We start from the raw sequence: 72,089 nt of genomic DNA on the forward strand, positions 1-72,089 counted from the left end.
GTTCACCACTGCCACCCTCTGGTTCATCACTGCCAACCTCTGGTTCATCACTGCCACCCGCTGGTTCATCACTGCCACCCTCTGGTTCATCACTGCCACCCTCTGGTCCTCTGGTTCTCCACTGCCACCCACTGGTCCTCTGGTTCACCACTGCCACCCTCTGGTTTATCACTGTCACCGTCTGGTTCACCACTGCCACCCTCTGGCTCACCACTGTCGCCCTCTGGTTCACCACTGCCACCATCTGGTTTACCACTGCCACCCTCTGGTTCACCACTGCCACCCTCTGATTCACCACTTCCACCATCTGATTCATCACTGTAACCTCTGATTCACTTCTGCCACACTCTGGTTCATCACTGCCACCCTGTGGTTCACCACTGTCGCCCTCTGGTTCACTACTGTCATGCTCTGGTTCATCATAGCACCGTCTGGTACTCTCTGGTTCACTACTGACACCCTCTGGTTCACTACTGTCACGCTCTGGTTCATCACAGCACTGTCTGGTTCACCACTGACACCCTCTGGTTTATCACTGCCACCCTCTGGTTCATCTCTGCCACCCTCTGGATCATCTCTGCCAACCTCTGGTTCACCACAGCACCCTCTGGTTCGCCACTTCCACCCTCTGGTTCACCACTGTCACCCACTGGTTCACCCCTGCCACCCTCTTGTTCATCACTGCCACCCTCTGGTTCACCACTGCCACCCTCTGGTTCATCACTGCTACCCTCTAGTTCACCACTGCCACCCTCTGTTTCACCACTGCCACCCTCTGGTTCACCACTGTCACCCACTGGTTCACCACTGCCACCCTCTTGTTCATCACTGCCACCCTCTGGTTCACCACTGCCACCCTCTGGTTCATCACTGCTACCCTCTAGTTCACCACTGCCACCCTCTGGTTCACCACTGCCACCCTCTGGTTCATCACTGCCACCCTCTGGTTCTCCACTGCCACCCTCTGGTTCATCACTAGCACCCTCTGGTTAACCACTGTCACCCTCCGGTTCACCACTGCCACCCTCTGGTTCATCACTGCCAACCTCTGGTTCATCACTGCCACCCGCTGGTTCATCACTGCCACCCTCTGGTTCATCACTGCCACCCTCTGGTCCTCTGGTTCTCCACTGCCACCCACTGGTCCTCTGGTTCACCACTGCCACCCTCTGGTTTATCACTGTCACCATCTGGTTCACCACTGCCACCTTCTGGTTCACCACTGCCACCCTCTGGTTCACCACTGCCACCCTCTTGTTCACCACTGCCACCCTCTGGTTCATCACTGCCACCCTCTGGTTCACCACTGCCACCCTCTGGTTCACCCCTGCCACTCTCTGGTTCACCACTGTCACCCTCTGGTTCATCACTGCCACCCCCTGGTTCATCACTGCCAACCCCTGGTTCATCACTGCCACCCCCTGGTTCATCACTGCCACCCTTTGGTTCATCACAGCACCCTCTGGTTCATCACAGCACCCTCTGGTTCATCACAGCACCCTCTGGTTCCCCACTGCCACCCTCTGGTTCACCACTGTCACCCACTGGTTCACCACTGCCACCCTTTGGTTCACCACTGCTACCCTCTGGTTCACCACTGTCGCCCTCTGGTTCACAACTGCCACCCTCTGGTTTACCACTTCCACCCTCTGGTTCACCACTGGCACCCTCTGATTCATCACTGCAACCTCTGATTCACTTCTGCCACACTCTGGTTCATCACTGCCATCCTGTGGTTCACCACTGCCACCCTCTGGTTCACTACTGTCACGCTCTGGTTCATCACAGCACCGTCTGGTTCACCACTGACACCCTCTGGTTCATCACTGCCATCCTCTGGTTCATCTCTGCCACCCTCTGGATCATCTCTGCCACCCTCTGGTTCATCACAGCACCCTCTGGTTCACCACTGCCACCCTCTGGATCACCACTGTCACCTACTGGTTCACCACTGCCACCCTCTTGTTCATCACTGCCACCCTCTGGTTCACTACTGCCACCCTCTGGTTCATCACTGCTACCCTCTAGTTCACCACTGCCACCCTCTGGTTCACCACTGCCACCCTCTGGTTCATCACTGCCACCCTCTGGGTCATCACTGCCTCCCTTTGGTTCTTCACAGCACCCTCCGGTTAATCACAGCACCCTCTGGTTCACCACTGCCACCCTCTAGATCATCACTAGCACCCTCTAGTTAACCACTGTCACCCTCTGGTTCACCACGGCCACCCTCTGGTTCATCACTGCCAACCTCTGGTTCATCACTGCCACCCTCTGGTTCATCACAGCCACCCTCTGGTCCTCTGGTTCTCCACTGCCACCCACTGGTCCTCTGGTTCACCACTGCCACCCTCTGGTTTATCACTGTCACTGTCTGGTTCACCACTGCCACCTTCTGGTTCACCACTGCCACCTCTGGTTCACCACTGCCACCCTCTGGTTCATCACTGCCACCCTCTGGTTCCCCACTGCCACCCTCTGGTTCACCACTGCCACCCTCTGGTTCACCAATGTCACCCTCTGGTTCATCACTGCCACCCCCTGGTTCATCACTGCCAACCCCTGGTTCCACTGCAACCCCCTGGTTCATCACTGCAACCCTCTGGTTCATCACAGCACCCTCTGATTCATCACAGCACCCTCTGGTTCATCACAGCACCCTCTGGTTCACCACTGCCACCCTCTGGTTCACCACTGTCACCCACTGGTTCACCACTGCCACCCTTTGGTTCACCACTGCTACCCTCTGGTTCACCACTGTCGCCCTCTGGTTCACCAATGCCACCCTCTGGTTTACCACTGCCACCCTCTGGTTCACCACTGCCACCCTCTGGTTCACCACTGCCACGCTCTGGTTCATCAATGCAACCTCTGATTCACTTCTGCCACACTCTGGTTCATCACTGCCACCCTGTGGTTCATCACTGCCGCCCTCTGGTTCACCACTGCACCTTCTGGTTCATCAAAGCAACCTCTGGTTCATCACTGCCACCCTCTAGTTCATCACTAGCACACTCTGGTTCACCACTGCCATTCTCTGGTTCATCACTGCCACCCTCTGGTTCATCACTACCACCCTCTGGTTCACCACTGCCACCCTCTGGTTCACCACTTCCACCCTCTGGTTAATCACAGCCACCCTCTTGTTCACAACTGCCACCCTCTGGTTCACCACTGTCACCCTCTGGTTCAATACAGCACCATCTGGTTCACCACAGCACCCTCTTGTTCACCACTGCCACCCTCTGGTTCACCACTGCCACCCTCTGGTTCACCACTGCCACCCTGTCGTTCACCACTGCCTCCCTCTGATTCACCACTGCCACCTTCTGGTTCCCCACTGCCATCCTCTGATTCATCACTGCAATCTCTGATTCACTTCTGCCACCCTCTGGTTCATCACTGCCACCCTCTGGTTCAGCACTGCACCTACTGGTTCAGCACTGCCACCCTCTGGTTCATCACAAGCACCTTCTGGTTCACCACTGCCACCCTCCGGCTCACCACAGCACCCTCTGGTTCATCACAGCATCTCTAGTTCCCCACTGCCACCCTCTGGTTCACCACTGCCACCCTCTGGTTCATCACTGCCACCCTCTGGTTCACCACTGCCACCCTCTGCTTCACCACTGTCACCCTCTGGTTCACCACTGTCACCCTCTGGTTCAGCACTGCCACCCTCTGGTTCAGCACTGCCAGCCTCTGGTTCAGCACTGCCACCCTCTGGTTCACCACTGTCACTCTCTGGTTCACCACTGCACCTTCTGGTTTATTACTGCCACCATCTGGTTCATCACAAGCACCTTCTGATTCACCACTGCCACCCTCTGGTTTATCACTGCCACCCTCTGGTTCACCACTGCCACCATCTGTTTCACCACTGTCACCCACTGGTTCACCACTGCCACCCTTTGGTTCACCACTGCTACCCTCTGGTTCACCACTGTCACCCTCTGGTTCACCACTGCCACCCTCTGGTTTACCACTGCCACCCTCTGGTTCACCACTGCCACCCTCTGGTTCACCACTGCCACCCTCTGATTCATCACTGCAACCTTTGATTCACTTCTGCCACACTCTGGTTCATCACTGCCACCCTGTGGTTCATCACTGCCACCCTCTGGTTCACCACTAGCACCCTCTGGTTCACCACTGCCACCCTCTGGTTCATCACTGCCACCCTCTGGTTCATCACTGCCACCCTCTGGTTCACCACTGCCACCCTCTGGTTCATCACCGCCACCCTCTGGTTCACCACTGCCACCCTCTGGTTCATCACAGCCACCCTCGTGTTCACCACTGCCACCCTCTGGTTCACCACTGTCACCCTCTGGTTCACCACAGCCCCATCTGGTTCACCACAGCACCCTCTTGTTCACCACTGCCACCCTCTGGTTCTCCACTGCCACCCTCTGGTTCACCACTGCCACCCTCTGGTTGACCACTACCACCCTCTGATTCATCACTGCAATCTCTGATTCACTTCTGCCACCCTCTGGTTCATCACTGCCACCCTCTGGTTCATCACTGCCACCCTCTGGTTCATCACTGCCACCCTCTGGTTCACCACTGCACCTTCTGGTTCATTACTGCCACCCTCTGGTTCATCACAAGCACCTTCTGGTTCACCACTGCCACCCTCTGGTTCATCACTGCCACCCTCTGGTTCATCACTACCACCCTCTAATTCACCACTGCCATCCTCTGGTTCATCACTGCCACCCTCTGGTTCACCACTGCCACCCTCTGGTTCATCACAGCCACCCTCTGTTTCATCACTGCAATCTCTGATTCACCTCTGCCACCCTCTGGTTCATCACTGCCACCCTCTGGTTCATCACTGCCACCCTCTGGTTCACCACTGCACCTTCTGGTTCATTACTGCCACCCTCTGGTTCATCGCAAGCACCTTCTGGTTCACCACTGCCACCCTCTGGTTCATCACTGCCACCCTCTGGTTCATCACTACCACCCTCTGGTTCACCACTGCCACCCTCTGGTTCACCACTGTCACCCACTGGTTCACCACTGCCACCCTTTGGTTCACCACTGCTACCCTCTGGGTCACCACTGCCACCCTCTGGTTTACCACTGCCACCCTCTGGTTCACCACTGCCACCCTCTGGTTCACCACTGCCACCCTCTGATTCATCACTGCAACCTCTGCTTCACTTCTGCCACACTCTGGTTCATCACTGCCACCCTCTGGTTCACCATTGCACCTTCTGGTTCATCAAAGCAACCTCTGGGTCATCACTGCCACCCTCTGGTTCATCACTAGCACCCTCTGGTTCACCACTTCCACCCTCTGGTTCATCACTGCCACCCTCTGGTTCATCACTACCACCCTCTAGTTCACCACTGCCACCCTCTGGTTCATCACTGCCACCCTCTGGTTCACCACTGCCACCCTCTGGTTCATCACAGCCACCCTCTTGTTCACCACTGCCACCCTCTGGTTCACCACTGTCACCCTCTGGTTTACCACAGCACCATCTGGTTAATCACAGCACCCTCTTGTTCACCACTGCCACCCTCTGGTTCACCACTGCCACCCTCTGGTTCACCACTGCCACCCTCGGGTTGACCACTGCCACCCTGTGGTTCACCACTGCCTCCCTCTGATTCACCACTGCCACCCTCTGGTTCACCACTGCCACCCTCTGATTCATCACTGCAATCTCTGATTCCCTTCTGCCACCCTCTGGTTCATCACTGCCACCCTCTGGTTCATCACTGCCACCCTCTGGTTCATCACTGCCACCCTCTGGTTCACCACTGCACCTTCTGGTTCATTACTGCCACCCTATGGTTCATCACAAGCAACTTCTGGTTCACCACTGCCACCCTCTGGTTCATCACTGCCACCCTCTGGTTCATCACTACCACCCTCTAGTTCACCACTGCCACCCTCTGGTTCATCACTGCCACCCTCTGGTTCACCACTGCCACCCTTTGGTTCATCACAGCCACCCTCTGGTTCATCACTGCAATCTCTGATTCACCTCTGCCACCCTCTGGTTCATCACTGCCACCCTCTGGTTCATCACTGCCACCCTCTGGTTCACCACTGCACCTTCTGGTTCATTACTGCCACCCTCTGGTTCATCACAAGCACCTTCTGGTTCACCACTGCCACCCTCTGGTTCATCACTGCCACCCTCTGGTTTATCACTACCTCACTCTGGTTCACCACTGCCACCTCTGGTTCATCACTGCCACCCTCTGGTTCACCACTGCCACCCTCTGGCTCATCACAGCCACCCTCTGGTTCACCACTGTCACCCTCTTTTTCACCACAGCACCATCTGGTTCACCACAGCACCCTCTGGTTCATCACAACCCCCTCTGGGTCACAACTGACACCCTCTGGTTCACCACTGCCACCCTCTGGGTCACCACTGCCACCCTCTGGGTCACCACTGTCACCCTCTGGTTCACTACTGCCACACTCTGGTTCACCACTGCCACCCTCTGGTTCACCACTGTCACCCTTCTGGTTCACCACTGCCACCCTCTGGTACATAACACCACCCTCTGGTTCTGCACTGCCACCCTCTGGTTCACCACTGCACCTTCTGGTTCATCAAAGCAACCTCTGGTTCATCACTGCCACCCTCTGGTTCATCACTAGCACCCTTTGGTTCATCACTGCCACCCTCTGGTTCATCACTACCACCCTCTGGTTCACCACTGCCAGCCTCCGGTTCATCACTGCCACCCTCTGGTTCACCACTGCCACCCTCTGGTTCATCACTGCCACCCTCTGGTTCACCACTGCCACCCTCTGATTCACCACTGTCACCGTCTGGTTCACCACAGCAACCTCTGGCTCACCACAGCACCCTCTGGTTCATCACATCACCCTCTAAATCACCACTCCCACCCTCTGGTTCACCACTGCCACCCTCTGGTTCACCACTGCCACCCTCTGGTTCACCACTGTCACCCTCTGGTTCACCACTGTCACCCTCTGGTTCACCACTGCCACCCTCTGGTTCACCACTGTCACCCTTTGGTTCATCACTGCCACCCTCTGGCTCACCACAGCACCCTCTGGTTCATCACAGCATCTCTAGTTCCCCACTGCCACCCTCTGGTTCACCACTGCCACCCTCTGGTTCATCACTGCCACCCTCTGGTTCACCACTGCCACCCTCTGCTTCACCACTGTCACCCTCTGGTTCACCACTGTCACCCTCTGGTTCAGCACTGCCACCCTCTGGTTCAGCACTGCCAGCCTCTGGTTCAGCACTGCCACCCTCTGGTTCACCACTGTCACTCTCTGGTTCATCACAGCACCCTCTGGTTGACCACTATAGATTATGGGGAGAAAGCACACCTGCCCAGCCTCAACTGAGACAAATTAATTTGGGGGTGGTTAATGTGTTACTGAATTTGAGCATCAAGTCCAGCACCTGCTTCCTTATCTGTAAGTGCTTCCTGTTGCGGTTTAATTGTTGTGACAGTAGCATTGGGCCATACTTGTAACTATTCTCTGACCCTGCTTCGAGGGTCAGAGCAGGGTCAGAGAATAGTTGCAAGTAGGCAACGAAGTCTGGATGCGCCGCTCAGGAAGCACTTACAGGGTTCAGCAGGTGCCCAAGTTGAAGTTAATTTCTTTGTAACCATTTTGTAAATGGTTATAAAGAAATTAGCTTCAACTTGGGCACCTGCTGTAACCCTGTGAGTGCTTCATGTACTTCAGTTTTGCAAAATCCATTCCGGTCGCGATTTCGCAGATTTTTTTGCAATTTCGCGAGATTCGCAGAACGCGAAATTGCAGAAAATCCGAAAATTCCATGAGCTCAACAAATTTTCCGCCCATACTTAGTGCTATGTGTGACCAATGCATTCAAGGTAAAGAATATATGCACAATGGTTACACTTTGAAACCGAGGTCATTAAATAACTGCAGAACTAAAAATGTGATATACTTAATAGTATGCCCATGTAAGTTAGGTTGTGTGGGGGAGACAGGACGGGAAGTACGTGTCCGCCTGTTAGAACAAAAGTCCGCAATTAGGCACCAGAAACCCAACTGTCCCTTAGTGGATCATTTCAAAGCAAAGGGTCACCTATTCTCTGAGTTTAAATGGTTCGTTATTGAATGGATAAACATTAACAAAAGAGGAGGCAACACCACGATAAAAAGAAAGAACCGCGAACAGGGGTATATTTCCATCCTTAACACTGTAAAGAAGGGACTTAACACTAGAGAAGATTGGATGAGTATTGTAAACTGATCATCCAAATCACCGAGTGATCATGACCCCTGAAATATATCATTAGATCTTGACCAATAGAAGGGGTGTTAATAGAGTAGATATGCAGGAGTTCAGTAAAATTGGTGGGGAGTAGTCCGGGGTTATGGGCACCTCCTAGGCAAGGTGTCTGTACCGGCCACACACTTTTGTCAATGTGCACAAGGCCCCTAGTAGCCACCACAGACAATAAGGGAACTAGGTAAGGTGTAGAACAAGAACCACCAGTAATTTCCAATGCATATCAGAACATCCCTGTATCGGAGGGGTAGTAGTTGGATAATTAGAACAAGCTCATTAAATAATTAAATAATTAAACAATAAAACACACAAAATACCTTGCATCAACAAAAACATGGTAGGGCATTTTAGAATATCACAACTTTCCAGGTTAACTTTTCACTCGATAAACTGATAATTGTTAATTACAAATAAAAAAGATCACATTAGTTATTCCATCCAACATTACAAATTGTATTCTCCAGCGTATGAGATAAATAAGAGATACATTATTTGGGGCACTAAGTTGACCAAATTAACCCAGTGGGACTCACAGTATAATAGCTAAAGCATATTGCCCCTTTAAGCCACAAACACGGGCTATTCCAATCATTGAGATCGCCCTTTTAATTCTTAGTAACCAGGCTTGTGCTCCGTACAACGGCGTGGCGGGTTTTATTGCACGTTGCTCGGCAGCCGCGTTTGTATCCAGGTGCCGTGAATTAAATTTAGCTTAAATACGGGCACCCGGAGAGAACAAACTGTTACACACGACGATCAGGAGGGAGCTGTGACTTTTATGCGCAGAAAGGTGAGTCGAAATATCGCAGGGCCATGCAGATACAGGGTTAAGATAGATAAACACTGGGGGCGCACTGGTTTATGAACCACGGGCAGCGAACCCCTTTGGAGAAGTCCTTCCCATGTAGGGCAATTGTTGACTGTAAACGGATAGGATATGCTCGCCCATATGGATCACAAGGGCAGGGTGGAGTCATACGAAGTGCAGAAATTGGGAAGATACCCCTATGCTTATTGAAAGGGAAGGGGGTAAGTGACAAACAAAGATAAACCCTGTGGTCTTTTGACGGAAAAGTCTGATAGATCTAGTAGAGAGAACTACCCATAATACGTGGGTATTTTCAGTGCTTCACAAAAATATATAAAACAAACTTAAAAAACCTCAGAACATTAGGGCAAGTGTCACTAATTACTAAGCATCATAATCAATTTAGTAAAAAAGAATGCTATTTATTTAATTCCTCCCTTCGGGTTACAATCTAAATGTAAAACTTAATGTTGCTCATAGTTAAAAACATAATATCTCATCATCACAATATACAAAAAACATAAAATTAGTTAAAAAACAGTTTTAGATGCCTATGTTTTACAGTGACACAATTCATTTTACTATTTTTCACATGCCCTTAACTAATATTGACCCAATGCCCCTGCTCTACTCAGGTAACAACGGGCAATTATTATGCATTTTCTACAAACTAACAATACATGATCGTATCCAACTTTCTAAAGATTGTTGCGTAAATAATTTTAATCAAAGTTGTATTTTATGAATCATTTTTTTTTTAAATAGTGTAAAAGGGTAAGTAAAAGCATATATTAGCTGGCTCAGCACGAAACCACAAGAAAAATTAAGACTATTAAAAAGTTAAATATGTTTTTCTATCTCACCAGTGACTCTCATTAAAAAAAGAGCACCGTAGTGGAGTTCTGGACTTTTTGGTTCCGTCCAGAGGTGTCAGGGTACAACACCCGAAGACCCCGGAGTTCCACCTGCCTTGGTGCACAAATGAACAGAAACACAGGCTTCTCGATGGTGGCGTCAAAGACCAAAGGTTTATTACTGCAGGGACACAGAAGTCACAGAATCTACACACGGGCAGAGACTAGGAGCCTGTTCGATTTGTACAAAGTGGGTTGCTCCTTATATACGGTTTTTTATGCTAGGGGCAAATTCTTTACATGAAATACATTCCCAAAACCTTTGTGTCTAAAACAATAAATATTTGGTGTTACACAGGAACCGTCGATAATATCTGAGGCCAAACATTGCGAAAAGAGGGGTTCCCACTAGTTTGTCACAATTCCCTGTCAATATTGCATTCAGGACCCGGACCGCCTCATCGTAAAGTTCGTTACCTCCCCCTAATAAAGATTCAGAAAGAAAGAAACAGAGCCAGGTGTGGAAGATAGAAAAGCGGGATAAGGGATGTTTGTGGGTTGTAAATGGGCAAGGCTACCGGCTTCGGCCGCCTAATCATGATCAGGTACAATGGACACGAAGACCAGTTTGGCAGGACTGGCCTCGGGCAGAGGAGGCAGCCTTTGTCGAGTCATGCAGCTACAGCGTGATCTGGTTTAAGGTGCACGTGTCATGTAAGAGGTGAATCTCCGGCTACGGCTACGTGTCCTTAATCAAAGTGGAGTGAATGAAGTGATCAGAGGCTATTGCATATGTGAGGGCAAGGAAACACAAAATGGCGGCCATGATCTAAGATGGATGCCGTGGGTATATCAGAAATATGTCAATGGAAGGAGTGCTCTTGCTCGTAGCGTAGCGAAAACACTAGGATATACTAAATGGATCATTTGCGGTTCACTGATACCAATATTAGGTATTTCCGACAAACTTGAAAACACGGGTTCAAGTCGTCACGGAACCGTCACGGAACCTCAGACCCTCCTTTTGCCCTTACATAGGCAATTACTCAGTCTATGTCAGAATCTAGTTCTATGCTCATCAGGTCAGTGACATGTTGTTGTATCATCATCCTTTCTCGTGTCTTTTCTCTGAACGCAGGTGGTTTTCTGAGACAAGTCGCAGCACAAAGACTACACAGAGCAGGACCACACTGGATAATCAGACAACATGAGAATAGGAATACTAGGATGACACCAATGACCATTAGAACCTTCCATCCCCACGCTGAGATCAGAGTCCAAAACCACTCCATGAAGGACCAGTTTCCCTTGTCTACATGTATGGAGTCTGAAATCTTGTGCAACTTAGAGATCGCCTCATAGACTGTTGGAGCATTATTAGGAATAAAGACACAGCAGCTCGATTGGATCATTCTGCATACCCCACCTCGATCTGCAAGTATAACGTCTAGAACCATACGGTTCTGCAACGTCATGAGCCTATCCGCCTGAAGCTCAGCTGTCAGATTGCTAAGGGCACCAGCAGTTTCAGTAATAGTAGATTCAACTACCCGTGTTAGCTGACGTATGTTTCTACTATTGGCCATAGGTCCCCAGAACGGAAGGAAGCCTTTGAAAAAGTCTCCGGCTTCTTGACCAGCGGTATCTTCCTTGCTGAAGACACCTCTTGCTACTCTTGTTCTGTGGTAATCAGGTGAAGCAGTGTATGTCGGAGGCAATAATCGAGCAATATAACATGATCCTGAGAAGTCGGCAGGCAACCATGTATAAGCTCTGTCTCGACAAATGAAATAGGTACCCCTAGCAGTAAGAAAAGCAGGGGAAGAGTTAGCCGGAAACACATAAGTCTCTACGCACTCACTCCTCCCTAGCTGAGCTCTCGGATTTCTCCCATTACCTTGCAAACAGACCTGACCTCGGTGAGGTACGACCCAGATTGGAGTTGAGCTTTTACGCTTGCTTTCTCCTAAACTAAGGCGATACTCTGAAGTATTCCAACTTAAATATACTCGTAATTCGTCTCTAGGGTATGATGGAGTATTATTGACGTCCTTGACCATGTCAATAATTCCCTGGACTAAAGCTTTGTTAGCAGAGTTATATTTAGTGGAACGCGGTGGACGTGGAGGATAGGTTTCAAGGGCATAAGCAAAGATGGTTTGGAAGGCCTGAAATGATCCATTATAGCTGTAAGGCAAAACCAAATAGGGAATACCTTTATCCATAGTGTGAGGTATCAAGCCACACACCCAGCAGTCTGTAGTGTTAACTACCAGTTGGTGTTGGTGCAAGAGCTGTACAAAAGTGTTGTTGGTGAATTCTGAGCGTCTGGCTTGCTCATGTTCCGGAAACGAGTGAAAAGAGTGTATGGAAGAAACAGTAGAAATAGCAGGATCAAGGGGAGGTACTGTAGAAACTGGCACAAAAATCAAATTAATGCTAAAGACGATTCCACCCACCAATGTTGCTAAAACAATCAAAAATGTAACGGCACATTGCATCAAGAAACATTTGCTGTGAAGAATTCTATTAAGTCTGTTTCTGCGAACGTAAATCACATTCTTTCGTTGCAGCGCAGGAAGCTCCATCTTCTACAATCCGCTCGCGACCACTGATGATGTGTACGTAGATGAAAATGCCTCTATCAGCCCTGGGAGTTCCCAGAACCAACAGAAAGATCGACCTTGTGTCAGACCCCTGCAAATTCAAACTAGGCACACAGCCACGACCCTACGGCTACCCAGACGGCAAGGCAATTTCAAAAACAATAAACAATAGCAAACTTCCTGGCTGAAGGCAAAAGGTTCAATATATCAAAAATCACAATATGCAGTTGCCTGCTTTATTTGTCCTTTTTATGGCTTCTAAGGTTGTATTTCTGCTTCGCTGGTACTGTCTGATCGGAAAATAGTGTATTACTAGCAGCTGTTGCAGAGTTTAAGTTCGCAGATAGCAAAGTTTCTTCTGATGCTGGAGACAAATGTTCAGTGTTCAAAGGAGTCTTTTCAAGAGGAGAGTCAAGTTTCAAAGTGTCAGTAATCAAATCGGCATCGCTGAAAGGGATAAATTTCGGAGTGATTTCAGATTCGGAGGCACCAATTCCCTTCTTCACCCAGTCGTCGTAAGGCAGCGGCAAAGGAACACGCTTTACGTGAGAAGCGTGAATCCAGTGCTTACGGCCAGCGACACGTACGGCTGTCCTCGTAGCCAGTAGGACCTGGAAGGGGCCGATGTAGCGAGGCTGAAGATTCTTTGTCCTCGCGAAGTTTCTGACCACCACGTGGTCGCCGGGTTTCAGCTGATGCCCTGGACTCTCCGGAGGTTTTGGCAAAGCATCGAAGACCTGTTGATGAATAAGACTCAATTTAGCAGTCAAGTCGTAAAGGTAGTCTATCAACATAGGATATTCAATGGAGCAAAATTGTTTAGGCCTTGGCACACCCCAGATATTTGCCGGACGGCCAAACACAATCTCATATGGAGAAAGCCCTATTCTAGAATGCACTGTTGCTCTCGTTGATAACAAGGCCAAAGGAAGTGCGTCTGGCCAGGCTAAACCTGTGGATGCTTGTATTTTGGCTATCTTAAGCTTCAGAGTGCCATTGTAACCCTCGACTAAACCAGCAGATTGGGGATGATTTGCACTATGGAATTTTTGTTTCAATCCTAGACCGGCACACACACTCTGCATAACTTTCCCTATAAACTCACTTCCGTTATCTGACCATACAATCCGTGGCATTCCATACCTAGGGAAAAATTCCTTGAGAAGAATTTTGGCAGTTGATAGGGCAGTGTTGTCTTTTAGTGGGTATGCTTCTATCCACCTGGAAAAAGCACAAACTACCACCAGGACGTATTTTAAATTGTTGCAGCGTTCCATGTGAATGAAGTCTAACTGAATCACTTCAAAGGGCAGGAAGGAGGAGCGAAATGACCAGCTGGAGTTGGAGTTCCCTTGCCAGGATTATGCATCAAGCACACCATACAATTTTTCACCACTCTCTCTGCACACTTACTGATTCCCTCATTCTTCCAGACCGGAGCCAACATCTTACATATCCCTTTAGAACTTATATGCGCTACTCCATGCGCCATCGTCACTACTGCAAGCACATACGCATCAGGCAACATCCAGCGCTGCTGTTCTGTCAAATCAATCCAACATCCATTCGAGTCCAACTTGCCCGTACTTTCTCTCCATACACGTTTCTCTTCCTCAGTCGCTTCTTTCTGAATCTCTTTCACACTTTCCATAGTGTCCTCACACATTCCAGACTCAGCAATCCATCTTGCAGACGTAGCAACGTACATTCTACTCATCGTGTCTCTAGCTGTCTGTTTAGCAGTTTCATCAGCAAAGGCATTCCCACGACCAACATCATCCGTGATTGCTTTATGAGCACTGCACTTCACAATCGCAACTTCAGTCGGCAAGGTTAGAGATTCCAACAAGTCGTTAACTAGCTGACCATGTTGGATCTTAGTTTCATGGGACGTAATGAAACCTCTTTCTCTCCACAACCGGCCAAAACTATGGGCCACGCCAAATGCGTACTGACTATCTGTAAACACATTCACTCTCTTTCCCTTAGCTAAAACACACGCTCTCGTTAGAGCTATTAATTCTGTAGCTTGGGCAGAATTCTGACTCACTCTTGCAGTCTCCACAATCGTCTTCAAAGTCGTTACCGCGTAAGCAGCAGTCACATCACCATTCTCCAATTTAAAACATGACCCGTCCACATACAGCGTACCATCTGGGTCGGACAGGGGAGTATCTTTTAAATCGATACGTCCTTTTGTCTCTTCCTCCGTTTTGAAATAACAGTCATGTGGCTCAGAATCACTCGACTCTTGATCAGTCGGCAACAATGTTGCTGGATTCAATACATTGCATCTTTTGATCTGAATATGACTCGCTAATAATGTCAGCTCGTAACCAGATAATCTTGCACTAGTAAGATGTTGTGTCTTCGTTCGGTTCATGAGTGTATCCACTGCATGAGGAACCATGACCACTAGCATATTGTTCATCACCAAACCAGCAGATTGTCGAATGGAAGCTGCAGCTGCCGCCGTAGCCCTCAAACAACTAGGTAACGCTCTGGCTACCGGATCTAATGTTGATGAAAAATACGCACAAGGGCGTTGTTTATCACCAAATTTCTGTGTCAGAACACTCAACGCGCAACCTTCTCTTTCGTGAACGTAGAGCGTGAATGGCTTGCTGTAATCAGGTGTACCCAATACAGGAGCTGAACACAATGCTTTTCGTAATTCAGTAAAACTTTCTTGACATTCATCAGACCATGGCACCGGACTCGGAACATTTTTCCCAGTCAAAGCTACCATTGGTTTCGCTAAAAGAGAAAAATTTGGGATCCACTGCCTACAGTAAGAGGTAATACCTAGGAAGGCACGTACCTCTCTCTGTGTGCGCGGAACACTCATCTGCGTAATTGCTTTTATTCTTTCTGGGGTCAACTTCCTTCCCTCCTTTGACAAGAGATGACCTAGGTAGGTCACTTCTTGGCAGCAGTATTGCATCTTGGAAGGAGACACCTTATGATTCAAATTAGACAAATGATGCAATAGGGAAATTGTAGCTGCTTTGCAAGTTTCCTTGTCATCGGCAGCCACTAAAAGATCGTCTACGTACTGTACTAGGGCAGAACCTGGAGGAAGGACAAAAGAATCTAGCTGACTTTTTAAAGCTTGACTATAAATGGATGGACTTTCACAATAGCCTTGTGGAGCGCGTTTAAATCTGGAACTTCGACCTCCTAAACAGAAGCCGAAAATATCCCTACTTTCTTCGGCTATCGGAATGCTAAAGAAAGCATTCTTTAGGTCTATAACTGAGAACCATGTAGCTGTAGCAGGAATCAATGTTAACAAGGCAGTAATGTCTGGTACTACAGGAAACTGCGGAATTACAATCTTATTAACTTCTCTAAGGTCTATGACAAACCTATAAACTGGAGGTTTTGTAGGGTCAGTTCGCTTCAGAATCGGTAATACAGGACTGTTACAGACATTTCCTCTAGTTTCTTCAACTACACCCTTCTTAATCAAGTCTTGCACAATCAATAAAAGTGCACGCTCACCTTCACTCGATATTTTATACTGGGGAATTCTTGGAAATTTCACATTTGCTTTCAAAGTTACTACATACGGTGGAATTTCTAGGAGACCTACATCATTAGGACCAGTCGCCCAAAGAGAATCAGGGAGTGAACGTAGCTCCGGCGGGAGTGCGTCCATTGACAAGTACATCGGAGAGGTGATATTTTTACCCAATGTAAGCTGTACTCCTTCCGGAGAACAGTACAATGTCGCATACAGTCGTTTTAACAAATCTAAACCAAGCAGATTTTCATTACAACCTGTCGTCAAAATCAGGGGTGCTTTCAATTGGCACGGTCCAACAGAAATAGACAAAGGACCAGATATCGGGTTGTACACAGGGGCGCCTGAAAAACCTACGGAAACATTTGTTGAGCCAGACAAAGGTGCGCCAGGGAGTTTCGCATGCATGATAGAACTTTTTGCAGCACCAGTATCCAACAGAAACGGTTCGACTACACCTGATGTTGCTACTGCGACATAAGGCCCACTCTGATCCACTGGAACTGATACTACTCCCTCTCTCTGTCCATGGCTGTCCTAGTACACATTTTGTTGAAAACCCTCTTCTACTTCACAATAATCTTCAACAAGATATTGCTGAGATCTATTTTGCTGAACAGATTGTCCATTTCTCTGATCAAAGTGATTGGAGGGGCGATCATTCGTTTGTGGAGGCATAGCACCTCGTCCTCGTCCTCTAGAATTCTGCACAAAACCACCACGACCTCTCTGAGCTGCTGCTGCATTATTTTGCGCTAAGATCGGACATTCATTTTTATAGTGACCCTCTTTCTTGCAGTACGCGCACTGATTCCATTGATATTGAGGTCTTGACGTACTATAATCTGCCCTTTGTTATGAGTTTTGCTGCGTATTAGTCTGATTCGCGCGAGGCGGATACGCCTGCTGCAAAAGAACTTTAGTTTTTAAATCTTTCGTTTTCTTTTCTGATTTTTCCTTCTCCTCTTTATCTCTATTTTCGTAGTACTGCGCAGTCGCAAGTATTTGCGCTGTCGTAGATACAGCCCACGCACTTTCTGAGTCTTTTAATTTATTGCATAATTCAGGTAACAAATTATGCACAAATTTATCTACAAACAGTCTTTGCCCTCCTTCTGTACTCATGTCCTGACCACTATGATCCACAAAAGTCTCTTCGAACCTCGTGAAGAAGTCCGAGACACTTTCGTCTTTCTTTTGCCTACACGCTGACAACTTGTCCCAATTAACACGCAATGCTGGCATCAGAGTCTTCATTAGATCAATTATTCTACCTGGCAGATTAGCGATCAAGGGTTCGGGTTTCGCACCACCTATTTGTTGATTATCTGCTGCAGTGATAGCTGCCCAATCACCACCTAAAGCAGCCTGATGATCTTCTCTACGAATTTTAGCCCACACTGGTTGCGGAACTACATTACCAAACAACATATCAATGTCGGCTAAGTTCATTATACAAGCCTCAACTGTCTGTGTTAATTCCTTGTAATATCCGGCTGGATTCTTACGCGGATCTGGCAAGGCCTGTTTCACTGCTAACACTTCTGCTCGCTTCCATGGAATGTGTATCCACACTCGTTGGAACTGTGCTGGAGCAGCTGCAATTCCTGCATTATCATCACGTTGTATTGCTTCGCGCCAAATTGGAGGAACCTCCCTCATAGGATATTGGCGACTTAGCTTCATTTTACCTTTCTCTAAATCTCTCGGCGAACGAAGAGATGGATCATTCCTAAAACTTAAAATGAGTTCCATCGCTTGCTTTATATTCTCACCCACTATCATTCCAGCAGCAAACTCCTTTTGAACCCTAATTAAATCTTCCAAATCTGATTCGACATCGTCTTCTTCTATCTCTTCACGTAACAACGAGCACATCTCATCAAAGACGTATCGTTGCGTTGGTTCTCCCCACTGCATAAATGTGTCTAGCACATCTCTTGTACTATATCTTCTACCCTTCGAAATCCATCTGAGAGCCGTGGAGTCTAAAACTCCCCGTTCCTCAGTACTTGGAAGCTGACTCCGTCTCTGTACAGAGTCAGGAGTAGGAGTCTTAATCAAAGTTTTATATATAGGAGACAGCATATTAGTAACCGAATCAGTGATTCTTCGACGAACAGAAAGTGGAGTTAGTACACTCGCAGACATAGAGAATGCAGTGGAGGTAGGAATAGATGAGGAAGCAGTAGGAGTATCGAGGAAAATAATTTCTGGAGCAGTAGGTACAGAGGTAAGTATAGGGGTTGGCAGTGTAGGAAGAGGAGGAGCTGTAGGAACATTTACATTCATCACAGGAAGTACAGGAACTTGATTCTGAGGGATAGGAGCAGGAGCACCAGGTTGTCCAGCAACCGGCAATTGAACATTCGGGACAAGTGGAGTCGTAGCACCTTGTGCATACGGTGGAGGTGACCGTAACAGATAAGATAGCAGAGGATCGTTTTCGGAGTCCTCCAGTATCTTAGCCATTTTCGATGGCAAGGCAGGATAGCACTTGTCAATCGCTAAGTTATGCTCTCTAATGGCTACATCTATGACCTTCTCACACTCGTTAGCCTGCAACTGTTTAGTCGCTTGCTCTAGAGTTAACTCTTCTTGTTCTTTCTGCTCTTTCTTCAACCTTCTCATTTCTCTCTGTTTGGATTCTTTCCGCCAATAACGAAAGGAATCAAACATTGCCGGCCGGGCTTTCTTCTTGAACAATTTCGCTTCTAAGTTATCGAGAATCTCTTGCTCAAAACTACCATGCAGTGGCCAACTAAGGACACCATCCTTCTTACAATAGCGGACCCATATCTCATTATAAGTTATAGGACCCACGCCATACTTACAATATAAATCATATAGGGGAGTCCCAATCGGAGGAACCAGACAAGAGTCCTCCAATCGCGAGTCACTGTTGCAACTAAAACAAGACAACATTTTCCGACTTACCATTTTCAGTCCGGAACACAAAACAAACAAAACACGGAACAAATATGTGCACTCGAACCAAGAACTTAGGCCTACCAAAACGAACTGATGTATCGATACCCAAAACTAAACCAAATAGATTATCGTAACTAGAACAACCAGTGATAATCTGACAAAACCAAACCAAACCAAGAACCGATCAAGGATTTTTTAACAATCCTCACAAAAGTAACCAGCTAGCTATCACTAAATACTTAACTGAGTCACTGAAGACGTCACCAAGGAGAAACCCGTCACGTTTCGCCGTACTAAGGACTGCACCACTTCGGGTCCAAGACAGGGCGACGGTCAAGGCAACGGCCCACTGCAGCCGTCCTGAACGGGAAACCCTCGTGGAAGAGAACTTCGGGCCACTTTTGCGATATGCCGGGATCGATGAAGTGGGGCGCCTCCCTCAGGAATCTTCACACGAAGCTTCTCGAACTCTTCAGGCTTTTGGACCGGTACCGAATGACGTCGCCCCACGTTGGGCGCCAATTGGAGTTCTGGACTTTTTGGTTCCGTCCAGAGGTGTCAGGGTACAACACCCGAAGACCCCGGAGTTCCACCTGCCTTGGTGCACAAATGAACAGAAACACAGGCTTCTCGATGGTGGCGTCAAAGACCAAAGGTTTATTACTGCAGGGACACAGAAGTCACAGAATCTACACACGGGCAGAGACTAGGAGCCTGTTCGATTTGTACAAAGTGGGTTGCTCCTTATATACGGTTTTTTATGCTAGGGGCAAATTCTTTACATGAAATACATTCCCAAAACCTTTGTGTCTAAAACAATAAATATTTGGTGTTACACAGGAACCGTCGATAATATCTGAGGCCAAACATTGCGAAAAGAGGGGTTCCCACTAGTTTGTCACAATTCCCTGTCAATATTGCATTCAGGACCCGGACCGCCTCATCGTAAAGTTCGTTACCTCCCCCTAATAAAGATTCAGAAAGAAAGAAACAGAGCCAGGTGTGGAAGATAGAAAAGCGGGATAAGGGATGTTTGTGGGTTGTAAATGGGCAAGGCTACCGGCTTCGGCCGCCTAATCATGATCAGGTACAATGGACACGAAGACCAGTTTGGCAGGACTGGCCTCGGGCAGAGGAGGCAGCCTTTGTCGAGTCATGCAGCTACAGCGTGATCTGGTTTAAGGTGCACGTGTCATGTAAGAGGTGAATCTCCGGCTACGGCTACGTGTCCTTAATCAAAGTGGAGTGAATGAAGTGATCAGAGGCTATTGCATATGTGAGGGCAAGGAAACACAAAATGGCGGCCATGATCTAAGATGGATGCCGTGGGTATATCAGAAATATGTCAATGGAAGGAGTGCTCTTGCTCGTAGCGTAGCGAAAACACTAGGATATACTAAATGGATCATTTGCGGTTCACTGATACCAATATTAGGTATTTCCGACAAACTTGAAAACACGGGTTCAAGTCGTCACGGAACCGTCACGGAACCTCAGTAGACCTTTGCAAGAAAAATTTTCTATAATAATAAACGGTGGCTCTAACGTGCCGGGTCGATAGCATAAACCTATCTTTAAGGTAATTAAGCCGGAAGCATGAGTGAAAAAAAGGGTATATTATGACCAAAAAATACGATTTAATAGAGTCTTCTATTTTTTTATCAACATATAGCGAGTCAAAAGAAATCATACGGCGGAATATTGAAATTGATGAACCAAATTCCAACAAGATTTCCATAAGGTATTTACTGCCTATGGGCTATGTGTTAAAAGTCAACAAGACACTATTTTTTTTTTAATTAGATTCATAAAATACAACTTTGATCAAATGATTTACGCAACAATCTTTAGAAAGTTGGATACGATCATGTATGGTTAGTTTGTAGAAAATGCATAATAATTGCGTGTTGTTACCTGAGTAGAGATGGGGAATTGGGTCAATATTAGTTAAGGGCTTGTGAAAAATAGTAAAATTAATTGTGTCACTGTAAAACATAGGCATCTAAAATATTGTTTTTATTTGTAGATCTTACATCGATAATGTTTTTGTCCTGATGAAGGTGATAAGATTAACAAACACCGAAACTCCGCGTCAACTGTTTGTTAACTATTTTTTTTTGTATATTGTGATGATGAGATATTATGTTTTTCACTATGAGCAACATTAAGTTTTACATTTAGAGTGTAACTCAAAGGGAGGAATTAAATCAATCAATCAATCATGGCATTTGTAAAGCGCGCTACTCACCCGGGAGGGTCTCAAGGCGCTGGGGGAGAGGGTTTTGCTACTGCTCGAACAGCCAGGTCTTGAGCTGCTTCCTGAAGGAGAGATGGTCTTGGGTTCGCCGAAGGTGGGTGGGGGGGAGTTCCAAGTCTAGGCCGCCAGGTAGGAGAAGGATCTTCCTCTGGCGGTGGCTCTGCAGATGCGTGGTACGGTGGCGAGGGCGTGGCTGGTTGATCGTAGCTGGCGGGTGGGCGTGTAGAAGGTCATGCGGTCATTGAGGTACTTGGGGCCCAGGTCGTGGAGAGCCTTGTGTGCGTGGGTGAGGAGTCTGAACGTGATTCTCTTGTTGATGGGGAGCCAGTGCAGGTCTTTCAGGTGTCTGGTGATGTGGCTGTGTGGGGGGATGTCCAGGATGAGGCGTGCGGAGGCGTTCTGGATGCGTTGGAGTCTTTTTTGAAGTTTGGCTGTGGTTCCGGCGTAGAGGGTGTTCCCGTAGTCCAGTTGGCTGGTGACGAGTGCCTGGGTGACGGTCTTCCTGGTTTCAGTCGGGATCCATCTGAAGATCTTGCGGAGCATGCGCAGGGTGTTGAAGCACGAAGATGAGACGGCGTTGACTTGTCTGGTCATCGACAGGGAGGAGTCCAGGATGAAGCCCAGGTTGCGTGCGTGGTCCGTTGGTTTGGGAGCGGTGCCCAGGGCCGGGGGCCACCAGGAGTCATCCCAGGCGGAGGGTGATGATCCCAGGATGAGGACTTCCGTCTTGTCTGAGTTCAGTTTAAGGCGACTGTTCCTCATCCAGTCGGTGATGTCTTTCATTCCTTTGTGTAGGTTGGCTCTGGCGGTGGTGGGGTCGTTGGTGAGGGAGAGGATTAGCTGGGTGTCGTCAGCGTAGGAGATGATGTTGAGGTTGTGTTGGCGTGCAATGGCTGTGAGGGGGGTCATGTAGACGTTGAAGAGGGTTGGACTGAGTGAAGATCCTTGTGGTACGCCGCAGATGACTTCGGTGGCCTCGGATCTGAAGGGGGGGAGGCGGACTCTCTGGGTTCTTCTGGCGAGGAACAAGATGATCCACTCCAGTGCTTTCTCTTGGATTCCGATGTTGCTGAGGCGCTTCACTAGGGTGCAGTGGCAGACAGTGTCGAACGCCGCAGAGAGGTCACGGAGGATGAGGGCCGCTGTTTCTCCGATGTCGATCAGGGTTCTGATGTCGTCGGTGGCTGCGATTAGGGTGGTCTCGGTGCTGTGGTTGGCCCGAAACCCAGACTTCGAGGGGTCGAGGGATCCGTTCGTCTCGAGGAAGGCGGCAAGCTGTCTGTTGACGGTCTTCTCGATGACTTTGGCCGGAAAAGGAAGGAGCAAGATGGGGCGGTAGTTCTTGAGGTCGGTGGGGTCCGCCGTCGGTTTCTTCAGGAGGGCGGCAGCTCGGCGTGCTTCCAGCTCTCCGGGAAAGTGGCGGTGTGGAAGGAGGAGTTGATGATGTCTCGGAGATGGCGTGCGATGATGGCGTTGGCTTTGTTGAAGACGAGGTGCGGGCAGGGGTCGGTTGGTGATCCGGAGTGGACGGAGTTCATCGTGTGGGTGGTGTCTTTGGTGCTGATCGGGGTCCAGTTGCAGAGGGTGGTGGTGGCGGGCGTTGGTTCGGTGGTAGGGTGCGTGGTCTGTGTGTCGAAGCTGTCGTGTATGTCGGCGATCTTGCGATGGAAGAACGTGGCGAGTGAGTTGCAGAGGTCTTGCGAGGGAGTGATGTCGTTGTTTCCGGCGCTGGGGTTGGAGAACTCTTTGACGATGCTGAAGAGTTCCTTGCTGTCGTGGGCGTTGTCATTCAGTCGTTCTTTGAGTGCCGTCTTCTTGGTGACGCGGATCAGCTGATGGTGTTTGCGGGTGGCGTGCTTGAGGGCGGTCCTGTTGTCTGTGGTCTGGTCGAGCCGGATTCCTTGAGTTCGTCGGTGAACCAGGGGGTTTTCTTGCTGCCGGGTCTGCTGGGAGGGTTCTTTAGTGGTGCGAGGTCATCGGCGCAGGCGCATTCTTTTTTACGAAATTGATTATGATGCTTAGTAATTAGTGACACTTGCCTTGCCAGTTTTTTTAAAATGTGTTTTATATATTTTTGTGAAGCACTGAAAGTACCCACATATTATAGGTAGTTCTCTCTACTAGATCTATCAGACTTTTCCGTCAAAAGACCACAGGGTTTATCTTTGGGAGTCATATGAAGGACATACTGTTTATTTTTCCTTCTTTTATAAAAAATAGCACCTGGCCGACCGAATGGTTGATTTGTTGGCTCATATATTGGCAGGATGAGTTAAGAATAAGATATATGACCCGTTTTATTCTTAAATCAATGAGGGAATTTATTACAGGAATAGGGCAATGACGGTGAGTCTCAGTTTGTGAGTGCACATGAAATAAATATTTATACATTTGGTATTTCCCTTAGAATGTGCCCTCTTATCAAACAAAAGAGTGGATGTGCATTGGGGAGAAATACAAATGAACAGCCGCGCCTATGCGTTCGCTCAGACACGGGGTGCCTCAGGGCTCAATTTTGAGCCCGACTTTGTTTAATCTTTATATGGCGCCCCTGGCCAAGCTGGTTGAGGCGTACGGGGTTGAGATAGTGTCATATGCTGATGACACCCAGCTGGTAGTGACACTGTCTCAGCCTCCGGATGAGGCCTCAGCCAACTTTACTGCCTGTCTGAGCGGACTAGCGGGATGGATGAATACAAATTGCCTACGCCTCAACGCTAATAAAACTGAACTTCTGGTGTTGGGGAAATCTCCATCCATTTGGTCGTCGGCATGGTGGCCTAAAGAACTTGACACCGTCCCTAAACCATTGGAACAGGTTAAGAATTTAGGGGTCAAACTGGACGAGACTCTATCCTTTGAACATCACACCAAAGGGATAGCAGGAAAATGCTATGGGATTCTTAAGACCTTACGCAAGACTCTGGATTCGCTTCCTGCTAACAGCAGGAAAACATGAATCCATACTCTGGTGACGCCCCAGCTCGACTATAGTAACGCTTTATACTTAGGCCTGAGTAGGAAAGGCCTTCATAGGCTTCAATGTGTTAAAAACGCAGCCGCTAGATTGGCGCTCAACCTCTCTAGAAGATCTTCAGGGAAACAAGCCTTAGTGCGACTCCACTGGCTCCCCATACGGGAGCGCATTATATTTAAAAGTATGTGCATGACCCATCGCATTGCTTATGAGAGAGGTCCTGTCTATCTCCAAAAACTACTTACCAAGTACTACCCTAATCGTTATCTACGATCCCAGGGCCGTATGCTCTTTCAGGTGCCCAGAATCCAACGGGCACGGCTGGGTGGCCGGTCATTCAAATATCTGGCCAGCAAACAGTGGAATGACCTCCCCATTGAGCTCCGGATGGAGCCATCTGAAGGAAACTTTAGGCGCAAATTGAAAACGTACCTTTTTCCTAAACCCTGAGATCCTCCTGCCCTTTCCTTCAACGGCCTTCTGTTTCTCCTGGTTTCTGTGCTAGTAATTAGTCTTAAAGCACGGGGACACAATGTTGCCTAGTGTAACCAGGCGCTATACAAAAGGTGTTATTATTATTATTATTATTATTATTATGCGCATGTAATTATTGAACCTTGGTGAGTATATTTCACTAACATAGTTGGACAATAATGTGCCAGTTAAATTGAATCAATTTAGGGATCATCAACAGAATTGCTATGAATGTTCTCTTCATTTACTGATAAAACATACTATCGTTTTAACCATTGGCCACAGAGAAGACATTGATTTCTCTTCAATGTTGATAAAAATCCATCCCTCTAACAATGGACCAATAATGCCTAATATACCGGTAGGTTATATAATGATTCAGGGGCACACATAAGGACTTATAGTTTATAAAATAAGGAATTCTGATACCAATGATTAATTGATAATCACCCCCATTTTTTCCCTTGTAGTTTAAGTACCAAGAAGCGCTTGGAGCCTCAAGAGCCCCGCTTAATTTTAACATTCCCCCAGTGGAGGACACATTAACTTGAAATTATTGGTAGTTCCTAAGAAGGGTGAGCGTTTGTTGAATAGATTTGAATTCTAAATGTAGAGAGGGCTATAAATATAACTCCATTATCGTCCTTTTTACTCAGAATATCAACAGTAAGAAGCGAATGGAGCTAAGCTTTAAAATGTGCAACCACCTTTGGACCGCGTCAGAGATTTCAAGAGGTGGGTGCAATAGCTTTGTTTCCCCTTTGGAATGTATGGTTGCATTGAGGTATGTGTGCATTATTAAGGAATGGAGGCTTCACTGGGAATTGGGGACCCTATGGACAGTTGTGTTTCACAATAATATGTCTAGAGATACCGAGCTTGGGATTTGATGTACAGGGGTCCCAAGTTAGGTCTATGTATGCCCATGCTTCATTATTAGTTAGCATGTCTGTTTTGTAAAGATAAGGGGCATACCAGGTTGTAAAGACTGTTTTTCCCTTCTTTACAAAAATGAAAATCCTCAATAAGTCGATCAATTTGATAGGTTAAATATATAAATACTACCCCTGTTCTATTGTTGAGGGTGGGGGAGACAATGGTATGGAGGGGTGGGAAAATCTGAGAATGCAATATTATGTTGGACAGATATGTTCTAGCAAATAATTCATTGCTCATATATTTTTTAATTAGGATATATTCGTGGTTTTTATTGGCAGAGAGCTATCTATACACATTGTCCTGAAGAAGGTGACCCATAATAACACCTAAACGTGTTGGCGCATTATATGGTGTTACATCCAAGGATCTGGTGTCGAATAGATGATACGATTCATGGACACTCATGCGATATTACATTGAATCTCATGTGGAGTAACAAAAATGAGGATGTTTTTATGATTTTGCACTGTTGTTTTCTGCTCTCTCGTTTTTATTCTTCATTGTCAGTATATCTTTTTTTTTAAATTATGTGTGTACATTATATATTTGTCCACAGAGTTTTTTTAATTTTTAATTATTGTGCTATTTACATGTAATTTCATTAAAAATTAATGTGTTTACTTTTGTAAATCAGTTGTTTTATAGTATTGTTTCACATAATTGTTGGGGTCCGATTTGGTTTTTGTTTGGTTGCAACTGGTAACCTTATGGGTGCTGTGGATGAATGCAGATAAGAGAAAAAGATTGTAAGGTTGAGATTCATTAACATCACTGATTTCAGTATAGTTAAAGTGTTCTAGGAGAAATGTGTTCTTTATTTACCTGTGGTACCTCTTCTCTTTTGTGGGGGTCGCTCCCATTCTTTTTTTTTTACTAATTGATGTGCTAACGCTTCTCACCATGCCAGATCCAATGATCTTCTGGGGCTCCGTTTACAAGGAGTCATCTTATGCCAGGGCTGTACTGTGCGTCATCACTGTTCAAATGTTAAAAACATCTCTCGTGCCAAGAATACCTAGTCTCAGAAACTCTGAAGTTTATTAAATATTTCATGCCAATATCCTTCCTCTGCCAGATCCACTAAATGTACAACTGTCCCTCCTATTAGTGGGCTTATTTTTTAAAACTACCCTTTAAAAAATTTGAGGAAATGGTGATGTTTTTTTAAAGCAGTTTGGTGGTTAATGGTTAGGCTAAAAAAGATAAAAGCCGCTTGGCCTGGAGAACTCCCTCCCAGGCTTCCTCAAGAGATTCCCAGCACCAAAAGCCTCGGCCCACACAAACCTCCATTAGAGAGATCCTTATGACTCCTTATGTGACTGGCAAGGGACAGGCAGCCCACCTGTTGACAAAATTGGGGTAATATATGCTCCGTCACATTGTGGCTTCATTCTCGCATTTTTCAAAACTTTTTAAACCTGTCAAACCTTTTTAGATTGTTTTAGTTCTTTACAAAATTGCTGGTGAAAAATTAGCATGATCTCAGAATTGTAAATTAAGTTAAAACTGATTGAGGGTGACAGTGGAGAGGAAATATTAGGGTGATATTCCAACTGAAACCTTACAGGATGAAAAGAAACTCTATAAACAGCTAGAAAGGGATTGGAGGAAGTTAAATGACAAGAATTTGAAATTTAAAACAGCTCTGACTCAATACCATTTGCACGTCAGAAATAGTAAAACTTCCTTCTTCTCAGAAGAATCTCTTAATCACAAAACTGCCTCAAAAAATTACTCAAAGTGATCAAAGACCTGCCTGACCTGAGTAGTACTGTCCCTCCCCTCTTACTGCCACAAGCTCAATGCAAAGATCTTGTGAACCTTTTTGTCAGAAAAGTGACAGACATTCAGCATGCCTTTACCACACCAAGGACTAGCAAAACCCAGTCCTGAATTGCTGTCTTTACGAGGGGCATCTACCCTAAAACAAGGAAGCATGCTATGGTGTTGCCCTTGCTTAAAAAATCCCACTTCAACCCGACTAACTGGTCCAATTACTCTTGTAGAAAGACTGATTCAAGTTGGTCTCCAAGGTATGGCACTACATGACTGACCTTCTTGGTGGACCAAATCCTCCAGATCTTCTCGACGAATGCTGTGTCTGGCTAACCTTTCGAACTCTGAAGGATTCTGCCCTTAGCCTTTTGCTTTTTAGCATCTAGCTCTGCCCTCTGACAAACATTTCTAGAAAGCTGTAGTCTTACCCTGTTCTCCTAAGTGGATGACACCCAGATTATTTTCTCTTCATCATCTGGGCGCGAAGTCAGCTTGGATGATCTTACCTCATCTGTCTTGGTCTTGTCTCCACCTGAATGAATACAAACGCTTCATAATTAAATGAAAACACGATTGAGGTAATAGTACAGGGCAAGCATTCACAGCTTTCAGGGTCCTAACACTGGCCAGCTATGCTGGGAGCATTTCTGAACCCACCTAACAGGTAAAGAACTTTGACTTGTGGCTAGACTCCACCTTGCCCATGAAGCCACAGGTGATTAAAGTAGCCTCCACATGTTTCGCCACCATGAAATTACTTTCTTTTTCGGCCCAAAGGACAGTTACCCAAGTAATTATACTTTTGAGGTTAGATTATGGCACAATCCTGTACTTGGGGGCAAATAAGGTCACAATAAGATACCTCCAAGTAGTCCAGAACTCTACCACCAGGCTACTGTTCCGACTTCCCAAACAATCCTCTGCATCTGGCCTTCTCCCTGACATTCATTGGCTCACTTTGGACAAACGTTTCAGTTTAAAAGCACTCTTTCCTATGTATATAATCAGCACATGTTCGGGACATCGATACCTGCAAAAACTGATAGGGGCCTTTTGCACTCCTCATACTGTGTACTCAAACAATTAGTCTCTTTTTACGGTGCCCAGTATCAAATACATCTGGATGGGTGGCCGTTCCTGCTCCCTCTTGGGACACAAGTTATGGAGCACTCTTCCTGATTCTTTGAGATGCTGCCCATCCTTATCCACCTTCCACAAGGAATTCTAAACCTGGTTATTTTAGGTCCATCTCTAAATGCTCCTAACTGTCCCCAAGCACTGGGATACCCTGTCGGTAGCTACGCGATATAATATATTTAAATAATAATATTAATTGTACCAGAGTCCTTCTTCTCCCTCCATGCTAAATGAATGATTGAGTTGTTTCTGTTGACTCCAAGCCCTAAAATTCCCTGTGCCACACACCAGTCGACCCTCCACATCTGTCAAAGCCTGGAGAATTCTGATTTGGTGAAAATCCTTTATAATAGTGTACAAAGGTAGAAAGCCTCTAACTGAGCACTTGGTTTTTACATTGGATCATTGTTTTCAAACCGCTAAATACGAATCTTTTCACTTTTCTGATCTCATGTATGGAAGAAGCGCATTAGAAAAGCTGTCATTAGATTGGTTGTTATACTTAAATTTAAGTTTCACTTCTGTGACCAAGGGCGGGATGAGGGACAAAGAAGCTTGGACTATGGTAACTCCTTGAGCCAATTGGACATTTTCCTGTTGCCTTAATATTTTAAAATATTTTAGATTTGTATCCTAAAATATTTCTTCTATTAAGAAAATTACTTCATATCTATGGAAAAATTAGGCTCAACTTGGAAATTAGCCTTTGTCTAACCACTTTCAGTAGGCTGACTTGTAATAGGACTGAGGAGACAAATGAAGCCTCCGAAATGATAGCGCCCTGCAAAAATACATCCACCCACTGACTGTCGCTAATGACTTCATCAACTATCAGAAGGATCAACTTAGCTTCACATCGCACAAAATATGCAAGGTATTCAAACAGAATATCGAAGAAAATATCGCCCTGCAAAAATAGTTAGTAAAAATATATACATTTTCGGTAGTAAGTATCCATGTTAAAAATATCAATGTCATTAAAATGGTTAGAAATACCAAAAGCATTTATATAGTTTACTAAAATAAAGTTGTTAATGTATTTCAGTATGTTTTTTAACTATCTATGTTTTAAAGTGTATGTATAACTATTGTTAATGTTCTTTAAAAATTGCTATTTAATTGTTAGAAGTTTTAAAATGTAATTTGGTCATTTTATTTTTTCATTTGTAGTACAATAGTGGATTGTGGGATTTATAGGGGTACAGGGTGGCAAATAATTTAATTATAATTAGGGCTCCCGGTTTTCCGTTTTTACGGATTTTTACATATAAATACAGACGGAAAACAAGTTTTCCTTTATCTGTATTTATATGTAAAAAACGGGAAAATACTAGTACATTTTCTTGTGCTGCAATCTGGTGTCTCCCCCTCCTTAGAGGGTTAAGAAGTGTCAGCCCGGGCTGAGACACCTTCCCGGGCAGACATGGACCATGTTTTAAACGCTTTCATAATATCTTAAAATGTTTATTGCATTCCAACAGGCAGGCTGCATGAAGCGAAATTGAATGTTTCATTAAACAACACGGAGTGCGTGTGCATTAAATAATTACAAATGATTTTTCCAGTGCCTCATTTAAGCACAATGCGCGCTGTCACCAACCAATCGGATGTCCTTGGCTGGTGGATTTTAAAAGTGGTGGGGCAGTACATTTTAGATACGAAATGGCAATAAACACACAGAAGGCGCAGGTCTCAGTCTTCAACACAAGTTCAGTGCTGATGTGTGAAGCGGTTTCAGTGCCTAATTTATTTTTTTTAAAAGGGTGCCGGATCCAAAACTTTTGTCCAGCAGCCACAGCCGCATCTGTAGAATGTCAGGTGTGCAGAATACGAAGGCTGTGTAGTTCTGACTTAATTTCATGCCTCTTTCATACCCCACCAGACACTCTCTGCCCCTTTATTTCATTCTGGTACAAAGAGACCTGGTGGGTAACAGCCACGTCCAATTGAACAGATACATCATCCACACAAACCATCTGCATGTTTTTTTCAAACAAAGGAAGGCTTATGTGATTGAAGGCACTAGAAGAGATATGGTTCGGGTGTTTGTCCACCCAAAAAGTAGGATTCCTACTAGTCCATGAATTTTAGCGAATACCTCAAAGTACGCTGAGATTACAGGCCCACCTGGTAAGATTGCAGGCCCACCAGTTCACATGGCTGGAAAAGTAAAATTTCAAGTCCCATAATCCAAACTGGTGTTGGTGAAAGTACCTGGGCTCGATGACAGTAAATATCATGACAATGGCCTCGACAATCATGATGATGATGTCCGCTTTGCAGTTTTGATAGATTATAACTGCCTGTGCAGTCATGCCCGTTGTGCAAAGGCATGCTGTTTACGTCTGGGCTCTTCCACTACACAGCAGCCTACCAATGAAACAAAGCAGGTTACAAAAAAACAACCATATTCCAATACTGAAAATTATTCCTCTGTCAATTATGTGTTTTGTCTCTTTAGATGATCACAGCCCTACTGTGCTTCCGGTGGCAAAAAAGCACCCCTGTTCTGTCATCACTACATTGAAAAACTACAGCTACCTGTTAATTTCTGACTATGAATTAATGAGCCTGGTGCTAAATATACTACAGGTTTTTCAGCGTATAGGGTTGACCAATAACAACTGAGCGCATGTGTGCATTGTCAATTTAAATAAATGTGGAAAAATACTAGCTGTAGCGCCGTCTTTTGCTTGTGGCAAAAATAAATGTGGATAAATACAGAAAAAATGCCCGAAAAATAAATATGGATAAATACAGAAGGAAATGGCAAAAAAATAAATACCATAAAACCGGGAGCCCTAATTATAATTAATTCAAATTTTATTTCTAATTAATGTTTTGTAGGAAGTTCATCATTATTATGTTAATTGTATAACTATTTGTTTTAAATACGTTTTAGGTGTGGGTGGTGTGTTTTGCAGGAATATAGGGTTTATCATAGTAACATTTTATTAGCATTAATTATTTAATTGGTAATTAAATATTTTAATTGTAATATTTGTTTATTAATTTAGTTTTAGGTTTGGGTTGTGTATTTTGTTGGGGTATAGGATGTGAAGTAAATTATATGTAATCGTTTATTCATTCATTTTGAACTTTTAATAATGATTTAATAGATAACTATTTATAGTAATTATAGAATATTTTTTTTATTATGTTTTAGGTTTGAGTAGTGTATTCTGTAAGGAGACAGATTTTTCAAATACTTTTAGTTTTGCTAATAATTAAATGTCTTATTCTATTAGGTATTTCAATAATAATTAAGACTTCCTGATTTCTGTTTTTACTGATTTGTACAGATAAATACAGACAGAAAACATTAAATTTCTTGCCTGTATTTATTTTTAAATGTGGATAAATACGGAAATTGGGTTGCTTTTTGAGTAATTCTAAATAATGTCTGCCATGACTTTCAAGCCAATAGCTGTGTGGAGTTATAGATAAGGGGGTTAAAACATAAAGGAATTTTAGTAAAGAGGCTTCAACACCAGGTTGATACTGAAATTTGCAAATTTTCATATAAGTGCATTTATTTATCTTCTGCCGGTGCTCACAGCCTTGAAACCTGGCAGACATTCAAGCATGAGTGCATATCGGTTAAATAAATGTGGAAATGTACTAATTTCAGCTAATTTTTATACAAAACCCAAAATAAATATGGATAAATACAAATCAAATTAACAAAAAATAAATATAGAAATGGCAGAAAAATAAATACCATAAAACCAGGAGCCCTAATGATGAATACTTATGTAAATTGTGAAATATATTGAGTGTTTTTATTGTTTTTGTCAGTTGTTGTTTTTGTATGTGTAAAGCCTCGGTAGGAAATTGACTATACTAATTAATAAATATAGTACATTTTTAGCATTTATAAAACTAATGAACAATTATGTTAAATATGTTAATAAAATATTATTTAAATTATGTATTAGATGTGAGCTGTTGAATTTGTACAAGTCGATGGCAGGAAGTTATTTAAATATTATTAATTAATTATTAGTTAACTTTTAATATTAATTATTTCCTTGAGAGTTAATTATGACAATTATGGAAATAATAGTGTGTTCATTTATATAACTGGTTTGGGGTGCTCTATTTTTATAGATCACTGGTTGGGTAGTAATTAACTGTAATTATTAAAGGGATACATATTTGTTATTAATATTTTAACTGATATTTAATTATGTAACATGCGCAAATATTATTATTTTTATAAAGATTTAGGATAGAGTTCAGTAATAACAAATCCATACACGGGTAGTTATTTGTTTTAAATTATGTTATTTAATATTGTGTTTTAATTGTGTTCTGGTTTTCAAATGTATTAATATTGTATTCATCAGTTTTCAATTTTTTTGATAATATGGTTTTATATTTAAATTATAAGAATATGTTTAGTAGTTAATGTTATGTTATGTTATAGGCATATATTACGCGCACAGCTGCTCCAGCGAAGGAGCGTCCCGGCGCCTGACAAGGTAACAACATAACACAAGCTTAAAAGAGAAGGCTAAATGGGGAAAACAGATCTAAGGAAACCAGAAAGTCTTAGCAGCCCTACGAAATGAGAACAAGTCGGCGAGGGTACGCATCTCCAAAGGGAGGGCGTTCCACAGGGCTGCAGCACGTGCACGGAATGAGCGACCACCGGCGCGACTCCGCTTGATCCGTGGGACTACTGCCAGTTCCAGTGAGCGACCTGGAACGTAGGGAGACAACAGGTTCAAGAGAATCTGAGCAGGGGAGCCCTTGAGGATCTTGTAGGACAAACAGAGCACTTTAAATTGGATCCTCTGCCTAATCGGAAGCCAATGAAGAGAGCGCAGGGTGTTGGAAACAGAACAAAACCTGGGTAAGCCTACGACTGCTCTAGCGGCCGCATTTTTCACGCGTTGAAGGCGGGTGAGTTCAGCCTGATTTATCCCTACCAAGAAGGCGCTGGCATAGTCGAGCCGAGAAATCACCGTTGCCTGTACCACGAGCTGCCTAGTCGAGGCGTCAAAGAATTTAAGCACAGGTCTTAAGCTGCGCAGGATGCCGAAGCAGCAGGCAGCAGTGCGCTTAGTGTGGCAGACAAAGCTGAGGGTAGGATCTAGCCACACCCCGAGGTTTTTTATCTCCGAGACCGGAGTAGGAGTGGGGCCAAGCTCTGAGGGCCACCACATATCGCCCCAGAGTTCCGCTTGCTTGCCGAAGATCATAATTTCGGTCTTTTTTGCGTTCAGCTGGAGACAGTTGGTGGTGATCCAGCTAGCAACCGCCCATAGTCCATTCTGGAATCTTGGGGCATTCAGCCTTTAATCCCCGCTGATCGTGACCGCCAGCTAAGTGTCATCAGCGTATGACACCATGGTAATACCCCACTGCTTGACGACCTCAGCCAGCGGCCTCACGTAAAGATTGAACAACGTGGGGCTCAGCGACGATCCCTGAGGGACCCAAGATCCAGAGGGTGAGATTTAGACTGATAGGGCGGAACGGCCACGCAAAAAGATCTGTCAGAAAGAAAAGAGCGGAACCACTGAAGAGCGAGGCCGACAACGCCCGCTTCCTCTAGGCGCCGCAGAAGAATTCCGTGCGAGACGGTGTCAAAGGCGGCGCTAAGATCTAATAAAACAAGCGCCGCCGATTGACCCGCATCTAGCACAGCACGCAGTTGCTCCACCATGAAAAGGAGGGCTGTCCCTGTGCTCTGCCCGGCCCGGAATCCATTCTGCGTGGCATCCAAGATGTTGGCACGCGTAAGATGGTCTGTGAGGACAATGTTGACATGCGCCTCCGCGACTTTAGCCGGCCAAGGAAGGAGCGATATCGGGCGATAATTCTCAGGTTTGCTGGTGTCCAAAGACGGCTTCTTCAGAATGGGCATGACCACTGCCTGTTTCCACTTAGGAGGAACCAAACCAGATGCGAGCGAGATGTTGATCAGGGAGCGGACCGGCAAAAGGTTGAAAGAAGCCGAGTCTCTAAACAGCGCCGGCCTTAACGGGTCTGCCGGAGACCCTGACTTGACTTGCTGGGCCAGTATCTTAAAACTTTCCGGTGTAAGGCAGGGAAAGGAGTCTAAGACTTCCTGCCTTGGAGGGCTATGAAACCCATCACCAGGAGGCATAGCCGTTGGAAAGGTGCGATAGATAGTTTGGACTTTTTCCAGAAAAAAAGCCGCCAGAGTTTTACAGTGTGCAGTGGAACAGATTTCATTCGCCAAGGCCTTTTTAGCCACAAGGTCCTTGAGGGCCTTAAAAATGGCTTTAGATGGGTTCGCGCTATTACGAAATTCGAGAGCATAAAATGCCGCACGAGCTCTGCAGACAGCGCGATGATAGAATTTGACAGTGGTCAAATACATGGCTTTTTTACTGATGTCATAAGTTTTCCACCATTCTCTCTCAGTGCGCCTACATGAGCTTTTGAGCGCACGCAGAGAACCATCGTACCACGGACTGGGGTCCCGTAGTCCGCATTTGCTCGAGGTCACCGGAATAAGGGAGTCAAGGGCCCTGGTAACCCATTCGCAGAAACGGTCATAGCCAGATTCCACATTATCAAACAGGCCCAGCGGGTCCTCAGACAAAAGACGATGGAAATCCTCGAGTTTTAGTTTACTCCAGTGTCGTCTGAGGACAACTCGAGTCGTAGATTTAGGAGGAGGTTCGAGCAATGGGCACTGGATCGTCACCAAAAAATGATCCGTCCAGGCCAAAGGAGAGGGAAGAGAGATCCTTACATCTGCTAGATTCGAAAAAAAGGGGTCTAGGATATGTCCACCTGCATGGGTGGGATGCGAGACCAATTGGAGCAGTTGAAGGGCCTCAAGATCGGCCAAAGTGCTACTCACAGCAGGCATAATCAAATTGTCAAAATGGAGATTAAAATCCCCTAAGATGGAAAAGTTGGCACAACCTACAGCCATCGAGCTAATAGCGTCAGGGAGAGCCTCCCTGAATGCCACATCGCTGCCCGGGGGGCGATAGATCAGTAAACCAGAAAAGGTAAAGTGGGGGGAGATGGACATCTTAAACGAGGCACTTTCGCAGCCAGCAATTTTTTGCCCTTTCCAATCACAGGGGTAACAGGATTTGATATGTATTTGTAATACATAGTTATAGTATTTAGTTATATTTTCTTTTGACATATTTATATTTTTTATTGTCTATTACATTGTTGAAATAGTTGTATTATGTTTAGGTAAATTAATTTGTTTCTAATGTTGCATTGACTGGAGTGGGGATAGTACATTTTACCTCTTGGCAATCCAACTCTTTACCTACTGTTGCAATGAATGGAGTGGGAATAATAAATGTTATCCCTACGCCATCCAACACTTTGCCTTCTGTTGCACTGGATGGAGTGTGAATAGTAATATTTGCCCCTCTGCAATCCAAGACTTTCCCTACTGTTGCACTGACTGGAGTGAGAATAGTAAATGTTACCCCTCCGCAAAACAATACTTTCCCTACTTTTGCACTGACTGGAGTGGGAGTAGAACATGTTACCCCTTTGTAATGCTATAGTTTTCCTACTGTTGCATTGCATCAAGTGGGATAAGTAAATGTTATTCCTCTTTAGTAGAACATTTTGTGCACTTTTGTACAAATTGTAGTGGGAACAGTATGGGCCTCATTATGATGTCAGTCTGAGTTGCCTCCAACCAACATCGCTTGAAGGCAGAACCGGCCGCCCCCCGGTCGTCAGTCTCGACACCGCAGTTAGGATGTGACCGTACATGATGCAGTCGCAAACTTCCAGTTTACAATGGGAGCTTGTTCAGCAGTCCAAAACTACCCGCAGCACACGCTCCCATTGTACAATGGAAGTTTTTGCTCATCCTTGCATTGTGTGGCAGGCACCTCACTGTGCCTGACACACAATGCAAGGATGTGATGAGGGGCACCATAGATGCCCCCAGAGACTCAACCAGAGGACCACGGGAAAAAGGGGCCCTGCTAGGGTCCCCCAAAGTAATTTCCAAAAAGCCTTTCCATTATATGTATGGCACAGTGTCTACTGGGCACTGGGTGTAAGGGGCCTGCTGTTTGTAACTGCAACACTTTTAAATGGGAGAATATTGAAAGAAAGAGTTCACTTAATCATGTAGGTAACTTTCCACATTCATTTTCTTCTATTTAAAGGCATTCAGAAGCATTTTTGTTCACAGCTCTAAGACAGAGTTGACAAGGACTGTTAGCTAAGAGTAAAGTACTTCAGTTGTTCACCTGTCTGGACCGACCAAGAGTAGCTCATAAATCTGACTGTTCATTGCTGGGCCTACTATCTTCAGCCTGATAATAATAATGTAAAATGAGCACAGCCTTTAAAAGTAAAATATGACCTTGTACTTATTTAAAAATGTACTAAAGTCTTTGAGCTGCTCTGAAGGTGTCTGGAAGGTACTGGTAGGCCATGATCGACTGGTTGGAGAGGCCTGATCTAGACTGAGTATTTCGTATGTTAAAAAGTATATATTTATTGAATACATATATATATATATGTGTGTGTGTGTGTGTGTGTGTATTTGTTTGTATTGAAAATATAATGTATCTTCTAAATTACAATAATGTTAATTTAGTCGTTTTCACATAAACGTATAAAATATACATAGGAAAACACACCAAATAAAATATAGGGCATCTAACATTCAACCCATACTAATGTTTTGGTGTTGTCTAAATATGTTGTCATTATTTTTCTATGTAATTTAAAAATAACAGAAACTTCACTTCAATCTCTATGCTTCATTCAGGAACTAAAAAGGGACATTCTAGTTTGCGTTTTCAAAAAACAAGTAGGCCAGAATAACATTTTTATTTTAAACATGTACCTGTTCTTCTTGTGAACTATAGTGCTGGGTGTACAGGGACAGGACCTCTGCAGTCAAAGACTCCAGCTCTTGCACTAATAGGAGAGAATAAGGGAATATGTGTACAATCCACAGTATACAAATATTAATGTCTTATAGTATTAGTACGATGCTTTACAAAGTTGAAATGGCATCCCTGCATCCCCAGATACATATGAATCAATGAAACAGATCTCTGAGCACAGACTGGGTTGCCGATGCACTCTATTCACAGTATATAGATTGTTAAGTAACAATACCACAACACTTTTAGAACATAAAATGACAGAAATATTTCAACGAAACTCCAATTGAAGGGTCAATCGTGGAGTCTTTTAATGAAGTATACAGCCAGCCGACACGTGTTTCATCGCACTCGCGATTCCTCAGGGCTAGATGGCTGTGTCAAAGTCAGAAGGTCGCTCAGCTGGTGATAATTCCGACCCAGCCGGGCCCGTGACCGATGGTACTCGGTATGAGTATATGAGATGCAGGGTAAAGTTCTCGGTTCTGCAAATGTCTGAAGTATAGCAGGTTCTATGGGGCTGGGAGGTCACAATATTTGGCGATTCCAATTTTTGTAGAAAGCGTCGAACAGGGTGCTGTTCTATTCAATGGTTCCGATTCTTTTTCATGCCGAGTATGGCTCGAAAAAACGACGGGAAACCCCAGGCTGTGTGAAACTCTGGAGCGACGTGTAGCGCGTCCTGACCTCCGGGCTGTGTTCCTGTTTGGAGCACATGCAACATGTATAAGCATAAAGGAGAGTCATCCAGTCGCCCTCATAGTCTCCAATTCTTTTCTTTAATGGATATTGCTTCTTCTGCTAGCCAACACGTGTTTCGTCAGGGGGTCACCTTATGACTTCCTCAGGGCTGGAAATTAAATTGAAATCTGTTTTACAGAGGCATTCAGTATGTGCACTTAACAAATTGCTCCAAGTGCTCATATTGCCTAATACACATAGTGCTTAGTGTAATGGAAAAACCAATGGAAGCCCATGTTTCTCAGTGTGAGAGTACCATGTTTCCCTCAACATCGTGTAATCTTTTCTAATGTACAATACTTTACATGTAACTTGCTTTAGTTCATCTTTGTTTCCCATTGTTTCAATTGACCACACAGCCGAATGGTACATCCTGGACTCACTATATTGAACCAGTATGTTCTTGATACTGGTAAGCTTTAAACCATGTTTACAGACCTATTGGCGTACAGTTTTTACATATAACATACTTTGTACTTTACATGCTTATCCTTTATTTGCCACTACAAACCAGAGAAAAGTTTTCATTTGTAAAGTGTGACCTAAATCCCATCTGATTGAACATTCTTGTTAGTGTTCACAGATTTTTTGAAATTATGTCTTATGCAATGTAAGTGTGTTCACAAATTAAGTGACCATCACCAATCTAAGGTACCTGTTAGCCAATTTCCCTCTGTACAAAATGATTTTTAAAAATTTTTAAAAAATATAATAATCCATAATGAGATTATTTCCATAATTATTATTGTGGTTTTGCCATAGTAAATAATGTCTGAAAATATTGTACCATAATGGCTGAAATATTCTCCCCGCTTTCGGCATCGCAAAATTCTGTCAAGTTCTGGTATAAATGTGAATGTTTCTAATAAAATGTTCTCACCTGTAGTTTGAAATAATGGTAGATGGTTTTATAAGTTTAAATGAGTATTAACAATTAGAAAATCTCCAAGGAACGCAGCTGCAGACCGCATCATCCCGTATTCAGATATGTGGGCAATTTGTTTGCTCTCGAGCTAAAAATTATCTCACATTTGCATCTCGTCTCCCCGTATTATTTCATGTTACTCCATTTAACTCCTGAGTTAGCAAACATTATCCAATTCAAGCTGCTAGCACAGCCACTTGAATAAGTTGGTGAGGAGCATGGCTTACCCGTGTAAGGGACAGTCTCTCCGTGTCTCCCTTCCTGACGAGTGTGTCCGCTACCGTGTCTTGAGTGGATGCCACATGATGTCATATAGTGTGTTTCCTCTAGGTGACCAGTGTAAAAGATGGACCACATAGGTGTCTAGTGATTCCACCATCTTTTATTGTGCCTCTGATGTTACTTCCTCTAAATAAGTTCAGTCTGATGGTCACTCATACAGTGTTTCCACTCCCTCTGCCTACATTGAGAGTACACCTAAGGGCCTCATTACGATGTCTGTCGAAAAGCAATCCGACTGACACCTTGTCGGAATCAGTTCCAACTGACTCACGTTTGGCGAGTCCAACCGACCGATTATGATGTTTGCGACTGACAACACATACTCAAATTGAAAAAAGGGGTGGTTGTAGGAAATCTTTCACCCTATTGCATGCACCCCATGGTGCATGTCACACTGTGTGGGGTCTAACTGGGGGGGTCCCTTGCGTACTCCCAAGGCTGGCGACATGAGGCCACAGGGTGAAGGGTACTTGCTAGGAGCACCCAAATTCAGTTTGCAACAGTTTTTTCGTATCAGACAGACCAAGTCTCCCTTAGACTCCCTTATCGCTCCTAAGCGCTTTGTGCTCCTCCCCCCCCCCCTACCTGGACCGCCCTCGGCCGAGCATCGACGCCGAGGGCTGGGATTCGATCTTGGCGGCCATATTGGGTGTGGGCCAGGTGGATCACGCCCTCTAGCAGCGCTATAAAAAGGAAATAGGGATCGTTCCTAGTGATAACTAATAGAAGCAACCTTTCCCTCCTGAGGCGGAAGCCAGGAGGTCTCTGTCTTTACTTTACTTGGCACATTTGAATCAGTTCCTTAGCAATTTTACTTGTGTTTTGACTGCGCTTGATTAAGAAGCATTTTAATCAGTTCTTGTGTAATTTTACTCGTGTGTTTGACTGCGCTTGATCAAGAAGCGCTAGAGATTAGAGACTCCCTTAGCGCTCCTAGGCGCTTTGTGCTCCTCCCCCCCCCCCTACCTGGACCGCCCTCGGCCGAGCATCGACGCCGAGGGCTGGGATTCGATCTTGGCGGCCATATTGGGTGTGGGCCAGGCGGATCACGCGCTCTAGCAGCGCTATAAAAAGGAAATAGGGATAATTCCTAGTGATAACTAACAGAAGCAACCTTTCCCTCCTGAGGCGGAAGCCGGGAGGTCTCTGTCTCTACTTTACTTGGCACATTTGAATCAGTTCCTTAGCAATTTTACTTGTGTTTTGACTGCACTTGATTAAGAAGCATTTTAATCAGTTCTTGTGTAATTTTATTCGTGTGTTTGACTGCGCTTGATCAAGAAGTGCTAGAGATTAGAGACTCCCTTAGCGCTCCTAAGCGCTTTGTGCTCCTTCCCCCCCCCTACCTGGACCGCCCTCGGCCGAGCATCGACGCCGAGGGCTGGGATTCGATCTTGGCGGCCATATTGGGTGTAGGCCAGGCGGATCACGCGCTCTAGCAGCGCTATTAAAAGAACGGTCATGACTCCGCGCAGCAGACGCGTACAGCGGACGCGCCGGATCTGCGCCGGAGTCATGCCAGAGTCCTACCCGTCTGCGCCCGTCCGCGACAGGACAGGGCTAGGGGCCAGGTACTCTGGCCGACGACAGGTCTTTGCGTCCAAAGATTTGCATGACATGGATATGGGCAGGCAAGCATTGGATCCTATTATTGTGACTAAATTAAATGATCTAAATATTCTTCTACCTGACAAGGGCCCATCTGATTCAGTTCCACCTCCTCTGAATTTAACCTGTTTAAACACTAGGTCCTTTCAGAAACACCACCTTGAGGTTTTTACTCTTCTCCAAGATGATGTCATTGACATTTTAACACTCACGGAGACTTGGCTGGGAGATAATTCCCTGCCAGATATCATAGCTGCCCTTCCTAGCAACTATGACGCGGTATGGCACAACCGCGCTGGAAATGCTCAAGGTGGGGGAGTAGCAATTTTGTTTAAAAAAAACTTAAAAGCTGTCAAAATAATTGCTGAAACTATAGAACTAGCTGATATATTGGGAGTAAAGATTATGCTGAATAATGCATGTTTAGTGATCTTAACTGTGTATCGGCCACCTAGTTCCACGTCAGTCTTTAATGATTTGTTTGCCCCAATCATGTCTGACTTAGGTACCAGATATCAAAAAATTGTGGTGACAGGAGATTTTCATCTGCACTGGGACAAAACTGGTAAAGACCTGTTATCCAGACATCTAGAAATCACCATGTCCTCTCTGGGGATTAGACAGCTGGTGGATGCCCCTACCCATATTAAGGGGCATACCCTAGATCTTATCTGGACATCAGACCCAAGGGTAAGCCTTGTGGACATTACACCTTGTATTTGGTCAGACCATTATTTGGTGAACTGTGAGATTTCAGTTGAAAGTCACGGCTCTCAAAAACCTCTAAAATTCAAAAAAGTTCGGCAGTGGACAAAAGTTGACTTACAAGCTTTGACCGGGAGGCTTCCAGACCGAATCCTAACATTAGCATCAAAAGGAGACCTGGATCAGAACTATAAAGATATTATGCAGAATCTGAGTCAAGTTATCGACCAGATAGCTCCGGAAAAATTACAAAAAGTAAAAGGAATAGAAAAAGGTGCCCCATGGTTTACCCCGCTCTTGAGGGACCATAAAAAGAAACTCCGGTGCTCAGAAAGAACATGGAGGAAAACTAAGGATGGGATAGATAGGGAACACTATTGAACTGCACTTAAGCTATATAAGAAACTAATCATCACAACAAAAGCAGATTTCTACAAAAATCGTATAAGTCAAGCAGATAATGTGCAGAAGGAAACTTTTAAAATCCTTACTGAGCTAAGCAAAAAATCAGAAACATCGGAAACAACAATAACTGCCGATAGTTTTCAAAGTTTCTTTCTTGAAAAGGTGGATACCATCCTTTCTGAAATCAAGAGCAGTACTCTGAAGAGCTCCTGCCCTTCACTGGAGGTTCAATCCTCCCCTGAAGCATACATCTCTAAACTTCCTGCACTAGACCCAATAAGTCTTGAACAGATCATGAATAATATTAAATCTGGCTCCCCAGCAGATCCATGTCCCCCTAAGGTTTTTCGTTTAGCACGCCCTATTCTGGAAAATCATATTATCTCCATTCTTAACAACTCAATGGAGACTGGCCAACTACCATCAAGTCTCAAGGAGGCACGGGTGAGGCCCCTGTTAAAGAAACCTGGAGCCGATCCGGCCAACTTAAAGAACTATAGGCCGATCTCCCAGCTACCCTTTCTGTCCAAAATTTTAGAGCAACATGTGCTGAAATCCCTTTCCTCTTTCCTGGAGTCTCACCATCTTCTCCCGGAGCGGCAGGCGGGATTTCGGGCACATCACAGTACCGAGTTGGTGATGCTCTCGGTGCTGGATGAGCTAAGAGGAATGGCTGACAGGAAGAAACCGAGCGCCCTGATACTATTAGATCTATCAGCGGCGTTCGATACTGTCAGCCATTCCCTTCTATTGGACAGACTGGGTATGTTCGGGATAAGGGGTCAAGTCCATCAATGGCTCCATTCCTTTTTGACGGGTAGGACCCAGAGAATTCAACTGGGGGATGTTACTTCCAGAGTGGGCTTTCTGGAGTGCGGAGTCCCGCAGGGCTCTGCACTATCCCCACTCCTTTTTAACTTGTACCTTCAGCCACTGATTGACTCGCTGGTTAAAATGGGGTGCCGTGTATTTAACTACGCGTACGACACCCAGCTACTGCTGAGTATTGATAATACAATCCCTGCACAAATTAACGCCCAGAATATACTCAGACACACGGTGAGCTGGATCACGGCCAATCTGCTGAAAATAAACCCAGAAAAAACTGAGGTACTAGTGATATCTACTCTAGTCTCGCCATAGAGTGATCTCTACTGGCCCCAGGAACTAGGTCCTTCACCGACACCGAGCGACAATGTAAAAAGCCTCGGAATTAAGATTGATAATGAACTGTCTATGATCAGTCAGATTTCATCAGTGGTAGGGATGTGTACTGGCTTGATCCGACAGCTACGGAAGCTGGCCCCTCTGCTCTCCATTTCCGCACTCCGTATGGTAGTCTCGGCCACTATTGTGTCGAGACTAGATTACGGGAATGCTCTTTACCTTGGCCTACCCAAATTTTTGATTAACCGACTACAGGTGGTCCTGAATGACGCGGTCCGTTTGATCTTCAAGATACCCAGAAGATCTCATGCCTCTGCCCTACTACTCAAATTACATTGGCTCCCCATCGAACAGAGGGTGGAGTTCAAGAGCTTGTGTACTGCCCATAAAGCCATCTATGGGCAAGCTCCTGCGTACATTAAAGAACGCTTGGAGTTATATACTCCCAAGCGAGCTCTACGATCCGCAGAATCCCAGCTTTTGGTATGTCCCCGCTATAAGTTAAAAACCAAAGGCGGTAGATCCTTTTCGGTTCTGGCTCCACAGATTTGGAACAATCTTCCAGAGTCACTTCGGAAAGAAGCAAATCTTTTGAGGTTTAGGAAGCAGCTAAAAACTCTGTTATTCAAGAAGGCACTAGATCTAGTTAAATAAATTTTATCATAACTTCCGGATCATATTAGTTTTTTTGTATTTGTTGCTCTGTTTGTTTTAGGCGCCTAGAGACCTGGTGGTGAGTTGGTGCTATAAAAGACTAAGTTAACAATAACAATAACAATAACAAGTCAGAAAGGCAGTCCATAGAGCTGTACGATTCAGCGTCGACCGACTCAAAGTGTCAGAATACCGGGTGGAAAGATTTAGAACATTCTAATCTGTCAGTCGGAAATGTTTCCAAGTCGATAGGAAAAATCGGTTCCGGCACGGTTTAGGAGAATACGAATGCCCTTCGGAGCCTTTCCGACAAACATCGTAATCAGGCTCTAAGTGTTTCTTGCTTAACATAAATTAATAAAATAGATAGGGATTATATAGATAGTGGTGTCATATAGCGTGTGTTCTCTATGTTACCAATGTGAAGCATGGAAAATGTGGGCTACTCGTGGTCTGCAAAACCAGGAGTTTTTTTGCCAGGTCTAGCACACGTACTCCCTTGTAATAGTTCAAATACGTGAGGGCGCCATTCCCTCTGGGAGAACCTCCAAATGGAGGAAGTGCCCTCACATACCCCGAAAGGTGTCTCGCCTCATTACTGGGCATGCTCCTTGGAGGGCCAGCGCTGCAATGCCCAAAAGGCACCCATGAGGAGTCCCATTCGCATAGGTCTTTTGATAAAGCCAATTGGTAAGTGAGGGTATGTCAACTGGGGTGTGTAGTGTAGTGAAATAAAAACGATGTCGCTCATATGGGGACAATGATCCTATAGAGTAGAGGTGCTACTTAATTTTGTTTGGTAAAAATGTTTCTTGCCAGGTCAGTCACGAAGGGGTCTATTGGCAATTTGTCAGGACCATACAGGTAAATGTCCTAGAAAGTCTTACACCACTGCCTTTTGCCTACCCTGGCTCTGTCCCCCTGGATTCAGAGCCCGGGTAGGCAAAAGGTCACTAACCTCGCCACTTCTTATTGAGCACGAGTGAAGCACTCTGAATCAAACTCATCAGTCCTTGACCCACGTAATACGGGGTCTCACAACAACATAAGGTGTAGCTTAACGTTGTGCCATCATGCACGGCTGGCGACTTAATTAATTTGCCTAATATACACACCAGCCCTGCAGTAGTGTAAGACTTTTGTATTCACATGTGTATGCTAAATTTCTTAAAGGCCCCAAAAAAGTCTTAATTAGTTCTCCTGGAAGTTGATGACATTTGAGGATCGTATGTCTCTGTAGAATTACAATTTTGTGTGGTTTGAAACTGGTATCTAACATTCTCAGTGAGGACATATAGTCATCAACTACATCACCTTCCCCGAATATTGACTGTTGTGGTAAATGCTCTAAAATGTTCCTGCCTTCAGACCCTAAACAATGAGGCAATAACACATATTTCTTTTATAGGTGAAATCTTTACCATCAATAGCAGCCATATTTACCTCAAAACTTTCTTTCCACAACTCCCAGTCAACACCAGGATTGGTAGTGCGAGCGGAAAATGCGGGTGGAGGTACTATTCTTTAATTCATGGTATCAATCAGTGATTTATGTGTAACACAGGGGAAAAGAAGGGCGAAGAAAAAAAACCAATAATGATAATATCACACAATATACATTTTATGATGAAAACCTAGTCACAAAATGTTGTAGTAGAATACTAAGAACAAAGGTACTGCTTTAACTTTGGCATTAAGTTGGACCTCATAGGCCTGCTAATACTAGTACAGTAATACTAGAGCGTTATGGTAATTTTGATATAAATTGATACCAGAGTTAAAGTAAAAGGTGTGCCTTTCACTGCAATCCTGAGATCAAGACAGACAGGCTTGAGATCTGTGTACTCTTTATAAAAATCATTGTTGATATGGAAGCTGAGTGACAGAATCCACTTTGAGTGCCTGCCACCCTAAACCATTAAAAAAACGTATGACCTTAAATTACAATACCGACTGCAGCCGCGGCAAAACCGGAAAAGGCCAGGCAGTCGCATGCAAATAAAGGGCCATTCCGCGGTAGCTCATAACAGTCCCAAAACTCGAGCAATGCCCCATCTAGAGGAAGCAAAATATGAGCAAACAACATGACACCAACTCTGGAGAATGTCACTGCTAGGCAACATGGACAGAAAATGCCTGCAATGCAACTCAAAAGGGGTAGCTAGGAGACCCAGTGACAAAGTCAATACCCAAAAACATATGAATTTGTACACCTCAAACGTTTTGAAGACCTCCATCACTCCACAAATCCAGGAAGGAATCCCTGGCTTTCAGGCAATCCAGCGTCTCTGGGAGATCAGCAGAAGCAGTAACACGAAAAAAAGCTGTATACAATGATGGCAGGAATCAAATGTGGGACCCTAATAGTCCGCTTGTCACCAATATAAAGATGCATAGTCCGATAAGTGCTTCTTCAATAAGCATTAATTCTGAACATCTGTAAGTAAGGACTGGCAGGGAAGCAGGATTACATACACTGATGCTCCCTGTTCATGACTATACTTTCCAATTTCATACAAAATTAATCCCCAATCCACATTCCATATTCCATAAATCAAAATCCCAACACTCATCACATAAACATTGCAGAGTACATTTTAAAACAAAAAGACGTATATACAGCATACAATTTTACCTACCTGAAACTTGTTCAGTCAACAAAATTTTATTTGTGGAACAAATAACATTAATTCAATAAAAGAACAAGGATAGGACAACATACTAAATTAAACACAACAACATTTCAAAACATAACATGACATTGAGATTGATAAGTACATCACACTTTAACATATGTGAGAATTGTGATACAAAAGAGAGAAGGAGCAAGATGACATTGCAATATTATTTTGAACAAATTAAAATAAGGCATCATGGTATATTTAGCCATTTCAATTAAACTTTAACAACACTTGAAACCTGGTGAGTGAAACATACCTAGTGAAAACATGGTATTGAAAAAGAAACACATTTCCAATATAAAAGACATATTTGAAATAGTGCATTTGGTGTAAAAACACTAGCAAGCATAATTACATTATGTGATATTTAATAGGGATTGAGACGTGTAATCTTCAACCAACATTCAAACAAACGACCAAATAAAATAGTATACAAATATATATAGTTTTCTATGTTATGCATCCGGTCTCGCCTTTGGGTGCTGAAACATCTTGTTTTCTTTAACATGGAAGGAAAGTAACCACCAAGCTGCGTGACACGCCAGGTATGGGAACACATGGAGAGAAATATTGCCTTTCAGCGGGAAATGGTATAGTCTAAAGCTCTGTTTTTAATATAAAAGCAGGGCCTTCGTAGGTCATAATACTGAAAATACAAGATTTGAAAAAAATATTATTGTCTACGGGTGCTCGTGGAAGACAAATTCTATGGACTGGAATCTAGAGAATGCTAAAGTGATTCTGGTATTTTACTGACCTCTACTGGTCATATTCTATCAAGACAGTTAAATACAGGCAGTTGAACAGAAAAGAAAGTCCCTAAGTGGAAGCAGACAAGTCCTAGGGCTGATTTCCAGAGCCCACAAAGTACTTACACATATAAGTATATACTAAAGTATAGATACTAAAGTATATACTAAAGTATGTACAAGAGGTCTTGAATACTTGTCCTAAAAATGACATGTATATTTAGTTACACATTCAATCATAAATCTTGGCAATCTCTACCCCACCATGGATTCCTGTCAAGCCTTTAGGACGTAGGATCTGCAAGACGTTCTCCTCCAGGAAAATAGTTGCGGGGGGGGGGGTAGGAGAACCACCACCAGTCCTCTGGGCCTCTAGGTGGTACTGAAGGCCAAGAAAAGCACTCTCCCCTGCAGGTCATTCTACGACTTCCAAATGGTCTCCTGTGTGCTCAGGTTGTTTGCTACAGCATTCACTCTGTCAACTATTCTGGTCCACATTTGCCTTTTCAGGACTATGGTTGTATGTTGTACTTGGTCCTGAAAGAATTGTGACTCTGCTCTAATAATGTCATTCACCTTGACTGTCAATTTTCCCTCTATAAAATAGGCATTTTTACTCCCTGCCACTATGATTATAACAAAGATTTAATAAATGTTATGTTACAAAAGTATATGAATGAAAGAATAATTATGAGACAATAAACAGAGAATGCCTAAAAACAAACCTGACTTAACTGATAAAAGCTCAGTTAAAAAATGTTATGGGTCAGTGGAATGGCAAAGGATCGTGGTCTGAAATGGAGTGTGCCTTATTGTGTTATATGCCGGTGAAAACAATCAGCAAAACACATCAGGTGTGTGAGGCTGCATCCATCTAAAAGCTACAGGAACACTGTAATGATTAATGCATCCGTAAACAGAATCCCTCTGTCTGCAATCTCCCACTAGAACAATGCCAGCACAACTATGAAATGTAAATATGGTCGGCCGAACCCCACCACCTTGATGGTGACAGAGTAATGGTAGCCAGCAGAGAGGTCCACCATGTCTACAGTGGTGAACTGTGTATGCGACAGAAAACACTGTCGACACGGACGGTGGTTCAACCAGCAAACATCTAAATAGGCTGGCAGGGTTCTGTCAGCTTGACAGACTCCACCGCAGAGGGATTACGGGATTCCTGCTAAGATTTAAATCAGGCCCTTAATTTCCATGGTAGGAGTTCCAGGTCAGGAGTCATAGGTGACATCACTTCCTGGTCACATAGGTGAAAGTGACATAACTACTTCTGAGGGACTTCTGGGGCATAGCCACCTCTAACATAATACAAGCAATCCCTACTTTTGATTTTAATGAACGGTATACAGCTTTTGTTCTTATGTTCTTACCATGATTATAGTGTGGTACATGATATTAATGATTTAATTTTTTCGGGTGTTGATATGAAAACTCAATATTTTGATATCCATCTTCCAAAAGTCAATGTGTTTTAGAGGTGGTCCTTTAAGGAGTGTGACTTACACCAATTTCACAATTTCTTTTTAGTAGGTTATACGTTCCCAACAAAATATAATGTGTATGGTAAAAAAAATGTAAGAGAATAGTCACCTAAATTCTATGTAGGTTGTCTCGTGAGTCGAGGGTCATACCAACCTTTAGTGCAGCAGGTGCAGTTAGGTGCCCCATGTACCTGATAGTTGGTATATTTTGCAACACAAACAGCCATCAAGAGTTATTCTCCTTGACTGCATTTTGGCTCAAAGCCATCCTTTCTATGCTACTGCACGTGTCAGGAGTGCAGTTCACAAATAAAAGCCTGCAAACATCTGAAATTCTATTTTTTGTGGCAATGATGCTGTTGTGTTTGTGTTGTGTTACAGATCTTCTCATGTCCCACCACTGCTTAGTGTGCGTGGTGAACCTCTGCTATGGCTAGCCTACATCATATTCCCATCAGGTAGGCACTTGTCCAAAACATCCTCTTGCTCCAGGCTTCTATAAATGACAGGACTGCACTTGTGCCAATACGCTGTAGTTTGAGGGCTTTTGTCTGTATCATGACTGGACTTGTGCAACAAATGTGCTTTGTCAAGGGTTGCTGTATTTGTCAAGTCTCTGCTGTGCTTCAGAGTTTCCATTGGGGCAAGCCAGCTTTTCATTGCAAGTGTGCAAAATGTGTGTAATTTAGTTTCATGCATTTTCTTGAAATTCAAAATCTGGTATTCAGCACAAAATTTGAGCATGCATAGATTGTGCTTAGAACACCGTTTAATTAAGTGAAGTGGCATAATACATTTTTGGGGAGTGTCACATAGTAAGCCTAACACAAAAGTACTGACATTAAACAAAATTATACTGTGAACTGAAATATCACACAGGCCTACTTCTCACAAGGACTAGCACATTAATAATAGGAACATTCCTACCAGAACTGCCAAGTCAGGTGTTCTCTGGACGGGACAACAAGCATCCTGGCACCGGTTTCAGAGTAACACCACTCGTCAGCCAGGCAAGCTTGAATTCAGTGGCAAAATGAGCCAGGGACTCATGTCTAGGCATATTACTACTAACTTAGGTAAACAAATTAAACAGAAGGGGATGATGGGCGGAACGCTGAAACTTTTCAGACACTCATCCCCAGTCACATATCTGGGTTGAACCTATCATCGTTCTTTAGCTCATTTCACTACCCCTGTTCAGACGCAGCCATATCAATCAATCAATCAGGGTTAGTAAACAACAACTACTCACCTGCGAAGGTCTCAAGGTGTTGGGGGAGGGGACTTGGCTCAGTTGAGTGCTGAGGTCATCCAAAGAGCCAGGTCTTGAGGTCCTTCCTGAACTGGAGCAGTGTGGGGTCATGCCGGAGGAAGAGGACATGTCCTTCCAGGCCTTGGCTGTGATGTAGGAGAAGGACTTTTCTCCCCTTCTGGTCTTGTAGATGCGTAGAATTGTGGACAGAAAGAGGTTGGCTGATCAGAGGTGTCTTTTGGGTATGTGAAAGGAGAGGCGGGATGCCTGGCTTTCACCTTGCGGATACCCTGCCGGGGTTATCTCACAGGGGAATACCAGGACGGGTTCCCTAAGCAAGCGCTTAGAGACCGGTTGGTGATTTGCGCTATATAAATTCCTGTACATTTACATTTACATTCAGTTAAGTTGGTCCTGTGTTCTGGAGGGTCTTATAGGCGTGAGTGAGGAGTTTGAAGGTTATTCGTCTTTCAATAGGGAACCAGTGGAGATCGCAGAGGTGTTGGGTGATGTGGCTGCGACGGGGAATGCCTAGGGTCAGTCTGGCTGCAACGTTCTGGATGGTCTGGAGTTTGTGAAGTAGGTTTTTGTTGGTTCCGATGTAGAGAGCATTGCCGTAGTCCAGACTGCTACTGATGAGAGCATCCGGGACAGTTCCCAAGGTATGCCATCTTTTATCGGAGACACGACTATCTTAGTTGTTAGCCTGTATCTTTTTAAACATGTGGCAAGCAGTCCGGTCCTCTCCAGGAAGCATAACTATATAATATGGAGAGATCTGCCGTTAATAAGAATCGATCAAATAAACTATACTAATGAGTCCTTTATGAGTACATGTTAGGGGCTCTAGTGGTCTGTAAAGTTTAATGGTATGCTGCTGTGTGTTTTTAAACTACAACTCCGCCTAATATATGGCCAAGTCAGGAGGCTCAGTAAATAGTACCTAAACACTTAAGTTTACTAAGTAGCCCCTATCTTTTTCCTGTGCTATAGATCCATATCATCATAGGATCACTGCAAGAAGTTTGTTGACCCCTACACTTTCTATCATTAAGGGAAAACAAAATCATAGGAAGAAAAATCTACCTAAACTTGAGAATATTCTACGCAGGTATGTTCAGACAAAAAATAAGCCGTAGTCAGAGGCTAATAGAGAAGATAATATACTACATTTGAAGGTAGTAGCAGTGATCATTTTTTCCCTAAGTGTACTTTTTAGGAATTTGGGTGCTCTGAACGTGAGGAGTATACCTTCTGCTATTGAGAGGATTCCCACACTATTTAGCCCCAGATCCTATTTTTTCTCTTTGAGGTGTTTGGAGATCTGAAAAAGGTGAGTCTATATGAGTTTTTTGGTCTATGGCCTGTTTGAATCTTCTAACTATGACAACAAGGATGAGATGGATGTCATTCTAAATTCCTCAGATATATACGTTGGTCAATTTACAGACCTGCAATGCTAACAACAGGAGGTGTTTGCCCCTGAAACCCAGACATATTATTAATCTGGTGCTCAAGATATATACATAGCCCCTCAAAACTCTACGGGAAATGGGGTGAGTTGTTATTTTTCAACCGGAATACCATATGATATATTTTGTATAAGTGCCTGTTTGCACAGCAGTCTTGATTCTCTTGCTCATTGGCACTGTTACCATTATACACAAATTCTTGCACAAGTGGAAGTGTAAATGGAATACGTGAATGTGGTGTGGTATAGTATGGTAAATGAGGGAAATGGGATTGGAGAACTTTATGTCTGTCATAAGTACAAGTTACTTGCCAGTCTATTATGTTTTTTGTGATAAATCAGTGTATGTCAAGAAAAGTTAGCTGCTGGTTTGTGTGTAATTCCCATCATTAGGGCTCCCTATGAACAACACATAGATTAACTGTGCTTCTTATTGTTAAGTGAGAACGTATGTTCATTGAGGTTTTACTTGGTGGTTAATATATTGTATGTGGGGGGAGGAGGCCCAAATGTTCACAGTTTGGGGTTCAATCTTCAAGAGTGAGCAAAATGTGACTTAAAAAAAATGTCAACTGCTTTTATGACATATAGAGTATTGTCACAAGATATATTGATTCATATGTTTTTGGTTACACTGGTGATTTTAATTGTTCATGTTTTTATCAGTTTCAGAGACTCATATAACGTTGGTCTTGATAAAGATGGTATTATAATTCTTCCATCGATACGCATCGACGCCTGAGTGACTAGGAACACTATTCGTATTATTACTGAGACTTTCCAGTGCCTATAGAGGACAGCACACAGTCTAAGTTTTTGAGAAACATATATTACGGATGTGATCAGTTTAAGGCATAGTCTTCGGTCTATTATCTGTACTCTCGCCCATATTTTAAATTTGTATTTTCTGATATTTTTTGTGTTTTCTGTATGAATTTATGGAATTTGTATTGTTTTTTATATCTTATGACACAGTGTCCTTAATTGTGTAGATCTGTGTTCTTGATTGTATGTTTTATGATGAATAAAATAATTTGAATCTTCTGTCATTAGTCTTGCACTTAATAGTAGAATTGGGTATACAGATATATTCTCTTATTCTGAATGCAATAGATGTGATTGAGTGATAAAGTTGAAGACTCTGTTCGGGCAATATATATGGTTGGTTGCTTAGTGCTGTCCAAAGGAAACCTTTGTGATTACATATTCCTTTTGTGAGCCTGAAGAACTGGCTCCAGCTGATGACATAAATCAAGAATAGTTCACCTAAAGGGTCTGATGTTTTTACTATATCTCATTCTTCCATGGTGACAAGGACTGGAAATGGTCTGAAAACATGAGGCTGTCATCTTTTACCTCTCCCTCGGATCATATGTTTAAATATTTTTGAAACACTTTGACAAGCAAATCTTGGTTGCAATGTATTTAAAATACTAGTTTGTGATATGTGTTTTTTTTTCTTTTTTAATCATCTTTCCAAGGAAGTGAAAATCTAAATTGAATTAATAAGCTTTTTTAATTCAACTTTTAAAATTGTATGATGGGAGTACAAAAAGTTAACAAATTGAGACATGAAATAAAACATCGGCCTTTGACTTTCTTATTTTTGTTTTTATTCACCAAAACCAAAAAACTAAAAGAAGATGAAAAGAAAAAAGTAAACACAAATTCAACTAATCAATCATGGTAAATGAAACTTTTGTTGAAAAGCCTGAATGGTTTTATGGCCAATATAGAAAATACCGCTGGCATCAGAAAGGGAAACTATGTCCAGAAAATAGTCCACAGAGTGAATGCTAGTCACACATTGGAGGAAGTTAGGTTCTGCGTATCTTGCTGATGAAGGTGGAGAACTTGCCATCCTCTCCTGCTGGTTCGGATGAACATGTACACCAGCAGGCAGCTGGTGGATCCACAGTTGCATCAACAAGTCCCTACTCCACAAACTCCAGATAATACAGAACACCGCAGCCAGACTCATCCTCGGCATCCCCCCGACACAAACACATCAGCCAACACCTACCAAGTAGCCACTGGCTCCCTGTGGAGAAAAGAGTCACTTTCAAAATCCTCACTCACGCCTATAAATACACAACGGGCACAAATACCTCAATGACAGAATCAACTTCATCGTACCCAAAAGAAACATCCGACGTTCCAACCTCTGGTTATTGGTATATTACAAAATCAATGGAGAGCATTTGATAAATTCTCTGTAATTCTTGGCAGCCTAAAGTCAATAGGGTTACCCCCTCCATTATTCTAGATATAATGGAATGGCATGCTATTGGTATATGCCTTATGAATTTTTGGGTTTGGAATGTTTATGCTGTTTTTGTACTCCATAGGGGGCTTTGCCACCTCTTACGTATGTACTATCTGCATGCACCTTGGTGACTTTTCCCCATTTAAGTACTGGAGGATATATCTTGCATAGTGTTTATCTATATAGTAGCCTCGATTTTCTGGGGCTCATTTGTATTGTGTATGTCATATATGAAGTTTATTTTGAATTCCTAGGCTTAGAAGGTCTATGTTGCCTTTGTACTCTATATACCAAAGAGCTAATTTTACTCTGATTAGAGACCTAAATATGCATGTTGAAGATGTCACCTTTAATCCAAGTCAGGCTCTTGTAGAGGACCTGGGTGCCACCATGGATCTCAACCTAATTAATTACTCTCCAACACATAAAGTAGGTCACCTGCTGGACCTCATATTTTCAAACATCATAGGTTTCATCACGGACCCACCTATACCCTCACTCTGATCTATAGGGGGCTATAAGTCCTGTTATGCACTGACTGTGCATGTGCACTTTGTTGTTTTTTTACCATTTGAATACAATATGATATATTTTGTATAAGTGCCTATTTGCACAGCAGTCTTGATTCTCTTGCTCATTGGCACTGTTACCATTATACACAAATTCTTGCACAAGTGGAAGTGTAAATGGAATACGTGAATGTGGTGTGGTATAGTATGGTAAATGAGGGAAATGGGATTGGAGAACTTTATGTCTGTCATAAGTGCAAGTTACTTGCTAGTCTATTATGTTTTTTGTGATAAATCAGTGTATGTCAAGAAAAGTTAGCTGCTGGTTTGAGTGTAATTCCCATCATTAGGGCTCCCTATGAACAACACATAGATTAACTGTGCTTCTTATTGTTAAGTGAGAAACTATATTCATTGAGGTTTTACTTGGTGGTTAATATATTGTATGTGGGGGGAGGAGGCCCAAATGTTCACAGTTCGGGGTACAATCTTCAAGAGTGTGCAAAATGTGACTTAAAAAAAAAATGTCAACTGCTTTTATGACATATAGAGTATTGTCACAAGATATATTGATTCATATGTTTTTGTTACACTGGTGATTTTAATTGTTCATGTTTTTATCAGTTTCAGAGACTCATATAACGTTGGTCTAGATAAAGATGGTATTATAATTCTTCCATCGATACGCATCGACGCCTGAGTGACTAGGAACACTATTCGTATTATTACTGAGACCTTCCAGCACCCATAGAGGACAGCACACAGTCTAAGTTTTTGAGAAACATATATTACTGATGTGATCAGTTTAAGGCATAGTCTTCGGTCTATTATCTGTACTCTCGCCCATATTTTAAATTTGTATTTTCTGATATTTTTTATTGTGTTTTCTGTATGAATTTATGGAATTTGTATTGTTTTTTATATCTTATGACACAATGTCCTTAATTGTGTAGATCTGTGTTCTTGATTGTATGTTTTATGATGAATAAAATAATTTGAATCTTCTGTCATTAGTCTTGCACTTAATAGTAGAATTGGGTATACAGATATATTCTCTTATTCTGAATGCAATAGATGCGATTGAGTGATAAAGTTGAAGACTCTGTTCCGGCAATATATATGGTTGGTTGCTTAGTGCTGTCCAAAGGAAACCTTTGTGATTACATATTCCTTTTGTGAGCCTGAAGAACTGGCTCCAGCTGATGACATAAATCAAGAATAGTTCACCTATAGGGTCTGATGTTTTTACTATATCTCATTCTTCCATGGTGACAAGGACTGGAAATGGTCTGAAAACATGAGGCTGTCATCTTTTACCTCTCCCTCGGATCATATGTCTAAATATTTTTGAAACACTTTGACAAACAAATCTTGCTTGCAATGTATTTAAAATACTAGTTTGTGATTTGTGTTTTTTTTTCTTTTTTAATCATCTTTCCAAGGAAGTGAAAACCTAAATTGAATTCATAAGCTTTTTTAATTCAACTTTTAAAATTGTATGATGGGAGTACAAAAGGTTAACAAATTGAGACATGAAATAAAACATCGGCCTTTGACTTTCTTATTTTTGTTTTTATTCACCAAAACCAAAAAACTAAAAGAAGATGAAAAGAAAAAAGTAAACACAAATTCAACTAATCAATCATGGCAAATGAAACTTTTGTTGAAAAGCCTAAATGGTTTGATGGCCAATATAGAAAATACCACTGGCATCAGAAAGGGAAACTATGTCCAGAAAATAGTCCACAGAGTAAATGCTAGTCACACATTGGAGGAAGTTAGGTTCTGCGTATCTTGCTGGTGAAGGTGGAGAACTTGCCATCCTCTCCTGCTGGTTCGGATGAACATGTACACCCGCAGGCAGCTGGTGGATCCACAGTTGCATCAACAAGTCCCTACTCCACAAACTCCAGATAATACAGAACACCGCAGCCAGACTCATCCTCGGCATCCCCCGACACAAACACATCAGCCAACACCTACCAAGTAGCCACTGGCTCCCTGTGGAGAAAAGAGTCACTTTCAAAATCCTCACTCACGCCTATAAATACACAACGGGCACAAATACCTCAATGACAGAATCAACTTCATCGTACCCAAAAGAAACATCCGACCTTCCAACCTCTGGTTATTGGTATATTACAAAATCATTGGAGAGCATTTGATAAATTCTCTGTAATTCTTGGCAGCCTAAAGTCAATAGGGTTACCCCCTCCATTATTCTAGATATAATGGAATGGCATGCTATTGGTATATGCCTTATGAATTTTTGGGTTTGGAATGTTTATGCGGTTTTTGTACTCCATAGGGGGCTTTGCCACCTCTTACGTGTGAACTATCTGCATGCACCTTGGTGACTTTTCCCCATTTAAGTACTGGAGGATATATCTTGCATAGTGTTATCTATATAGTAACCTCGATTTTCTGGGGCTCATTTGTATTGTGTATGTCATATATGAAGTTTATTTTGAATTCCTAGGCTTAGAAGGTCTATGTTGCCTTTGTACTCTAAATACCAAAGAGCTAATTTTACTCTGATTAGAGACCTAAATATGCATGTTGAAGATGTCACCTTTAATCCAAGTCAGGCTCTTGTAGAGGACCTGGGTGCCACCATGGACCTCAACCTAATTAATTAATCTCCAACACATAAAGTAGGTCACCTGCTGGACCTCATATTTTCAAACATCATAGGTTTCATCACGGACCCGCCTATACCCTCACTCTGATCTATAGGGGGCTATGAGTCCTGTTATGCACTGACTGTGCATGTGCACTTTGTTGTTTTTTTACCATTTGAGTACCATATGATATATTTTGTATAATTGCCTATTTGCACAGCAGCCTTGATTCTCTTGCTCATTGGCATTCTGTACATTATACACAAATTCTTGTATACTTTGCTTGTCTGCTGCTACTGGCAATTTATTGTACCAATGCTCATGCCTTTTTCTTAAAAAGGCTTTTATTTTAAAACATATACACATGATTGAACACAACACAGTAGAGAGGAGAAATGTGACAGAAACCATTCAAAGACCCAGCAGTATACAAATCTGACAATTAGACAACATAGAGGGCAATATTGCATTAGTCATCATATAAACATTGCAGAGTACATTTAAAAAGAAAATACTTCTACACAGCATACAATTTAACCTACCTTAAATGTTTTAAGTCAACAAACTTTTATTTGTGAGACAAATAACATCAATTCAATAAAAGAACAAGGATAGGACAACATACTAAATTGAAACACAAAAACATTTCAAAATATATAATGAAATTGCGATTGATAATTAGGTCACACTTTAACATATGTGAAAAATATTATAATGAATGAGCAAGATGACATTGCAATATTATTTTGTACACATTAAAAGGAGGCATTATGGTAGTTGTAGTCCTTTCAATTAAACTTTAACAACATTTGAAACATTGTAAGTGAAATATACCTATAGAAAACATGCATTAAAAAAGAAAAGACATTTACAATATAAAACACATATATGAAATTGGTTATTTGGTGAAAAAAAAACTTACAAGCGCCATTAAATCATGTGAAATGTAATGTGGATTGAGACCTGTAATCTTCACCTAGATTCAAACAAACAAGTCCAAATAAAATAGTATACAAATATATATAGGTGTCTATGTTACCAAAAGGTGAAATACACATCGGCAACAGCTAACTTAATAGCAAAAATGAAATTTAGGTTTAGTGACACATTCAAACATAAAACTTACCAAGAAGCCTTCAGGATCCTACAAGACCTTCACCTCCTGGGTAAATAGTTGTAACGGGGGGGGGGGGCCTGGGAGAACCACCACCAATCCTCTAGTTCTCCAAGTAAAGCTCTCCTCCTGCAGGTAATTCTACCTCTACCTTATGTCTCCCTGTGTACTCAACTTGTTTGCTACAGTATTCACTCTGTCAACTATTCTGGGCCGCATTTGCCTTTTATTTGAGCAATGGTTGCAGCATGTAGTTGGTCTCCAAACAATTGTGTCTCAGCTCTAATTATTTCATGCACCATGACTGACAATTCTCCCTCTATAAAACAGGCATTTCTCCTCCCTGCCACTATCAATAAAGCAAAAGTTAAATAAATGTTATGACCCACAATAATATGAATGAAACAATGAACTTAAAGGACAAGAAACAGAGAAAGATGAAAGATAAAACTAGCTTAACTAGCAAAAGTTCAGCTTGAAAATGTTGTGGGTCAGTGGAATAAAAAAGTATTGGGTCTGAAATGGATTGTGTCTTCTTGTGTGGTATGTAGGTGAAAACATATTAGCCAAAACAAGGTGTGTGAGGCTAGCATCCATCCATTAGCCACCAGAATACTGTAATGGTGAACGTGTCCAGCAACAGATTCCCTCTGTCGCCAATTCACCACTAGAACAACGCCAGCACAACTGTGAAATTGAAATAGGCTCAGCGCAATCCCGCCACCCTGATGGGAACAGAGTAATGTTGGCCAGCAGAGAAGTCCCCACGTCCACAGTGGTGAACCATTTACCATACAGAACACACTTCTTCTACGTGGGGTGTGGTTCAGCCAGAACACATCAAAATAGGGCAGCTAGGATTCCATCCGCTTAACAGACTACTTGTAAACTTCACCACAAGATCGAAATCAGGCCCTTAATTTGCAGTGTGGGTGTTATAGATCAGGAGTCATAGGTGACATCACTTCCTGCTCACATGGGTGGAAGTGACATCACTACCTCTAAGGGGCTTCTGGGGCATGGCCACATCTAACATTATACAAACCATGCCTACCTTTGAGTTTGATGAAAGGTATCATACTTTTCCACTCATGTTCTTACCATGATGACAGAGTGGTACATGATATTCTTGATTTAAGTTTTGAGGTGTTGATAGGCAAAATCAGTATATAGATGTACATCCTCCAAAAGTCAATAGGTTATAGAGAGGTCCTTTAATGAATGACACTTACATCCAATTTCATGATTTCTTTTTGGTAGCAATGAGTTGTAAGTTTCCATCAACATATAATGTGCATGGTAAAAACATTGGAAGAGGGAAGTAACATGAGTTCTAAATTCTGTCTGTGAAGCTTTCGTGGTAATGACCACTTCTAGTGAAAATCACACCAAAACACCATTACCAGAAGATCACCCAAGAAAGCAAATGAATAGTTAGAACTTATTTCACTGAAGTCACTTCCTGGTTGTTTCTCAGTCGGCACAGTTCTATGGTTGCTCATATGTCTGTGCTGGCCCTCATTTATGCTAGGGTTACTAATGTAACAGTTGATTTGAACACACGTGCCTTATTACTGGTTTGCTTAGGAAGATTGTTTTGTTTAGGCAGACTATGATCCAGTATCCCTCATGTGCCAAAGGTCTTCTTCTTAGTCAGAGCTACTCTTGTGGTTGTGATACTTCCTAAGAGTTGGCTCACGAGTCCAGTGGCAGGGCTAACATTAGTGCAGCATGTGCAGTGGGTCTGTATTTTGCTACTCAAACTGCAGTGAAAGGAAATATTATCATTAATTGCACCCAGGCCCAAGCCATCCTATCTATGATAATGCACGTGTCAGAAGTGCAGTTCACAAATACAAGGTTGCAAACGTCTGAAATTCTATTTTTGTGGCAAGAATGCTCTTGTGTTTGTGTTGTGTTGCAGGTCTTCCCATGTTCCAAGGCTGCTTAGGGTGCATGGTGAACTTTTGCTATGACTGACCTAGATCATTTTACTGCCATCGTGGAGGCACTTGTCCAAGACATCCTCTTGCTCCAGGTTTCTGTACATGCCAGGACTGCTCTTGAACCAATATACTGTAGTGTGAAGGCTTCTGTATGTATCATGGCTGGACTTGTGCAACAAGTGTCCTTTGTCAAGGGCTGCTGTATTTGTCAGGGCTCTGTTGTGCTTCAGAGATTCCATTAGGGCAAGGTGAATGCAAAATTTGTCTCACTTTTTGTTTTGAGCATTTACTTGAAATTCAAAGCTGGTATTCTGCACCAAATTTTAGAGTGCGCCTTTTTTTAAGAAAGCTGTGTAATTACGTGAAGTGGCATAATACCATGATTTCTAAATTGTCATATAACAAGCCTGCCTAACACAAAAGTACTGACATTAAACAAAATTACACAAGTGCAACTGAAATATCACACAGGCCTACTTTTCACAAGGACCAGCGCATTCATATTAATGTTCTTTTCTTTAGTGCTCGCCACTACCATTTCTCTGTTTCAGTGCACTAAAACTAACAGGGCTGCAATAGCCCTGATGAATACTAAGGGAAGGTCATAAAACTATAGTAAAATAAACAAACAGCATAGGACAGAACAAGGTAGGCAGCCCAGATCATGTTTACAGGGACTGAAACCCAAATCTAGGACTGGTAATATCACACACAAATTGATATCCGTGGAGCTATTGTTGGTGAAAAGTTGATTACTTGTTAAATGGTTTTCACTGATGGCCTCAAAGTTGAATATGTCGTAAAAGATGAGCAAGAATGGGTAGAAACGCAAGATATTAATCTATATAGAGCAAGGAGAGGAGACAACTCAGCAGGACAATATCCTAATATTTTCACCTGACAGTAGATCTCTGTAGATTAAATCAATCAGTGTAGTGTTGAGCTAAAGCTATTAGGGCTTACTAGGGAATAGACAGGATGCATTACATGAAAATCAAGGTTCTCGAGTTTATAACTGACTGCTTCATGTCCATATAAATATACTGTTAACAAGCCAATGTCTGCCTATTGTGGGTATAATGTTGGCATTCCGCTCGGTACTGCAAAGGTTTAAAAGATAAATCAAGTAAAACGATTTTCAAAAGAAGTGGGTGCCCTGATTGATGTTGCTACATGAAGAATAGTAGTATTCCGTAGGCCTTTAGAAATGGCCACTGAAAGATGGTGATGATGGTATGCTTTTGTTCCAGGCTCCTCTGTGTGGCAGGCACCAGATGCTGCTCTGTTCACCAGCAGTGCTCTTGCAAGGTTTGCTAATTCCGGGACACAAGTTGCTGTATGTGCCAAGCAGTCTCTTGTGCCCGGGGTGATCTATGTGCCTTACCATCTGATGTACTATTCCTGCTCTTTGTTCCAGGTTTCCAAGGCGCCTGGGGCTTTTCAAGTCCAATGTCATTGATGTGCTAAGGTAAAGAAAGAACACATTTCTCCTGGGAAAACTTTAACTATACTGAAATCAGTGGTGTTAATGAATCTCAACCTTACAATCTTTTTCTCTAATCTGCATTCATCCACAGCACCCCACAGCACCCATAATGTTACCAGTTAAAACCAAACAAAAACCAAATGGGACCCCAACAGTCAATTATGTGGAATTTTGGGCAGTTTCTACGGCTCCACAGAAACTGCAACAACTTAGAGGATTTTTACAAACACGCAGAAAACTTAAAAACAAAATTGAAGGATAGGGGATATCCCAGAAAACTGATTTCGACCTCTTTCAAGAGAGCTAGGTTTTACAACAGGGAAAGTATGTTCGCCCAGAAAGATGCAGGACAGATCAAAATGAAGGAAGAGAACAAAAGGAAAGTGTTTGTCAGTCAATATTCCAACCTTAGTAATAGGATATAAAATGTGATAAACTCCACTTAGAGTATTCTGAATGATAATGAACGTATGAATCTGGAGAAACCGTTGTTTGCGTTTAAATATAGAGATTGTCCCAAGCAAAAACAAACCACGCTGGGGGGCGAGAAGGTTACTGGGAATTATGCATGCAGTAGCTGTGCTATCTGTGACCAATGCATTCAACGTAAAGAATATATGCACAATGGTTACACTTTGAAACCAAGGTCATTAAATAACTACAGAACTAAATATGTGGTATACTTAATAGCATGTCCATGTAAGTTAGGTTATGTGGGGGAGACAGGACGGGAAGTACGTGTCCGCCTGTTAGAACATAAGTCCGCAATTAGGCACCAGAAACCCAACTGTCCCTCAGTGGATCATTTCAAAGCAAAGGGTCACCTATTCTCTGAGTTTAAATGGTTCGTAGTTGAACAGATAAACATTAACAAAAGGGGAGGCGACACCACGATAAAAAGAAAGAACCGCAAACAGTGGTATATTTCCATCCTTAACACTGTAAAGAAGTGACTTAACACTAGAGAAGATTGGATGAGTATTGTAAACTGATCATCCAAATCACCGAGTGATCATGACCCCTGAAATATATCATTAGATCTTAACCAATAGAAGGGGTGTTAATGGGGTAGATATGCAGGAGTTCAGTAAAATTTGTGGGGAGTAATCCAGGGTTATGTGCACCTCCTGGGTGAGGTGTGTGTACCGGCCACACACTTTTCTCAATGTGTGCAAGGCCCCTAGTAGCCACCACCGACAATAAGGGAACTAGGTAAGGTGTAGAACAAGAACCATCAGAAATTTCCAATGCATATCAGAACATCCCTGTATCGGAGGGGTAGTAGTTGGATAATTAGAACAAGCTCATTAAATAATTAAATAATTAAACAATAAAACACACAAAATACCTTGCATCAACAAAAACATGGTAGGACATTTTAGAATATCACAACTTTCCAGGTTAACTTTTCACTCGATAAACTGATAATTGTTAATTACAATTAAAAAAGATCACATTAGTTAGTTCCATCCAACATTACAAATTGTATTCTCCAGTGAAGTAGAAAATACTGTATGAGATAAATAAGAGATACATGATTTGGAGCACTAAGTTGACCAAATTAACCCAGTGGGACTCACAGTATAATAGCTAAAGCATATTGCCCTTTTAAGCCACAAACACGGGCTATTCCAATCATTGAGATCGCCCTTTTAATTCTTAGTAACCAGGCACGCGCTCCGTACAACAGCGTGGTAGGCGTTAATGTACGTCGCTCGGCAGGCGCGTTTGTATCCAGGTGCCGTGAATTAAATTTAGCTTAAATGCGGGCACCCGGAGAGAACAAACTGTTACACATGACGATCGGGAGGGAGCTGTGTCTTTTATGTGCAGAAAGGTGAGTCGAAATATCGCAGGGCCATGCAGATACAGGGTTAAGATAGATAAACAAGGGGGGGCGCACTGGTTTATGAACCACAGACTGCGAACCCCTTTGGAGAAGTCCTTCCCATGTGGGGCAATTGTTGACTGTAAACGGATAGGATATGATCGCCCATATGGATCACAAGGGCAGGGTGGAGTCATATGAAGGACATACTGTTTATTTTTCCTTCCTTTATAAAAAATAGCACCTGGCCGACCGAATGGTTGACTTGTTGGCTCATATATTGGTAGGATGATTTAATATTAAGATATATGACCCGATTTATTCTTAAATCAATGAGGGAATTTATTACAGGAATAGGGCAATGACGGTGAGTCTCAGTTTGTGAGTGCACATGAATAAATATTTATATATTTGGTATTTCCCTTAGAATTTGCCCTCTTATCAAACAAAAGAGTGGATGTGCATTGGGGAGAAATACACACGAACAGCCGCGTCCATGCGCATGTAATTATTGAACCTTGGTGAGTATATTTCACCAACATAGTTGGACAATAATGTGTCAGTTAAATTGAATCAATTTAGGGATCATCAACAGAATTGCTATGTATGTTCTCTTCATTTACAGATAAAACATACTATTGTTTTAACCATTGGCCACAGAGAAGACATTGATTTCTCTTCCATATTGATCAAAATCCATCCCTCTAACAATGGACCAATAACGCCTAATATACCGGTAGGTTATAAAATGATTCAGGGGCACACATAAGGACTTATAGTTTATAAAATAAGGAATTCTGATACCGATGATTAATTGATAATCATCCCCTTTTTTCCCTTGTAGTTTAAGTACCAAGAAGCACTAGGAGCCTTAAGAGCTGCGCTTAATTTTAATATTCCCCCAGTGGAGGACACATTAACTTGAAATTATTGGTAGGTCCTAAAAAGGGTGGGGGTTTCTTGAATAGATTTGAATTCTAAATGTAGAGAGGGCTGTAAAGATAACTCCATTATCGTCCTTTTGACCCAGAATATCAGCAGTAAGAAGCGAATGGAGCATTAAAAGCCCCGCTAAACTTTAAAAATTGCAACCACCACCACCTTTGGACCGCCTCAGAGATTTCAAGAGGTGTGTGCAATAGCTTTGTTTCCCCTTTGGAATGTATGGTTGCATTGAGGTATGTGTGCATTATTAAGGAATGGAGGTTTCACTTGGAATTGGGGACCCTATGGACAGTTGAGTTTCAAAATACTACGTCTAGAGATACCGAGCTTGGGATTTGATGTACAGGGGTCCCAAGTTAGGTCTATGTATGCCCATGCTTCATTATTAGTTAGCATGTCTGTTTTGTAAATATAAGGGGTATACCAGGTTGTAAAGACGGTTTTTCCCTTCTTTACAAAAATGAAAATCTTCAATAAGACGATCAATTTGATTGGTTAAATATATAAATGCTACCCCTGTTCTATTGTTGAGGGTGGGGGAGACAATGGTATAGAGGGGTGGGAAAATCTGATAATGCAATATTATGTTGGACAGATACGTTCTAGCAAATAATTCATTGCTCATAGGTTTTTTAATTAGGATACATTTGTGGTTTGTATTGGGAGAGCGCTATCTATACACATTTTACTGAAGAAGGTGGCCGATAATAATACAAACACCACCGAAATGCGTTGACGCACTATATGGTGTTACATCCAAGGATCTGGTGTCGAATAGATGATACGATTCATGGACTCTCATGCGATATTACATTGAATCTCATGTGGAGTAACAAAAATGAGGATGTTTTTATGATTTTGCACTGTTGTTTTCTGCTCTCTTGTTTTTATTCTTCATTGTCAGTATATCTGTGTTTTTTAATTATGTGTGTACATTATATATTTGTCCACAAGAGTTTTTTTAATTTTTAATGATTGTGCTAATTACATGTAATTTCATTAAAAATTAAAAATGTGTTTACTTTTGTTTTTGAGTATTGTTTTACATAATTGACTGCTGGGGTCCCATTTGATTTTTGTTTGATTGCAACTGGTAACATTATGGGTGCTGTGGATGAATGCAGATAAGAGAAAAAGATTGTAAGGTTGAGATTCATTAACATCACTGATTTCGGTATAGTTAAAGTTTTCCCAGGAGAAATGTGTTCTTTATTTACCTGTGGTACCTCTTCTCTTTTGTGTGGGGTCGCTCCCCTTCTTATCACCATGCCAGATCCAATGATCTTCTGGGGCTCCGTTTACCTGGAGTCATCTTATGCCAGGGCTGTACTGTGCGTCATCACTGTTCAAATGTCAAAAACATCTCTCGTGCCAAGAACACGTAGTCTCTGAAACGCTGAAGTTTATGAAATATTTCATGCCAATATCCTTCCTCTGCCAGATCCACTAAATGCACAACTGTCACTCTTATTTGTGGGGTAATTTTTTAAAACAACCCTTTAAAGAATTTGAGAAAATGGTGATTTTTTTTTAAAGCAGTTTGAGGAAGCTAATTAAAATAGAGGAGACTAAAGTAGTTAGGCTAAAATAGATAAAAGCCTCTTGGCCTGGAGAACTCCCTCCCAGGCTTCCTCAAGAGATTCCCAACACCAAAAGCTTCTGCCCACACAAACCTCCATTAAACAAATCTTTTTGACTCCTCACGTGAGTGGCAAGGGACAGGCAGCCCACCTGTTGACAAAATTTGGGTAATTTATGCTGCGTCACATTGTGGCTCTATTCTTGCTTTTTCAAAACTTTTTAAACCCGTCAAACCTTTTTAGATTGTTTTTGTTCTTTATAAAACTGCTGGGGAAAAATTAGCGCGATCTCAGAATTGTAAATTAAGTTAAAACTGATTGAGGGTGACAGTGCAGGGGAAATATTAGGGCGATCTTCCAATTGAAATTAGAAGTTTCAAATTGCACACTGCACTTTTTTCTCAGGCTTGCCCGAATCTACTCTGCCCCTATTTTCAAAGCTCCCCGGTCTGCTGCGTGTTCTCCGTTTGTGCAGTGGAAGATGAGCTGCAGCATTAGCTCATTACATCTTTGTCTTGAAGGCTGCCATTTTGTATAGTTTGCGGCACAGCTGAATGGCGTTCCAATGCTACCCTCACCATAAAAGGACAGCCTGGTACGGACACTCAGTGGGTGTGGCAAAGGCAAGCCCGTCTCTGCCTGTCTGCATGCCCAGGGACCAGCAACCCTGCTCCTTTCACAGCAGACAGGAAGGTATTTTACCCACATCCGTTAAAAGCAGTGTCCAGCCTGCATAGAGGCATGCCGGTTATGGGTCTATCCCTTAACCCACAGAGTCAGCTGCAAACATTTCCACTTCTCCTGCTACCTAAATGATTAAACTGCAGGTACAGATAATTCAGAGAGTACCCTACACCTGTATGTTAAGAGCATGAATAATGACCAGAAGTGGCTTCCAATTCTATGGCATAAATTGTTGGTCTCTGGCCAGTCATCAACAGCATATCCATGACTTCTAGGTGAATAGAGGCCCAGATGCCTTGTTCTTGACAACAACACAGCTACGTGAGGCATCCCGACCATGCGTCATTGCTGCACTGCCAAATACCTACTATATTGCAAGAAGGTCCCAAAACGACAAGATAGGAGGAAGCATAGCCATTGTTTATGATAATATATTTCACAGCAAAATTGAGGAGCTACCTTTCTCAGCTTATGAAGCCCTTCTCCTTTCACATGGTCTCGCACCCTGACAGTCCACTTGTTGCCAATATAAAGATGTATAGTCCAGTAAGTGCTTCTTCAATAAGTATTAATTCTGAGCATCTGTAATTAAGGACTGGCAGGGAAGCAGGCTTACATAAACTGTTTCTACTTGTTTAAGACTATACCTTCCAATTTCATATACAATGAATCCCCATTCCACATTCCATATTCTATAAATCAAAATCCCAACACTCTTGACATAAACATTGCAAAGTAAATTTTAAAACAAAAAGACTTATGTACAGCATACAATTTTACCTACCTGAAACTTGTTGAGTCAACAAACTTTTATTTGTGGAACAAATAACATTAATTCAATAAAAGAACATGGATAGGACAACATACTAAAAAGAGAGAATGAGCAATTTGACATTGCAATAATATTTTTAACAAATTAAATCATCATGGTAGTGTAGCCATTTCAATTAAACGTTACCAACGCTTGAAACATGGTGAGTGAAACATACCTAGTGAAAACATGCTTTGATAAAGAAAACACATTTCCAATGTAAAACACATATAAAAAAGGATTTATTTGGTGTAAAAACACTAACAAGCATGATTACATCATGTGATATGTAATGGGGATTGAGACCTGTAATCTTCAATACAACAATCTACATTCAAACAAACGACCGAATAAAATAGTATACGAATATATATAGTTTTCTATGTTATGCATCCGGTCTCGCCTTTGTGTGCTGAAACATCTACTGTTCTTTAACCCCTTCCATGCTCATGACGAGCTCAGCTCGTCATGCAGTACACTGCTTGTGTTCTCATGACGAGCTGAGCTCGTCATGAACAATGGTATTCAAAGATCTTCAGCACAGATAATGATTTGCTGTAGCATTGATAGTGCTAACATGGAGGGAAAGTAAGCACCAAGCGGCGTGACACGCCCGGTATGGGAACACATGGAGAGAAATATTGCCTTTCAGCGGGAAATGGTACAGTCCAAAGCTCTGTTTTCAGTATAAAAGTAGGGTCTTCGTAGGTCATATCACTGAAAATACAAGATTTAAAAAAAATATTATTATCTACGGGTGCTCGTGGAAGACAAATTCTATGGACTGGAATCTAGAGAATGCTAAAGTGATTCTGGTATTTTTCTAACCTCTGCTGGTCGTTTTCAATCAAGAAAGTTAAATAGAGGCAGTTGAACAGAATAGAAAGTCCCTAAGTGGAAGCAGACAAGTCCTAGGGCTGATCTCCAGAGCCCACAAAGTGCATACACATACAAGTATATACTAACGTATAGATACTAAAGTATATACTAAAGTATATACAAGAGGTCTCGAATACGCGCCCTAAAAATGACATTTAGATTTAGTGACACATTCAAACATAAAACTTGGCAGTCTCTACCCCACCAGGGATTCCTGTCAAGCCTTTAGGACGTAGGATCTGCAAGACGTTCTCCTACAGGAAAATAGTTGCAGGAGGGGTTGGGGGCGGCAGGAGAACCATTACTGGTCTTCTGGGCCTCTAGGTGTAACTTGGAGGCCAAGAAAAGCACACTCCCCTGCAAGTCCTTCCATCTCTTCAAATTTCCTCCTGTGTGCGCAGCTTGTTTGCTACAGAATTCACTCTGTCAACTATTCTTGTCCACGTTTGCCTTTTCATGACTATGGTTGTATTTTGTACTTGGGCCCCAAAGAATTGTGGCTCTGATCTAATAATTGCACTCACCTCGACTGTCAATTTTCCCTCTATAAAATATAACAAAGATTTAATAAATGTTATGTCACACAAGAATATGAATGAAAGAATAATTATGAGACAATAAACAGAGAATGCTTAAAAAAAACCTGACTTAACTGGTAAAACCTCAGTTTAAAAATATTATGGGACAGTGGAATGGCAAAGGATCTTGGTCTGAAATGGAGTGTGTCTTATTGCGTGATATGTAGGTGAAAACAATTAGCAAAACTCATCAGGTGTGTGAGGCTGGCATCCATCTAAAACCCACAGGAATACTGAAATGATGAACGCTTCCGTCGACAGAATCCATCTGACAGCAATCCCCCACTAGAACAATGCCAGCACAACTATGAAATATAAATATGTTCGGCAGAACCCCAGTACCCTGATGCTGACAGAGTAATGATAGCCAGCAGAGAGGTCCAACACGTCTACAGTGGTGAACTGTGTATGCAACAGAAAACACTTGTTCGACACAGACGGCGGTTCAACCAGCAAACATCTAAATAGGCTGGCAGGATTCTGTTAGCTTGACAGACTCTACCGCGGAGGAATGACGGGATTCCTGATAATATTTAAATCAGGCCCTTAATTTCTGCAGTGGGAGTTCCAGATCAGGAGTCATAGGTGACATCACTTCCTGGTCACCTGGGTGTAAGTGACATAACTACTTCTGAGGGACTTCTGAATCCTAGACACATCTAACATAATGCAAGCAATCCCTACTTTTGATTTTAATGAACGGTATACAGCTTTTGTTCTTATGTTCTTACCATGATTATAGTGTGGTACATGATATTATTGATTTAATTATTTAGGGTGTTGATATGAAAACTCAATATTTTGATATACATCTTCCAAAAGTCAATATGTGTTAGAGGTGGTCCTTTAAGGAGTGAGACTTACAAATTATTTCACAATTTCTTTTTGGTAGCATATAATTCCCAACAAAAAATAATGTTTTTGGTAAAAACAATGGAAGAGAAAAGTAACATAAGTTCTAAATTCTCTATAGGTTGTCTCGTGAGTCGAGGGTCATACCTACCATTAGTACAGCAGATGCAGTGAGGTGCCCCATGAACCTGATAGTTGATATATTTTGCTACACACACAACAGTCAAGAGTTATACTCTTTGACTGCATTTGGGCTCAAGTCATCCTTTCTATGCCACTGCACGTGTCAGGAGTGCAGTTCACAAATACAAGGCTGCACACATCTGAAATTCTATTTTCGTGGCAATGACGCTGTTGTGTTTGTGTTGTGTTACAGATCTTCTCATGTCCCACCGCTGCTTAGTGTGCATGGTGAACTTCTGCTATGGCTGGCCTAGATCATATTGCCATTGGATAGGCACTTGTCCAAGCCATCCTCTTGCTCCAGGCTTCTGTACATGACAGGACTGCACTTGTGCCAATACACTGTAGTTTGAGGGCTTTTGTCAGGGCTATGCTGTGCTTCAGAGTTTCAATTTGGGTAAGGCAGCTTTTCATTGCAAGTGTGCAAAATGTGTGAAATTTAGTTTTGTGCATTTTCTTGAAATTCAAAATCTGTTGTTTAACATAACATTTTAGCATGCATAGTTTGTGCTTAGAACACCATGTAATTAAGTGAAGCGGCTTAATAACAATTTCTGGAGTGTCACATAATACTTGTGTAACTGAAATATCACACGGGCCTACCTCTCACAAGGACTAGCACGTTAATAATAGGAACAGTCTTACCCGAACTGCCAAGTCAGGTGTTCCCTGGACCGGAAAACAAGCATCCTGGGACCGGTTTCAGAGTAACACCACTCGTCAGCCAGGCAAGCTTAAATTCTGGGGTAAAATGAGCTAGGGACCCATGTCTAGGCATATCCCTAACAACTTAGGTAAACAAATCAAACAGAAGGGGATGATGGACGGAACGCTGAAACTTTTCAGACACTCATCCCCAGTCACATATCTGGGTTGAACCCATCATCATTCTTTAGCTCACTTCACCACCCATCTTCAGACTCAGCCATATCAATCAATCAATCAATCAATCAGGGTTAGTAAAGAACAAATACTCACCTGTGAAGGTCTAAAGGTGTTGGGGAGGGGACTTGGCTCAGTTGAGTGCTGGGGTTAACCAAAGAGCCAGGTCTTGAGGACCTTACTGAACTGGAGCAGTGTGGGGTCTTGCCGGAGGTAGATGACATGGTCATTCCAGGCCTTGGCCGTGAGGTAGGAGAAGGACTTTTCTCCACTTCTGGTCTTGTAGATGTGTGGAATGGAGAAGTTGGCTGATCAGAGGTGTCTTTTGCGTGTGTGGAAGGAGAGGCCGATGTTCAGTTATGTTGGTCCGGTGTTCTGGAGGGCCTTATATGCGTGAGTAAGGAGTTTGAAAGTTATTCTTCTTTCAATAGGGAACCAGTGGAGATCGCAGAGGTGTTGGGTGATGTGGCTGCAATGGGGAATACCTAGGGTCAGTCTGTCTGCAATGTCCCGGACGGGCTGGATTTGGAGAAGTTGGTTCTTGTTGATTCCGATGTAGAGGGCATTTCCGTAGTCCAGTCTGCTACTGATGAGAGTGTGCGGGTCAATTTTTCTGGCTTAGAATGGGATCCATCTGAATGTTTTTCAGAGTATGCGGAGGGTGTTAAAGCAGGCCAAGGATATGGTGTTGATTTGGTGGTTCATTGTGAGCAATGAGTCTTATGATGCTGAGGTTTTGTTCGTGGTCTGTTGGGTAGGGGGTTCCGAGGACAGAGGGCCACCAGGAGTCATCCTATGCAGAAGAAGTAGAGCCAAGCATTAGGACTTCTGTTTTCTTAGAGTTGAGTTTCAGGTTGCTCTTCTTCATCCAGGTGGCAATGGCTTTCATCCCTTCTTGGAAGTTGTGTCAGGTGAGGTGTAAGCTAGGTGTCCTGTGCGTAGGAGACAATGTTGATCCCGTGGTTTCCAACGATGACTGCAAGGGGGGCCATATAGTTGTTGAATTGGGTGGGACTGAAGGAGGATCCCTGTGACAGTCTACAGTTGGTCTCTTTGCTTCCAAGAGGTAGGGTGGTAGTCTGATTCACTGAGTTATGCCTGAGAGAAAAGAGCATATGCAGTTGAGGGCCTTTACGTGGATGACGGCGTCATGGAGTCTGGTGACTAGTGTGCGATGGGAGACAGTGTCTAAGGAAGCCGAGAGATCAAGCAAGATGAGGGCTGGCATTGGACCCTGGTCAAAGGAAAGAGCGGATGTAATCGGTGGCGGCGTGTAGGGTGGTCTTGTTGCTGTGGTTGCTGCAGAATCCGGATTGGGAGATATTCAAGACATTGTTGGCTTCGAT

The sequence above is a fragment of the Lissotriton vulgaris genome, unplaced genomic scaffold (assembly GCF_964263255.1).
Source record: "Lissotriton vulgaris unplaced genomic scaffold, aLisVul1.2 SCAFFOLD_373, whole genome shotgun sequence".
NCBI lineage: Eukaryota > Metazoa > Chordata > Amphibia > Caudata > Salamandridae > Lissotriton > Lissotriton vulgaris.